Source organism: Malania oleifera, chromosome 3 (genome assembly GCF_029873635.1).
Source record: "Malania oleifera isolate guangnan ecotype guangnan chromosome 3, ASM2987363v1, whole genome shotgun sequence".
Taxonomy (NCBI): domain Eukaryota; kingdom Viridiplantae; phylum Streptophyta; class Magnoliopsida; order Santalales; family Ximeniaceae; genus Malania; species Malania oleifera.
Genome location: NC_080419.1, coordinates 33,085,765 through 33,157,853, shown reverse-complemented (window position 1 = coordinate 33,157,853; position 72,089 = coordinate 33,085,765). Strand labels below are relative to the sequence as shown.

General features: G+C 35.4%; 1 protein-coding gene across 4 annotated transcripts; it reads right to left on the bottom strand.

Moving 5' to 3' along the window:
• Positions 1-33,314: 33,314 nt before the first annotated feature.
• Positions 33,315-64,151, bottom strand: LOC131150701 (putative E3 ubiquitin-protein ligase XBAT35). Of its 4 annotated transcripts, none has more exons than XM_058101582.1 (11): positions 63,754-64,151; positions 63,205-63,319; positions 62,408-62,488; positions 62,182-62,270; positions 61,978-62,069; positions 61,700-61,781; positions 41,883-41,985; positions 41,683-41,757; positions 40,683-40,768; positions 34,158-34,872; positions 33,315-33,733 (listed from the first exon to the last, which is right to left on the bottom strand). In XM_058101582.1, the coding sequence occupies exons 1-10, from the start codon at positions 63,853-63,855 to the stop codon at positions 34,195-34,197; spliced, it is 1,503 nt and encodes a 500-aa protein (XP_057957565.1). In that variant the 5' UTR covers positions 63,856-64,151; the 3' UTR covers positions 33,315-33,733; positions 34,158-34,194. The 4 variants fall into 4 exon arrangements, with proteins under 4 accessions (XP_057957565.1, XP_057957564.1, XP_057957567.1 ...); XM_058101581.1 differs by having other exon boundaries at positions 34,170-34,872; XM_058101584.1 differs by lacking the exon at positions 41,683-41,757 and having other exon boundaries at positions 34,170-34,872.
• Positions 64,152-72,089: the final 7,938 nt, after the last annotated feature.

Below are 72,089 nucleotides of genomic sequence, written 5' to 3'. Positions count from 1 at the left end.
TCAGACAATAAAATGCTTCTTAATAAGCTGAGTTGTACAATGTAAAAACCTTAATGGACTCTCAAATGATTTATAAAATTTGAAGCTTAGTTGAGTAAGGATATTCCTCTCAAAAATATTTTACAAGTAAAATTAAGAGAGTGGAATGATTTGTTCAAAGCTACCTTGTAAAACTCAAAATATTTTCTGAAGAATTTTTCAAAATGAAGAGTAGGAGAAGAATATTTCTTCAAGATTTGCCTTTAAAAACAAACAGCAAGAAGGCTCTCAAGTAAAATATATGGAAGAGAATATATGCTAAAGCCTTGCTTTATAACCCAAAAGAATTTCCCGAAAAAGATTTTCAAAAAGAAAGAGTAGGAGAAAATAGATTTTGATCTTCAAAGAGAGTATAAAGATGAATAAGAATGAAAGAATTTTAAACAAGGCTTTCCAAGTGTCTCTCTTGTCTTCTTAAAGCGTATAGACTTGGCATTTATAGGCAAATTGGAGATATAGCCGTTTTATGGCCGTTGGGGTATTAAAATATGAACAAATTTGAAAACTAGCCGCTTTTCGGCTGTTGGGGCGCTTTCTACGCGAATACCCTTCAATTTTTCAGGCATAACTTTTTCTGTACAAATCCAAATTAACTTTTTTTGGTATCAACAGAAATCTAAGATAAAATTCCACAACTTTTATGTTGAGTACTTTTTAAGATAAATAATTTTCGATTGATAAAATTGCTCATCAATGAGATGGAAGAAACATTAAGGGAATTTTTTTGTTACGGACACCCTTCAGTTTTTTGCACATAAATTTTACTATATAACTCTAAATTAAACATATGTGGTATCAACAGAAAGCTACGAGATAATTACACAAGTTTTATGTTGGACACTATTTAGGATAATTAGTTATTGATAGAGCAATGTGCTCATCAATGCGATGGAAAAAACATGAAGGGGTTTTTTGAAAGAAAGAAAAAAAAAAAAAAAAAACTTGTTTTGGAAAAAATGTTTTCATGAAAAGTTTATGCCCCTAAGGTCGATCTAAGGTCTTGGTAATTTTTGTGAGAGCTTCAATTCTAACCATATCATTATGCATGCACAAATTGAAACCTAATTACTATTACAACTTAAAGAATAAAATAAATTTGCATGCTTCTGCTCGTTAATACTTCATGGAATACGCCATAATGTGTGCTTGATTAGGTACTCCTTGGCTTCCATTTTGCATCCCTCATTTGTGCCTTCTGCATCATAAATATGTTCAAGGACTAAACGCACAAATGAGATGTTGTGGTTTGTCATAATCAAAATAGGGATCGGACTCAAAAAGCCAACAACCCCTTCATTTGCCAAAATTAGCAACTTTGATTAGTCAAATATTTCTCTCTAATCTTTTGGGCTAATTTTTATCAAAGTTCCCCCAAACCTATTTTCATTGCAAAATTCTTTCTTTGGGGCAAATTTTTTATACTCTCTCAAAATCTCTTTCACTCATTCATTCACTTGAAAAATCATTTATGAAAGAGAGTTTCTATTTATGGCATTTATTTTTCATCATCCATATGCATTTACTCTCACTTGTTCTTCATTTTGAAAATCATCTTTGAGAGTATGTCTTGAGTCTTTCCAATGTTATTTCTTTGATAAATATTTTGTGGGAAAACTCTTCATAACTTTCTGAATCTTTGCACATCCATTGCAAGATTCAAAAACTCATATTGTGTTTCTTGCAAAAACACTTTTGAGCATAAATCTTAACCTCTCCAAAAAATATTATTGCAAATCTTTATTGGAGAAAATATTTGTTTTATATTTGATCTTTGATGCCTTCAGTTTCATATAACATCAAAGATCTTATATATTAGTTTTTGCAAAAATATTTTTAAAGCAAAAAACCCTAGGTTCTCTTGTTATTCTTTGAAAAATAATTTTTTGGAGAAAATTTTATTAGGTTCATATCTTTGAGTATTTTATCATACATATCATTTCTCAAAGATTGAAAACAATGTTTTGAGAAAACACCCTTTCTCTATTGATCATAACTCATATCATTAGAGAGTGCATTTTGAGCTTAAACTTGTACATCTTTGCTTGTATTTAGAAATATTTTTATATGTACGAAAAATGTTTTTATGTACCAGTTGGGTTCAACCCAAAATTGAATTGGGAAGTCTCAGTCTCACAAGTGAGACCAATTGGGTTCAACCCGTAAATTGAACTAGGGAGTCTCCGCCCCATAAGGGAGACAAGTTGGGCTCAGGCTTGTATTTAAGTTTGGGTTTACCTTACCCCGTTAGAAAAGGTTGTAACGGGTTATCCTCCGCCCGTTTAAGTGAGCAAGGATAGTGTAATCTTTGGGGAGTATACCCAAGGTGGGAACGTAGGCTGGTTTAGCGGAACCTAGATAACAAATCTTGTGTCGCTCTTTCAATATCTTATTTACTTTCTGCACTTTAATTTCCATATGTGTATGCTTATTTACTTACTGTTATAATTATTTCCATGCACTCATTTGAGTTAAATGAGATATGCCACACGTGTATGTTTAAACGTATAGTTTCATCATTTTTCATACACTATATTGAATAGGATATGAACTATGGTGAATCAATATAAATGTTTAAATTAACCAAAATATTTTTAAAACCCAATTCACCCTCCCTCTTGGAATTCCAACAGTATGATCATTCAAAAGCTGACTTTGGACGATTATGATTTCAGGCCAATGTACATATTCCGACTGGATGACACTCGGGTTCATGAAAGAAAGAAATGCTGCTTTCGTATCCTCAAAATTAGGAAATTTGACCACTACTTGACCCTGCCAACTGCTTTCTACCATCCCGAGCTGATTCAGAACTTTTACAAGAATATGCAACATGGCCCATAGAGAGGAATTTGGACTACTAAGGTTCAGGGAATGGTATTTCAGCTCTCTTTCGCCTTGATTGATAGGGCATGGTCCCATCCTGAGGCCGATACTATACCATGGGTGGACCTGGATTCGTCCGATGTCTACCATATTATCCACCATATGTTTCATGGTCATTATTAATTTGGGTAACCCGAAGGCACATATTCCCATTGGTGAAGTCACTATTGAGAGGATGTGGCACCAGAGCTTGCAGTTGGTAACCATAGCTCGATTGAAAGTTTATCGGTGGGCACCTTTTGAGGGCGCATCGGGGTCCAAAATCATCGTGCCAAATTTTTGGTATGATCCCTAGGATGAGCATGCACGACTACCCATACCCTATCCTCACCAAGCTCCAAAGAAGAAGAGGAGTGACAGACGCAACCTCTGAGGTTACTTCTCCCATCGCAGCACCATCTCCACTGGCACCCCCCTTTATTCCTCAGGCAGGGTATGACCTGGGCCATCTACACCATGATGTTAAGCTCCTCTGTTTTGAGATGGAGGCAATGCAAGGAGAAATGCACCACGGTTTTAAGCTATCTTTGAGATTCTTCACATCAACTTCCTGCAAGCCATCAAGTAGATTATCTTTCTAGGATTCACTGCTACATCATAACCAAATACATCCCTTGTTCCCTCTCCTATACCCTCTATCTCTCCGCTACGTCCCCCACCTCCTACCGCTTCACCAATGGGCGCTCGGCAACCCATCTATCTCCTATTTCTCAGGCCACTTCACTGGCCAGCCCGGTGATTATGATCGAGGTTAACTCTTCTGGAGTAAGAGAGGGAGAGGCCTTTCATGCTGAGACCTTACCATCAGCCACCACTATGGGCGAGGCTCAATCCCTTATACCTTTTACTAAGGCGACCAATATTACAGAGCCAAGCATTGTGCCTCTACTTCCTCTGGCTCGTGCCCTATCGATTCAAGCTCTGACTATTGATCTAATTCTCTCGGTCAACATACCATGGCTCTTAGGGCCTCTTTAGACCCAATCACCTCCCCTCATTTGGCGGTATGGTAGAACTACCACCATCTCTCCACCATCAACCTTATCTGCCCCTCCAGTGGCACCTATACCAGTCCTACGACCTCCTGTTCATAAGCCATCTCCTGCTCTAGCTTCACCCACTTCATCAGTTTTGTCCAATTATGTTTCAGTTGTGGAGGAGGCCACTACAAGTTCACATTCTGATGAGGCTCAATAGTCTGAGGCAAGGACTTTGTTGGCCTTACAAGGCTTAAAATGTTAATTTTATGATAAAAAATAGGAGAAACTTAACATATTTGGTTTAGTAATGATATTTCAAGATTTAAGAATGAGAATACAAAGTAAAATGATTACAAATATGATTCAAAGCTTATGTTCCAAAGAAAGATGATCAAATGAAGAGTCAAAGCATGGATGCAAAGATGATCAAATAAAGCTTGAAGAACATGAGAGCATAGATGTTACAAAAGGACTTGCTAAAATTTTAAAATATATCAAAGCTTCAAGACAAGCAATGGAGCCAAAGAAAATCAAAGCAAGAGAGCCAAAGAAAAGAAAAGTAGGAGAGCTCAAAGAAAAACAAGCATGAAGACTCAAGCACTTAGAATGTCAAAGTCATAAAAAGTTTTTATGTAAGTACTTCAAGTATACACCAATATGAGATTGTTTGAAGCTCATTAAATATAAGAAACCTAGAGACCTAATTTTTAATCTTGGAGAATATTTTTTAAGTAAACAAAACAAAATTTCAAGATTTAAGAAGCAAAAAGAGTGTTTGCAAAGAAATCTTAAAAACGGTATTTTGAACTAGACAAAAACCTGACTGAATACCCTCAGTAGGCTGCCATATTTAAAGTTTTTAAGATGGATGGATAGAAGGTTGTCAAGCAACTAACTAGACATTGATAGAAGTCTGACAGGTAAAAATGAGAAGCCTGACTGGGTTTTGCCAGGCGACTACCGCCCTTCTGACTTTCAAATTAAACTGGGTTTTTATTGATGATGTATGGTCTATTCAAGGGGCTATAAGGAGCATAAGACGCATTTGGGGCAGGTTTTACTAACACTCAGAGAAAATAAGTTATATGCCAAGTTCAACAAATGTGAATTCTGGCTCGAGAAGGTTGTGTTTTTTGGGCATGTCATTTCAGGGGATGGAATTTATGTGGATCCTAGTAAAATTGATACGGTAGTGAATTAGGATAGACCGAGGAACGACCAGGAAATCAAGAGTTTCTTGGGGCTGGCTGGTTATTGCCGTTGTTTTGTTGAGGGATTCTCAACATTATCAGGGCTTCTAACGTGACTAACTAGGAAGAACGTCAGGTTTGAATAGGATGATAGCTGTGAGCATAGTTTCTAGGAATTGACACAAAGGCTTGTCACGACACTAGTGTTGATCATCCCGTCAGGAGGTGAGGGTTATGTTATCTACAGTGATACGCCCTTAAAGGGACTTGGTTGTGTATTGATGCAACATGGTAGGGTTGTAGCGTATGCTTCCAGGTAGTTAAAGAGTATGAAAATAACTACCCTACCTATGATCCTCAATTGGCTGCAGTAGTACATGCATTAAAGATTTGGAGGCATTACCTGTATGGCGAGCGATATGAAATCTTCTCTGACCATAAGAGTTTAAAGTATTTATTCACTCAGAAGGAACTGAACATGAGGCAAAGAAGGTGGTTGGAGCTTATTAAATATTTTTATTGTACTATCAGTTACCACCCAGGAAAAGAAAATGTGGTAGCTGATGTGTCGAGCGGGAAGTCTGAGGGACCAGCACTAGCAGCTATGGAGATTCAGTATCTGATCATGATGGATCTGGAGAGACTTGGCATAAAGTTGGGTGAGAGTGATCCTCGGGCATGTATTGCCAGTTTATTGGTGCAACCTACTCTACAAAAAAGAATTAAAGATGCTCAGAAGGAGGATCCAGAATTAGCAGAGGTAATGGTCAGAGTACAGGGTGGTCAAGGAGAGGAATTTTGTATTACAAATAATGGAGCTTTATGATTCCATTCTAGATTATGTGTTCCTGCTAATGCTGATATCAGGAAGACCATTCTAGAAGAGGCTCACAGATCTTTATACACAATTCATCCCGGAAGCACAAAAATGTATAGGGATCTGCAAGATTCTTATTGGTGGAGTGGTATAACGAAGGAGATTTTCAAGTATGTAGTACAATGTTTGGCGTGCTAGCAGGTAAAGGCTGAGCACCAGAGGCCGTCAAGCCAGTTACAGCCACTTTTTATCCCATAGTGGAAATGGGATCACATATCTATGGATTTTGTTTCAGGGCTGCCATCGGCATTGCATGGTCGAATGCAATTTGGGTGATTATAGTTCATCTGACCAAGACCACCCATTTCCTTCCCATCAAGATCAGCTACTCCTTTAACCAACTAGCATAGATTTATATTCAGTATATAGTCTGGTCTCACAATGTGCCAATGTCTATAGTGTCAGATTGAGACCCGCATTTTACATCACAATTTTGGAGGAGCTTGCAGTAGGCTCTAGAGTCTCAGTTATCTTTTAGCACGGCATTCCATCCTAAGTCAGACAGGTAGACTAAGAGCATGATTCAAATATTATGAGATATGTTTCGAGCATGCGTGCTGGATTTTGGGGGTTGTTGGACTCAGTTTATGCCGCTAGTAGAATTTGTGTACAATAATAGTTATCAGGTCAGCATTGGCATGACACCGTTCGAGGTGCTCTATGGTAGAAGATGTCATTCTCCTTTATATTGGGACGATATGGGTGAATGGCGAGTTGTGGGGCCAAAGTTAGTACAGCAAGCGTATGATAAGGTTGGACTCATCAGGGATAGAATTAGAGCAGCTCAAAGCCAACAGAAGAGTTACGCCAAAAACAGCAGCAAGGAATTAGAGTTTGATATCGATGATCATGTGTTTTTGAAAATAACTCCGTTTGAAAGGGGTTATGAGATTTGGAAGGAAAGGTAAACTCAGCCCTAGGTTCATTGGCCCGCTTGAGATTCTGAAGAAAGTGGGGTCGGTTGCTTATAGGTTAGCTTTACCACCTATGTTGTCCAAGATACACAATGTGTTCCATGTCTCCATGTTGAGGAAATATGTCCCAGACCCTTCTCACATAATCAATTATAGTGAATTAGAGCTCATTAATTCACTAATTTATGAGGAGGTACCAGTATAGATTCTGGATAGGAAAGAGCAGGAATTACATAATAAGAAGATTCCTCTAGTGAAATTCTTGTGGAGAAATTATGCAATAGAAGAATCTTCTTGGGAGCTCGAGGAACAAATAAGGTAGAAATATTCGCATTTATTCAGTGGAATCCAGTTGTAAGTAGTTATAAAATGTTTCTTTTGCAGGTTAGTTAATATATGTAATAGTTTAGTTAGTAAGTAGTATTTTAGTTTTGAGAGAATTTTTATTTTACATATATGTAATCTCCCAAAACTCTGAATGTAACCACAGTATTCTTCTATCATAAGTGAGGGTAAGTAATAAAATAAGTAGAGTATTTATTTTTAAGGGATGGTGAATCATATGGATAGTAAATTTTGAGGACGAAATTTTTATAAGGAGGGGAGAATGTAGAGACCCGATGAATTATATTAATTAAATAATAAGGGAACGGAGAGTGAAAGGTAAATTGAATTTGGAATTCAACAAGGTCTCGTCGACGAATGTTGCACGTTCGTTAACGAACACGCTTTATGGGATCGTCAACGAGGACACGTGTCTCGTCGACGAGAAGATACCGAGAGACTATTTTCAGTTCTAAATTTCATCGACGAGGAATTAGCATTCGTCGATGAATTCCCTTCGTGGCCTTATCGATGAGGTGACATGTCTCATCGACAAGCGCAAGTGTATAAGTAGCCTAAACTTGATTTTTGCATCAGAAATCACGCGAATAATTCCTCTCTCTCATTTTTCTTCGGTTTTCCTCCCTTCTCTCTAAGATTTTGGGTGCATTCTTTGTCGGATTGACGATCCGAGGCTACCATGACACTCTTGGGAAGTTTCTCTTTAAGTCTGCTGAAGTGGATCATTGGAGGGACTAACTTGGACTCCATCCCAAATTCAGGGTAAGGCTTTTTATTTAATATTTGACTTTTCTACAGTTGTAGAAAATGTAGTACTCGAATAAATACTGAAGTTTTGTTCGGGGTAATGTTGTTTTTAGGGTGATGAATGGGGAACCGTGCGGGTGTAGGACTAGTGGTTTTAGAGGTTTTTAAATAGTCAAGTAAGGTAGTAAACTAAAGCAATCATTTTCCATAAAAATTATTATTATTTAATAGAAGATTAATTTTCAAAAAGCACGTATTATATATATGAGTATATTTGAGAAAAGGTATGTTTGGGAAAATACTACTATTACACAGGAATATATATTTTTAGTATGAAATATCAAGAAATGTGATTTCATAACAGAATTCATGATTTTATTCAGTTTGTGCGGCATGAATATTATTTTACGCATTTTGTATTATGTTAAGTCAATTTTATAGAAAAAACATGTTTTAGTTATTTTCAGGAATAACATGATAAAATAGGAAATTATGGTTTCAAAATATATGATAAGAAGTACTTATGCTCAATTCAGTATTTATGAAATATTCGACGCAAGGCCATGATTGATAGCGGCGCAAGGCCGCAGTTATGCATGTTATTCGGCGCAAGGCCATAGTTATGAATGTATTCAGCGTAAGGCCATAATTATTTATGTTATTACAGAATTCAGAAAATTCTATCAATCTATTTATGTTCAAACAATATATTATCATGTATTATATGTTATCATAACCCAGATGATAGTTCAGATCAATTATCAAGAGCACGGTACCGTAGCTGTACAGTTCAGTTCAGTTCGGACTTGTGTTAACTGTCCTTTCCAGTAGAGGGGGTGGGAGATGGATAGTCGATGTGGCTTTCAGTGTAAAGTTGTAGAAGTCTACCTGTCAGTCCGAACTAGGGTGTGGTGGGCCCATCGTACTTACAGATATTTTTTACTCGGTAGTGGTCAGCTAGCCATTGTCGTGTCCCACCTTTATCACACAGTTGGCTTATACTCAATAAATTGTACTTTAAACCATCTACTAGTAAAACATCATCAATAATAAGTGACAAATCATTACCAACTTTACCTACATTTGTGATCCTTCCCTTAGCATTATCTCCAAAAGTGACAAATCCTTCATCCTTAGGTGTGATGGATGTGAACTTCACTTTATCCCCGGTCATGTGACGTGAGCATCCACTATCCATATACCATATATCTTTTGAGGATGTTGATCTTAAGCATATCTGCAAGACACAATCAAACAACTAGCTTTGGTATCCAGATTTTCTTGGGTCCAAGGGGGGTTAGTGCTAGATTCTCCTTTTACCTTCCATACTTTCTTAATTTTAACATCTTTATTTTTGAAAGTACAGTCAAAATTTATGTGACCCAACCTTTTACATTTAAAACATGTAATGTGTCTATGATAATCCTTAGTTGGAACATATGATTTTGACTCTTTTATAAAATATCCCATATAAAGATGTCTTTGTATTACATTTTCTTTCCCATTAAAACCAACACCTTCCTTTTCTAGGGAATTTCTTTGACTTCCTAGGAGCTTTCAAAATTATTTTGTCCTTCAGTGAATTTGCAAATAATCTCAGATTTATCTTTCAAATTCTTTTCTAACTCCTCAATTTTCAAATCTTTGTCTTTTATGAAAGATGCATGAGATTCATTTTTTCATTCAATTAAGTTTGAAAGTTTTTTGACTTTACTTTTCAATTCAAAAATTTTCTTTATTTTCTTCTCAAGCACTTTAAGAGAGTACAAATATTCTTGTTTCAGTTCATCATATGAAATCATGTCATTTTCATTTTCAGAATCACTAGAATAATAAGACGATGATGAAAATGATGATTGTACCTTAAGGTCATCATGTGTCATTAGACACAGATTGGCAATCTCGTCATCACTGGATTCAGATTCTGAATAGCTAGTGTTGTGTGTATCCCAACCGACTTTCAGCACCTTCTTCTTTTTCTTTAAGGCTTTCACTAGTTTGGGACACTCAGGCTTGATGTGTCCAACCTCTCGGTAGTTGTAGCATGTTGGAGGATCTTCTTTCTTTTTCTTCATGCTTGACTCTACTCTTTCTGATTTTGAGTTCCAGAATTTTCTGTTGAATTTCTTATTCTTTTACAAGAACTTCCCGAACTTCTTTGTTAGATATATGCTCATCCTATGTTTCCAATAGGTGTAGTTTACACCACAAAAAATTGGTGGTCTAGTGGATGAGTGTCCCTCACCAAATGGAGTTACACCGATGTGTTTCAGATGATCTTTTTACACAAAAACTATTAAGTCTATGCAAACCCGCTCTGATACCAATTGTTGATTAAGGTATAATCCCAAGAGAGGGGTGAATTGGGTATTTTAAAAAATTCTTTGAACCTATTTATCACTTAATTCCTATTTGTATTTTTTAATAAATCAATTGCTGGGATTATGACTGAATTAAATTTATTTTATCAATGTGTTCTTTTTACCTAATTAAGTGTGTGTAATGTTATTCAACATACACATGCAATAAGAATAATAAAATGTAGTGCATAAAGTAAAGAGTTAAGAGAAGAGAGAAGACAAACGTAATTTTTACGAGGTTAAGCCAACTTGGCCTACGTCGTCACCTTGAGTAACCCACTCAAGGATTTCACTAAAATTCCTAATCTTTAAATTAGGATGGAGCTTCCCTTACAATCCACGACTTACAAGAGGTATAGCTCCCTCTTATTCCGTTGCTTACAAGATATACAGCTCCCTCTTCAAACCCGATTGACAAACCGAACCGTGAATACAATGAAATCTGTAAAACACTCAAAATTTCTTCCAAAAAAAACTCATGAGTACAATTCAAATTCCTAATACATTAACATATGATGAAACTTGAAGCTTAGAATGTATGAAATGATACTATCGTTTATGTATGATATGATTCAACACACAATTCTCTTTTTGTCAAGCCTCTCAAAATGTTTGTATGAGTAATAAATTTGAAGACGCAATAATCAATTATCAAATATGATCTTATTGAATAATAAATCTTGAATAGTGTAAGATCTAAATCAAAAACTTTCTTTCAAATGTTTAATCGCACCATGATCTTTGTAATATGCAAATATATATACGATATGTTTACCAAAGATCAAAGCCCTAATGTAATATATTTCAGAGAATATCCCTCAATAATATATCATTATGAACACTAAGAATACTCAAATAAGTAGATTTGTAATATTAAAAATATTGAGTTTTTGGATGAAAACTCACTTGAATCAAAGGTATTTAATCAATAACTAAAACTCTTCTCAAGTGGTAATCTTCTCAAAAATGATTTACTATATGCACACTCAAGATCAACTTCTTAACAAATATTCAAACGTAGATTTTGCAATGACAAGCTCTATGAAAAAAATATATATATATATATATATATATATATATATATATATATGTATATATGCTCTTGAATCAAAAAACTATTCAACCAATAGCTAAAAACTTTCTCAAGTAATGATCTTGTCAAAAACAATCTTTATATGAATATGAAAACTCAATATCAATCTTTCTAATGATATTCAATAACAAGTGATGATATGAGAATCTCTTGAAAATATAAATGAATTAATCAAACCTCAAAACCAAGATGACAACAAGATGTGTAACTGAATCCCCTTTGATTTTCGGAGTAGATTTGCCTAAGCTTGATGAATATAAGCTAGAGTGCTAGCAATCGTATAGCTTTATGCTTAGATTTCTCAATTCTCTTTCAAACAAAGTTCTCTTCTCTTCTCTTTGATCTTGGCTCACATACTAGGGTTTAGATATTCAGTATATATAGTGTCTTACCCTTATAATTGATCTCAACCATTGGATCAAAGAAATATCTCGCGAGTCCTTTTAATAAAAATCTGATTTTTAAATTTTCCCACAAGTTCAAGCAACTGAGGTCGAAGCCTAGGTGACCGAAGTTCCTTAATGCTTTGAAAAATTAACTTAGATTACAGGTTCAGGTGACTGAAGTGTGGTTCAATCTCCTGAAGTGGCGAATTCAAGCCCCTGGAGTCCCAAGTTCAGGCGACCAAAGTGCCTCAGCCAGTTTCTGTGTTTCCCATTAATTCTTCAGGCTATCGAACTTAATCTTCAAGCTTCTAAATAAATTCTTCAGACGACTAAGGTTGAGTTCAGGCTACCGAAATGGCGATTTCCTAAATTTTTTTTTTCTAAATTAAAATTCTGCTTTGCTCTCTTTCTTGGTTCTTTTATAAAAATATTTTCTAGGGTTTTAAAAATATTTCTAAGTCCATGAATGTCCCCTAATGATGTTCATGAAATGCATGAGTCTTAAGGTCATTCTACGGTATGATTTGAGCCTAAATTAAATCATATGAAAATGTAAATACATGAGGTCTAAGTACCCATTCCCATGACGCTCTTGATCTTGTGGCTTGCATCTTCATTCTTGTACTCTTTGAGTTCCATGAATTATGCCAAGATATGTAAGCTTTCATCTTCATGGCTTCCCTAACTTGTTATCCTTCCGTGCATGCTATATATATAGTTCGTGTTCACAAACTCAATGCACAGATCAAATACCAAGTGATTTGTCATTATCAAAATAGAATTGGACTCATAAAGTCAACAAGGGTTTCAAAGATTTCCACCAAGAGTAATCAAAATATCTCTAAAAAATGTTTTCTCAATTTTCAAGCACAAGAGATATTCGAAAATAGAGCTTATGAAAAGATTTTTGCACACTCAAAAACACAAGTTAAGGTTTCTTGCAATTCAAATGCCAAGACCCACAAGCTTTAAAGTTTCCCTCACAATGGATTTATTAACTTAAACCGTAGTAAAACTTTAGCTATAACTCTCATTAAAAAAAAACCAAGCAATCACTCAATGAGAGTTTTTAGCAACTAGGAATAATATAGAATCACTCAAAAATACTCTCACGAGGCTTGATTTTCAAAAGAGTAGTAGTATGTAAGGGTATAGGCTTTGTATAGAAGAATGAGCTTTGAAAAAATTCAGAGGATTTCTTTGTTAATCAGAATGCTAATCACCTCTTAATTGAGAAAATGAACATATATTTATAGAAAAGGCAAAAATTATAACCGTTGGGGATACCACGTGGATTATTAAAATTGTTTTAAACGAGTTTAATAAAAATAACCTCGTTTTAACCTCGATAAAAATTGAGCAACCCGAGAGTTTCGGTCGACCATATTTGAGGTTCAGTCGATCAAATCACTAAGTTCGGTCGACCATGGCATTTTTTAACTAAGGTTTTCGTCGACCATATTTAGGCAATTTTGGACCCTCCAAGGTTCGGTCGACCAGGGTAGGTTTGGTTGACCATATTCTGATGTTCGGATGACCAGGTCAAATTTTAACTAAGGGTTCGGTCGACCAGAGCGTTGGGAATCACCCACATGTCAATTCAGTCAACCATATAGTTTAAGTTCATTTAAAATGGTCGTCCGAATAGTCAACAAGTTGACTTTGGGAGGTTCAGTTGACCGAAGCTTCTATGTAGGTTCTGGTTCGGTCGACCCAGCACACTTAGGTTGTGCATTTAAGTCCTAATTTTGAATATTAATTTCCCCTGATAATATAAATGAAAATGGGGACTTACTCTAAGTGTCTGTGCAAGGTTCTAGGGTCTTTCTAAGGTCTTTGAGCTTATAGGATCCTACATGCTTGATGTGCATCAATTATTACAAACCGTTCTTAATTAAATATCACAGACCCAAATATAAATAACAACAAATAAATATGTTGGGTCTTCATTTTCTTCAAGTTACCACATGCCATCATATGATCTCGCCAATATGATCCTGCACATAAACTTGACAAACATTAAATACCAGAGTATTTGTCATAATCAAAACGGTATATAACCCATAAGGTCAACAAAACTCATTGACATCTAGTGCACAGTATAGAAGGTTTATAGAAGTAGCATTTTTATGAACATATTTCCAATCATCATCAGTATACTCATCTTCAGTCTTAAGTACATTTACTTTATCAACTACTTTCATAGGAACATGGCTTCCTTTTGAAACTATTATCCACACTTTCCAAACCACATTTAAAAGATATATACTCATCCTTCTTTTCTAGTAGGTGTAATTTACACAGCAAAAAATTTGTGGTCTTGTGGATGAGTGTCTCTCACCGAATGGGGTTACACCGATGTGTGTCATTGTGATCTTTCACAAAAATAACAGTTAAGTCTATGTAAACTTGCTTTGATACCAAATGTGAATTTCAGTGTTATCCCAAGAGGGGGGTGAATTGGATATTTTAAAAATTAATTCTTTCAAGTTCTAATTTTAAAACAATCAATTACAAACTTACAAGTTACTTACAACTACCTCAATGCTATTCAATTAATCAACCTAATGAGTGATTTGATCAAGCAACCTAATTTACCCAATTACTTTGATGACCCACTATATATATTTAAAATATTCGCAATATTTTGACCTGGCTTTGGACGATTGAACTAGAAGTGAACCTACCATCCACGAGCGACCAAATAAGTGTTAGAGCACTTTTCACCAACCCGGGCGCCCGAACCTTCACGTTCAAAAAGGCCTTGAGCAAACAAACTTGCTAGTTCGGTTAACCGAACTTATATTCGGACATTCAAACCGCGGACATAATTGTTGACCTTATAGATCACACCCAGTTTTGATAATGACAAATACTCTTAGTATTTGATGATTTTTGAGTTTGTGTACAGGTATATAATTAGAAGATCATATTAATGACACAAAGCAACTTGAAGAAAATGAAGACCCGAAATGTTTATTAATTGTTGTAATGTTATTGGGTTTGTAATAGTAATTAGGATATGGTCTGTAATAATCTCTGCATGTCATGCATGTAGGTTTCTGTAAGCTTAAAAATGTCATAGACTAACCATAGAGACCGAATGACCTTAAGGCACCCTTCGTTCGACCGACGCCAGGTTTTTTGGCGTACTTGAAAAGACCCTAGGTCCCTACACAAAATGCACAAAGAAGTCCCCATATCATTTAACATATCAGGGGAATTAATCAAAGTGAAAACCAACTTTATAGGCAAATATGAGAGAGGTCGGGCGACCGAACCTCAGGAGTTCAAAACTCCTCAGGTGCCCGAACTACTGGAAAGTCAGCAGTTTGACCATGCTTTGGGCGACTGAACCCAAAATGACCATATTGCCCTCAAGCGCCCGAACCTTAGAAGGTTACTTTTCACCAACTCGGGCTGCCGAACCTTCACGTTAAAATCAAACCCGAGTGATCGAACACACGAGTTCGGGCTACCAAACCTATGACTGGGCACCCGAAGTTGCGAATAAATGTTTCTGACTTTTGTTCAGGCCACCGAACTGAGACTCGGGCTACCAAATTGATTCAAATGGCTTTTATAATTGTGTATGTTCGGGCGATCGAACCTAGGTTCAGCCACTCGAACCTCGACGGGTTAAAAATAACTTAACTGCGGTAAATTGAGTTAATTTGGGTTAATACTCCCTAAGCATTTTAGAACTTTTCTAAAAATACCCTATAGGTTCTAAACAGTTATATTTTGGTCTTGGCCTATATATATGGTTTCATTTGTGAGGATTAAATAGAGATTAGCCAAAAACAATTAGCAAAAAATCCTCTCTATTTGAAAATCCCACTTTGCTCAAATACCCTCAAATACTCATTCCTTTGATAAATCTTGGTATTGTAAGAGCTTAGTGAGTGTGCTTGTGATTGCTAGTATTGCTAATACTCCCAGTGTGCTTGTGATTGCTAGCATTGCTAATACTCCCAGTGTGCTTGTGTGATTGAGATAATGTTTTTGGGGAGTTTAGCTTAGGTTTATCCCACAGATTTTCATACTATAAATCTTGTGTCTGGATAACCTAGCAAGCTTAGGATATTTGCATTGTTATTGCAAGTGTCCAATAGCTTTGTTTTTGGTTATGCAAAGATATTTTCAAACAAGAAAAATATTTTCAAACTAGTAGTGTGCCTATTTCATTGAAGAAAATCTCCTTGAACTAGTTTGAATATCTAATTGATATCTTTGGAATACTGATGTGCTATTGATTTCTACTTTGCTTAAATTCCAAAGTATTGCTTGTTTAGAACACTCTTGAACATTATTGTGATCATATCTTGTTGAGTATTATTTGCACATATATACACATCACTGAGCTTACATTTACCTACATATGTGTGGTTGATTGATTATACTGCGCGTATTTGGGTACATATTTGCTTTACTTGAGAAGCATAATCACTGTACCGATTACTTTGTGAAAAATACTATTGTATTTCCAGGTGTGGCCTGAGGGGGTTTGATCAAGCCTGGAAGGATCAGGTTGGGGTCAATCCTGTGAATTTGAACTAGGGCCTTCTCTACCCCGTAAAGAGAGTTTGTAAAGGTTGAGGTCAGCCCTGTGCTAATTGACTTAGTTGTATTAGGTGCCGCTCCACCCGTTAAGTGAGATTTAGTGGAATCCTCAAGCTTGCGAGCTAGAGCCAGGGACGTAGGCACAATTGGCCGAACCCCGATAACATATCGTGTGTCTGTTTATATTTCCGCACTTTATATTTACCGCACGTGTATGTTATTGCATGAATGATGCACATGATTTAAATTCTGCATATTATACTTATTTGCGCATTTGGGTAGATAGACCTAGGTTGTGAATGTACTGTTGTTAAACTAGTTTAACCTAAGAGAAAAAGTTTTGAATTCCAATTCACACCCCCCCCCCCCAAAAAATTTTGGGAATACACCAAAGCTAACAATAATGTTTCTTGCTTTTGTTCAGCCAACTGAACCTAGACTCGAGCTACCAAACCTTTTAAAATGCCATTTTGGGCTGAGTCTATTCGGGCAACCGAACTAAAGTTTACCCACCCAAAACTTCGCGGGTTGCAAAATACTTACCAAGGTTTAAATGTTTTAAACAGAGTTAATTTTTCTAATGTGTTTTAAAACAATACTAATAATACCCTACATGTCCTAAACGGTTATATTTAGGCCTTGGTCTATATATATGAGCTCATTTGTGAGGATTAGTAACAGATTAGCAAAAATCCTCTCTATTTTTTGAAATCTTATTTTGCCCAAATACTCTCACTTCTTCATGCCCTTGATACATCTTAGTATTGTGAGAGTGTTATATTGTGTTTTTGATTATTAGAGATTGCTCATACTCCCATTTGCTTGATTGATTATTTAATATAGATTTAGGGGAGTTTAGCAAAGTTTATCCCACATATTTGAATATAATATCTTATGTTGGGATAAACTCAAAAGCTTGAGGATTCTTGCATAGTCATTGCAAGATTTTAATAGCTATATTTTGTTGTGCAAATATTTTTAACAAGCTATTTTTTTTTTTTTTTAAACAACTCTTAAGCCTATTTCCTTGAAGAAATATTTTGAGTTGAATTGAATATTTGCAGCTTCTTTGAAACCCTAATTTATTATTGATATTTGATATATACTGTTTCAAAGAAATAGTTTGAGTAAAACACTCTTAAGCATATTAGTGATAATACCTTATTGAGTGTTGCTTGCACAAAATCACATCACTAAGCTTACAATTTCCTATATTATTGATGTGCATTGACTGATTTGTATTGGTACATATCTTCTTATCGGAGAAGCATTATATTGTACACTAATAGGCTTAGATCCGGTTAGGAAAGTTAGGTACACTATCCTAGTAAGGTGTAGGTTGAGGTCAGCCCTGTCCTAATTGACCTGGTTGTAAATGGTGCCGCTCCACCCATTAAATGAGCATTAGTGAAATTCTCAGGCTTGCAAGCTAAAGGTGGGGACGTAAACAGTATTGGACGAACCCCAATAACATATTGTGCGTGTACTTTATATTTTCGCAATTTATTTTCTGCACGTGTATGTTATATTGTGAATGTTGTGCATGATATATTTTCTATATATTATTTTCATCTGCGCAATTGGTATATGCTAGAAAGATCCTAGGTTGAGATATACTATTGTTGGATTAGTTGAACCTAGGAGTCAAATTTTTAAATACCCAATTCCCCCCCCCCCCTTTTGGGAATACACCAAAGCTAACAATTGGTATCAGAGTCTCGTTGCACTAGACTCAAACATTTTTGCAAAAGATCACAATGGCTCAATTTGGTGTATCCCCATTCGGCGAGGGGCAGTTACCTACTAGCCCTCCATTGTTTTGTGGTGTAAACTACACCCACTAGAAAATTAAAATGAGCGGTTTTTATAAAATCAATGGATTGGAAAGCTTGGTAGGTAATTGTTAAAGGAACTTGTATGCAAACGAATGAAAATGATACTACTTTAGTGCATGTAAATTCATATGCCATGGAGATTTTATATTGTGTTTTAGATTCTCATATTTTTCATGAAATTATGGCATGTAAAAATATGAGGAATATCCGGGAAAAACTTGAAAAGAAATATGGAGAGTCCCAGGAGAAGGAGACCACCACTTTGATAGTGTCAAGCTCAAATGATCTGGAAGTGGTAAACCGCAGGGTTAATGCACTCACAAAACATGAGGTATATGATTCTTACTCTAGCTCAATTGATGACTCATGTGTTGATTGCTATGTTGCTTCATGTGCTGAATCATATATTGAACATTGTGATAATCCTGTTATTGATGGACTTGATGATTCTCATATAGAATATGGGAATAAATTATGCGTTGAATCATCTATTAAAAATTATGATTATACTACGGACGTTGCATGCAATGATTCTGATAACAAATATTGTGACATATCTTGTGATGAATCATTTGATAGCTCATGTGATGTTTTGGCTAACAATTCATGCAGTGATTCATATGATAACTACTGTGTTAAATTCTGTATTGAATCACATAATGCATTTATTAATGGAAGCAAGGTGTTGAATGTAAAACTAGAAAATGCTTTATCGAAAATGCATAAGCTTTTAGTTAGAATGAATAAACAGAAAACACTTTTGAAAAATGTGAATAAGGGGATAGCTAAACAATTAAAAGAATTAAAGGAACATCATGCTATCCTTGAGAAGAAAAAGATTAAGAAGGTCTTGAAAATTATTTGTTTAAAGAGAAAAATTGAAGACTATTTTGAAATGGCTTTCAAACCCACAAATGAAAGAGATAACTGAAATCAACCCTTAGGATTTAAAAGAAGTAAATCATTCAAAAAGGGTTCATCTTATAAATCTCATTGCCATGCGTCATCAAGTAGAAGTAGAGAAAATAAGAGTAATCATTCATGTGCATATAAATCTGGCTTATTCATTGGAAAGAAAGGGTATATTAAAGACACTTATTTAGGTAGAGGTGTCAGAGGCATGGATAAAGAAATGGAGTGGATTGTCATGAAAGCAAATCCATTAGGACCTAAATAAAAATGGTTTTAAATTAATATAACCAAGTTAGTTAATTCTTCCTTAGATCCTAGGTTTAGGTTTAGGGGGTAGTGATGACTAAAAGGTTAGGAAGTGGTCTATGCTCAAAATTCCAAATTGTAATACATGTATTCACTATACACTATTGTCATACTAAGAATCATAAGATTAACAAGCCAATACAAAAATTGAATAAAATCCACTTTCGAAATGGACAACGCATTTTTTCTTGGTAAACAATTCAAAATGCTTAACTCATACTTAAATGTAAACATCTTAAGTTAAGCAACTGTTGTTCATTGCACAAGTTTGAGTCTTAGGAAATGAATCCTTCCAGTTAATCATCTTGTCCTAAACTCATCTTGAAAGCCTAAAATACCTAATAAAATGTTTAGTCATCACTCTAGGTGTAAGCACTAGTTATTATAAATTCCTAATCTGATAAGTGCTTGTTATAAGACATCCTTTCATAATCAAAATTAGAGGCAACCACTAAGGGATTCTAGTTTCATTGATTAACCAAAATATTCCCTTTTGTGCTTAAAATATAAAAATTGTCTAATTTTGGTTCACCGTATCCTCCACAGGAAATCTTTACCGAACCACGATCATATTCGGTAAGGTTTTACCCATTCCTTGGTTCGTATCCTTGCTCCTCTATATGATCATATCCTAAGGATACTTTCCATCCTCCAAAGAGCATTGGTCAATATATTCACATACTCCTTATTGCTCTTTGCCCATTTTGTTTGGACCTATCCACTTCCATGAAAATATTTTGAATCATGTCCACTTATTCTAAATACTCTTCTGGACTTAATGATTTTAATTGTTAAGAGTATTTATGTAAACTCCCATTCACAAGCTTTCAAACCTTAAAGTCAAATCCTTTAGAGCTTCATATCTTAAATGAAGTTGAATGGCTAAACTAATTGCATTAGGTTTCAAATCTAGATGATGAAATGAAATTTGAAAGAAACCTATGAATGATTAGTTAATTAAAAAGTCACTCTAACTTGTACCTCTCACATTTTGAAGATCATAAGAGATGAGGCAGTTATAGGCATTATTCATTGAAGGAATATTGATTGTGACTTTTTAGTCTTTTAAAGCATGTGCATCTAGAGCCAAGTTTTAATCATTGAGAATCTTAAATCACTTGGCTAAGAAGATGAAAGAAAATTAAAAGCATAAGATTATAGTAGTGCATAACGCAGGGGGAGCTTTTATCTCTCATATCTATATATATTAAAATGCTCTCAATTTTTATTTATGCTTTTATGTCAATATGCCCTTGTGAGAACAACTCTGCACTAATATCATAACTATCCATTGTTAGTTATTGTTCATATCTCCTATTGGATAGTTCATTTCTTTTATGAATTGCTGATTGACCTACTGGAAAGCATGCTTGTGTTGAAAGCCTCCTGCATGGCGGATGCAGTGATATAATTTGCATGCTATTTGTTGATATCAGGTTATTGCTTGCTTTATATGATTTATCTGTTGAAAACAACTCATTATCAAGTAAAAGTTTTATGGAAAAACGTCCAATTTACAGACAACATGCTGCCAAAATTTTGGTGAAATTTATCAAAACAAATCCACGTACAAAGATAATTATGATAATAAAAATGTTAAAATATTTTTGAAAGGATGAGTGAAAACTTAGATGGAAATATCAAACTTTCATCCTTACATAATCATCACATATTTAGAGGAGCTCAGCTCCATCCCTAAGGAAGGAGCATAAAGGACCCATATGCATTAGCTTCATTTCTTTTGAAATATTGAGGCTCTTTAGAGAACCTTGAACATCATTTCCAGTTCTTAAAGATCTATAAACAAATGTGGATTGTTCTCCTTTATGAACATTATAGCTATGCCTTAATATATATTCTGATGCATTTGTGTCCTATAGGGACGACTATACTAATAAAGGATAAATATAGTTAATAAATATTCAGTATAGTTGACTTAAAAGATTTAGATTGACTGCTTATACTACTTGGCCTGTTAAATGAAAGTAATTCTTGTTGAATATAAGTAGTTTATTTCATATAAGCATGTACTCAAATTCACAGGGGGGACCTTAGGCTAAAATCACAATATCGTTGTGCTCGCCCTTTTTTTTTTAAAGCTTAGATGTGCTCTAAGTTGTATTATGGCATGTGCTCAAATGTATTAATCTCATTGAAAATCTTAAAGCTGAAATATATTGTTTTGCCACAAACTATTTCAAAGTTTGTCATATGATCTTGCACTTAAAATTGTCTATCTTTAAGTTACATATGGTTGTAATTTTTCTAATCATAAAGTTGTTTTGTGTTTAAATGATTACTAGAAAAATTTGCTTGCTTGATCTTCGAAGTAAAGTTTCTTTTTCAACAAGCACTACTCCTATGCATATGCTTAAAATCATAAGGGAGATATATATTTATCTATTTATATTACATATTTTTGTTTTTGGCAGGAAATTGATTTTACATGCGACATATATTGTTTTCTTGCTTGTGTGCTAAAATGACATATTCGTTGGTTATAAAATTGTTCATACCCAAATGCTATATTAAAAAGGGGGAGAATTTTTTTAAATAAAATGAAAATCATTTTAGAAAGGGGGAGTGCTATTTTAAGTTAAGACTTCTTTTATAATAAATCAAATCTTTTTTAACTTAACCCTTTGCTGATGTCAAAAGGGGAAAAATTTTGTTGAGCAAAATGCATGAGTTTCTGTGCTTTAATACTGAAACTAAATGAATAATTTATTTGAAATCTCTTCTGTCTTGGATATGCTTGAGCTTTACTGCTTATTTGTATTTTATGCATATTCTTAGGGGGTGCCTTTTTAGGTTAAACCCCATTTTGCTCTAATGTGTTTGTCATCATCAAAAAGGGGGAGATTGTTGACTTTTTGAGTCTGATCCCTGGTTTTGATTATGACAAACTACATATTACTAATGTGTGTGCCTAGTACTTGAACATGTCATTAATTCAGTACACACACATGAGAAATGATTGTTGGAAACCTAAAAGACTTAAAGATGGAGAATCCAAAGAGCAGAAGAAAGAAGAAGAAAATTCTTATTCTAAATGCATTTATGTTTTAAATTTGGTCTGTAATAATCTATATCGGTCTGTAATAATATCTGCATGTCATGCATATAGGTAATTGTAAGCACAACAAGACCGTAGTTTGACCATAGGGGGCCAAAGGACCTTAGGGCACCCTTCGGTCGATCGACACCATATTTTTGGGACTATCTCAAAACGGCTTTAGAAAAGACCTTAGGTCCCTACACATATGCACAACACAGTCCCCATTCACATTCACAATCAAGGTATCAACTTGAAATGAAATTGAACATAATTGGCATAATTGTGAGAGGTCGAGCGACCAAACCCCAAGTGTTCAAAACACCTCGAGCACCCAAAATGTTGGGAATTCAACGGTTTGACCTGGCTTCGGGCGACCAAACAAGTGTTAGAGCACTTTTCACCAACCGGGGCGCCTGAACCTTCGCGTTCAAAAAGGCCTCGGGCATCCGAACTTGCTAGTTCGGTTAACAGAACTTATATTCGAACACCCGAATTGCGGACATAATGTTTCTAACTTTTGTTTAGTCAACCGAACCTAGACTCAGGCTACCAAACCTTTTAAAATGCCTTTTTGAGCTCAGTCTATTCGGGCAATCGAACTAAAGTTCAACCACCCGAAACTTCTCAGGTTGCAAAATAATTACCAAGGTTAAAATGTTTTAAACAAGGTTAATTTTTCTAATGTGTTTTAAAACAATACTAATAATACCCTACATGTCCTAAACTATTATATTTAGGCCTTGGTCTATATATATGAGCTCATTTGTGAGGATTAGTAATAGATTAGCAAAAATCATTTCTATTTTTTGAAATCCTATTTTGCCAAAATACTCTCACTTCTTCATTCCCTTGATACATCTTAGTATTATGAGAGTGTTATATTGTGTTATTGATTATTAAAGATTGCTCATACTCCCATTTGCTTGATTAATTATTTGATATTGATTTAGGGGAGTTTAGCAAAGTTTATCCCATAGATTTGAATATAATAAATCTTGTGTTGGGATAAACTCATAAGCTTCAAGATTCTTGTATAGTCATTGCAAGATTTCAATAGTTATATTTTGTTGTGCAAATATTTTTAACAAGCTATTATTTTTTATTTAAACAACTCTTGAGCCTATTTCCTTGAAGAAAATATTTTGAGTTGATTTGAATATTTGTAGCTTCTTTCAAACCCTAATTTATTATTGAGATTTGATATATATTATTTCAAAGAAATAGCTTGATTAGAACACTCTTGAGCATATTAGTGATAATACATTGTTGCGTGTTGCTTGCACAAAATCACATCACTAAACTTACAATTTCCTATATTATTAATGTGCATTGACTGATTTGTATTGGTACATATCTGCTTATTGGAGAAGCATTATATTGTACACTGTTTGTATTGTAATTTGATTGTTGTATTCCAGGTGTGGGCCTGAAGAAGGAGACTAACCCTATGGAATAGTCCTGGATTGGCCTAGACCCGGTTAGGAAAACTAGGTGCACCATCCTGGTAAGGTGTAGGTTAAGGTCAGTCTCGCTAATTGACTTAATTGTAAAGATTGAGGCCAACTCTGTGCTAATTGACCTGGTTGAAAACGGTGTCGTTCCACCCGTTAAGTGAGCATTAGTGGAATCCTCGAGCTTACGAGCTAGAGGCGGGGATGTAGGCAATATTGGCCAAACCCCAATAACATGTCATGCGTGTACTTTATATTTTCACACTTTATTTTCTGCACATGTATGTTATATTGTGAATGTTGTTATTTTCTATATGTTTTTTTCATCTGCGCAATTGGTATATGTTAGAAAGACCCTAGGTTGAGATATATTGTTGTTGGATTAGTTGAACGTAGGAGTTAAATTTTTAAATACCCAATTCACCCCCCCCCCCCCCTTCTTGGGAATACACCAAAGCTAACATTGTGTATCAACAAATATATGATCTTTGTATATAGATATAAATATGATAAAATATCTTCAAAGATTTGAACACAAGTCGATATTTTTCAACAAGATTTCTCAAGGTTATGTATTTTAAAATCTTTAGGATTTGCTTATCAAAAGTTTTTGCAATAATATCATAAGATGAAATCTTTGGGTAAAATATAAACTTGAATATCTGCAAAGATTCAGACTTTAGAATAAACCTTTCTCAAATAAACTTTTCAAGTACTAAAACAAGGATTTTTCTTCTCAATAAAAATATTAGATATAAGAGTTTGAGAGATGAAAAACCTTTGAAGTATATATTGAATCCACAAATAAATCACTTATTTATCAAACCTCAATCACCAAGGATTGCTTACAAGATGTGTAGATGAAATCCCTTTGAAAAGCTGAGATGATCTGCCCAAAGAATATGAATGCAGTAGAGTGTTGGCAAAATCTTTGGAATGGAGGCATACTTAGCACAAGATAACGAGATTAGTCTCTCTAAATTGTTTCTTCTTGTGTCTCTAGGGTTTAGGGTATATTTAAATAGTGTTCTCACTATCAGATAAAATCCTAATCGTTGGATCATTTAAAAATAAAGGTTTTCGTTCGTATTTGCGCTAAGAGCATCGTTCTGCACCGCGACCTTCATCGACGAATGGGTACACATTCGTCGACGAGTGTACAACACTCGTTTGTTGACAAGGTCATAAGTTCGTTGATGAGAGCACTATCTGAACTTTTCTAGCTCTCAGTATTTTTCATCGATGAGACAACATTGTTCATCGCCAAGTGGCTTTCATGCGTTCGTCGACGAGGACATGGGGTTTGTCAACGAGGTCTCTAAAATTTTGCCTCTAAAAATTTATTCAACCTAAAAGTAATGTAAATGAATCTTTCATGAAATGCACGAGTCCTAAGGTCAGTCTAGGGAATATTTAAGCTTCAAATTATATCATATGAAGTAGTTCTCGTACTTGAATTTGAATTTGAAGATCTTGAATTTGACTTTGAAGATCTTGAATTTGAATCTTACTTCTTCATCCTTTTATTCCTCTAGTTCCATGGATTGAGCCAAGTGATATGTACTTTAGGTTCCTCGTGGGTTCCATATTAAGTTTACCATTCTTACATTCTAAATCATGATCACGTTCACAAACTCAATTGCACAAGTCAAATACCAAGTAATTTGTCATTATCAAAATAGGATTGGACTCATAGAGTCAACACACCCGATTGGTCCCTCCCTTTTGAAATCATGTGCAATGCATCGGATTACGTCGTAAGGGCTATTTTGGGGCAATAAGTTGATAAATTGCCTCATGTGATTTACTACGCTACTAAGACTCTTCAAGGAGCTCAATTGAATTATACTACCACCTAGAATGAGCTTCTAGCAGTAGTTCTCGTACTTGAAAAGTTCCGCTCTTATCTCCTAGGGTCAAAGGTCATTGTGTACTCTGATCACATCGCTTTGCGGTACCTTCTTATAAAGAAAGAGACCAAACCTAGGCTGATTAGGTGGATTTTTCTTTTATATGAGTTTGATTATGAGATCCGGGATAGGAAAGGGACGGGATATCACATAGCTTATCATTTGTACCGCATTCTAGTTGAGGGATCTACCGACCCCTATCCAGTTCATGATTCCTTTCTTGATGAACAACTTTTTGCCATGTCTTCTCGACTTACATGGTTTGATATGATTGCTAATTACTTAGCCATGGGAGTCATCCCTCATGATTGAACACGGAAGGAGAAAGACAAGTTCTTCTCCCAAGTACACCATTGCATATGGGAAGACCCGAACCTTTTCAAAATCGACCCAAATTCGATCATCCGGTGATATGTTCCTGAGAGTGAGTACCACCGCATACTTGAATTTGGTTACAAATTAGAGTGTGGTGGTCATTTTAGTGGGAAGAAATTAGCAGCCAAAGTGCTTCAAAGCGAATTTTTTTGGCCCACACTTTTTCAGGATGCTCAAGAATTTTGCAGAGCATGCTTACGGTGTCAGTAGACCGGGAACATCTCCTGGCATGACATGATGCCTTTGAACCCCATTCTAGTGGTTGAGCTATTTGATGTGTGGGGAATTGACTTTATGGGTCCATTCCCTCCTTCCCATGGACATGTACATACTTGTGGCGGTGGATTATGTTTCAAAGTGGGTAGAGGCGGCCGTGACTAGGACCAATGACCATCAAATGGTCACTAGATTTCTTAAGGGTCTTTTTAGTCGTTTTAGTTGCCCTCAAGCTATCATTACTGATGAGGGAACTCATTTACTCAATCATTTTTTTACAAAACTCCTTGAAAAATACTCCATCACTCACAAAGTCGCCACACCGTACCATCCACAGACTAGCGGGTAGCTTGAGGTTTCAAACCATGAAATCAAAAACATCCTTCCGAAAACTGTGAGGCGAGATAGAAATATTTGTCATCCCAGCTAGAATATGCTCAGTGGGCGTATAGAACGGCCTATAAGACCCCTATTGGTATGTCCCCATATCATTTGGTCTATAGTAAGGCCTGTCACCTCCCGGTCGAGTTGGAACATTGAGCCTATTGGGCGATTAAGAAGTTCAATTTTGACATGGTTGCTACCAGTTCCCATCGCCGCCTCCAACTCAATGAGTTGGAGGAGATCCAAAATAACTCGTATGAGAATGTTAAGATCTATAAAGATAGGACGAAATCCTTTCGTGACAAGCACATTGTTGTGAAATCTTTCGAGTCTCACCAAAAAGTAAGGCCTTTTAATTCGAGGTTGAAATTTGTTGACTTTTTGAATCTGATCCCTGTTTTGATATTGACAAAGTGCAAGTATCTTATGTGTATATTTAGTGCTTGAATAGGTTTATAAATTCAGCGCACATAAGGTAAAGGAGAAATGGAAGCCAAGAAGGAACTTAAAGCACATACAACTTGGCGTATTCCGTGGAGATTTGAAGAGCAAAGAAGAAGATATGTTTTATTTTAATTGTAAATGAATTTAGATTTGTTTGTAATAATGCATGTCTTGCATGATATGACGCTAAGCTCAAACAAGGACCATAGACTGACCATAAGGAACCAAAAACTTTTCTAGAAAAACCATTCATAAAAAGTCATACTCATACACAACAGGTCTGAAAAGTTTTAAGTCAAAAACAGGGCTAAAATTAGGTTTTATATTGACCCCAGTTGACCGGCCCTTATACGTTCAAACAAGCCTAGTCGACTGACTTAGGCCAAAAAATTTTTTAACTAAATCTTAGTCGACCGGAACACCAAATTTACTATAACTTGGGAGAAAAACAAGAGGAGACACCACTCAACTCACACTCTTTTCACACTTTTCTCTCTCTTACCTTTAGCACAATACTCTCATACTCCTTGCTCACACTCACTTTTTAAATTCACACACAAATGCTCTCATTATATAGTTACACAGAATAGATAATAAAGGAAGGGAGTTATTGTGATTTAATGGGATGAATTAGCACATGGTATTATCATTCCAGTGCAAGAAAACTGGCTCCTCTACTGCTCATTCTCATCTTCGGTTCATCCTCATCAAGACTCATTTTAATTTTCAACATTTAATTCTCCGTTTCCATATTTTCTTAACAGGAATCTTTACAACTCTAACGGGATACTCAACGGTTGTAAAGTGGAATGATATTTAAAGGAAAGGTAATCTGAAATCAAATGAAGAATCAAAATCTTGGTTTGATTAATATGTGAACATTCCAAAAATATCATGGTATCATTCAAAAGAACATGTGTGTAAGGGTACTAGTACTTTTCCCTCGCACAACCATACTCCCAAACTTGATTTTGGTATCACAGACTGTGACTATAGATTCTTTAGACCTAGGTCAGCTTAGAGACCAATCAATCGGTGGTAATTTGGAAAACTTAACCACACCTAAACCAAAAAAAAAAAAATAGCGGTGACTCTATAGAACCCTTAATACGATTAACCCCCACATATAATTACTTTTAAGGTCACCATCCTATTCAAGGCGTTAGATCTCGGTCCCCATATGTTGGCAAACGTAAACAAAAGTCATGCATTAAACCGCAAAATAACGCAATTCATTTATCACATTTCTATAGGCAATGCATATCTAATGAGAGAAGCAAGTAAGCAAGTAGCTTTATGATATTTACAGTCCCCTAAAAAGCTGTTTATATTACATTTACTCTATCACTAAAAAACATCAATATTGTCAATGAGTCATTTTCGCTATTTTTACTAAGGTATTATCCTACTAAATAACTAAAACATGCCCTAATATTTTACAAAGTGTTACCCGTCTTATGTGCACTAGGAGTGTGCAAACGGTCAATTCGGCCAAATTTGGTTAATTAACCGAAATTTTCAATTAACAAAAATCTGTAACCGAAACCGAACGAATTAGGTATTGTAACCGAACCGCACCCAACCGAACCAACTTTTCGGGTAATTCAGTTAATCGAATTTGATAGAAATAATTTAAAATTAATTATAAAAACAAAATATGATTGCAAAATTTAAAATTAATTATGAAATTAATGTTGACCCTTTATTTTAATTGTAAGAGCTGAACTAGGAGAAATGAAATTGATTTAATAAATAAATTAAGAAAATCGGACAATTATATAATATATAATATATCAGCTATATTTAATATTACTAATTTATATTTAATTTTTAATTAATTAGTAATTTGGGTAATTCGGTTAACCAAATTAAAATTCCCCACACCTGAATCAAAAACCGAATACCCGAAATTATCTAAATCGGTAAGCGAACCAAATCGAACCTCTACATTGACCGAACCGAACCGACCGAACTCGATCGGTTAATTCGATTAAAATAGATATTGGGTGCTAGCTTGCAAAACAAGGATTAAGGGACCAAGATTATAGAATCAGGTACGACAGCTTGCAGGTACGATCATTTCTCTCCCCCTACCCACTTTGAAGAAAACCAAAAATGCATATTGCTTGCTAGCTTGCAAAAAACCAAAACACAGATGGTAGAATCAGGTACGACAGCTGATTTTGCTTTCATAAGCTTTGGACGCACGCTAATGTGTACGTTTTAACAAGGTACTAATTATATATGAATGGCTTTCAATTTTACATCAGAAGATTAGAGTCAAGATCCCGGGTAGTGGGCAGAGGAGGCAAAGCCTGCCCGCATTTGTTTTAAAGTTTCTTGTGTTTTTCTTTTGCCTAAGCCAGTTTCTTTTCTCTCTGGTTATGAAAAGCAAAGCTGATAATACAGATGGTGTCTTCAACTTTTCAAACAGGAGATATTGTGTGCATAAAATCCTTGCTTTAGATTGAATTAATCATGGTTTCAGTGGAATCTTTGCCTCAGTTTAGCCTTTAATGTACTACCCTGACTTAAGTTTTAGGGCAGCTTACCATTGACTAGACTATTTAAATTCCATAGTCCGGGAGCTCCATTGTGCTTTTTTTTTTTTTTTTTCCCGAGGGAGTTGCCAATTGTACAAGAAGGGTATTTTGAGTATTGGGGGTTCAATTCCAGGTAAATACACTCACGGAGTCAACGGTACCTGTGGATTGTGAGAATTTACTCTATGAGCCAGCGGGAACCGTGAATGGTGAGAGTTCGCTCTATGAGTCAGCGGGGACCGTGAATGATGAGAGTTTTCTGTAAGCCAGTGAGGACCGAGGATGGTAATGGAGATGTGTCCCAGGAATCGGGTTAGCCGAACGTCCAACTGATGCACGGAAGTCGTGTCCGCATTCCGGACTTTGCCTGATTAGCGAGATCTAAGGGAAAGACGCTGGTCCGTAGGTTTGGTGTCACACCAGGGGGTCCGAAAGGCTTGTTGGTGATTAGAGTTTCTATGTAATCAAAAAAAAAAAAATGTCAAGATTTAAATTTTAAGAAGGAAAATATAATTCAGTAAAATTGTAAGAACTTATGTAGTTATCCCTTTTTTATTTCAATTGACCACATCCATGAAATTTCTAGAGCTCAATTGATCTTGATCTTGATCTTGTTCTAAGGTCAAAAATTTCATTGACCTTCCCTAAGGTTTCAAAAATGTCATAAACCTCTCGTGAGATTTGTCAAAAAGATACGAATTTTTCCTCAAAAGACTTATCTTTTTGTAAAATATAAAAGAGAAATTTGTGTGAGTAAAATTTACTAGATTGTAATTAATTTCTGAAAGTTTAAATTGTAACAGTTTGATTTTATATTTCATATTCAAGTCAGTTTAAATTTCTTTGAGTGATCTCATTAAAGTTAAAATTGAAACTTTAAAGATTAAAATGACATGCATGATTTAAACTTTAAGCAGCGAAATAAAATTTAATGAAATGGCTAGAACTTGTGATATAAATAATTCATTTTTTTAATTAAAATGTCAAATTATAATATGCCCGCTTATAGTAACATATTGGACTCCAATTAAGGTTGAACCATGAAATAAAAAGTCCCAACTAGAGATCAATTTAATAAGCTTAGTTGAACAAGTCAAATAAATGAGGACTAATAGTCAAATATGCAAAGTCAAAATAACATATAACATAACTATTATGGCATATGTAGATTATGTGTGTATATGTATATATCCAAAGTTCATATTAATTTCTGCTTTGTAGACAGTATGGAAAATAGCATTCAATATAATTTGTTCACTCATATATTTAAACATAGGGTTAAATTTTTTGCTAACTACAAAATTAAGCCTAAGACTAGTAAAACAAGATTGGCATAAGAAGTGTCAATCAAATATTTATGCCTCGTGCAATGTTGAACTTCATTTGCTCCATTTGCTTTGAGTTGAGGCTACACGTAACGGTCAGTGCTATTTCAGTAAATTATTGTACCTTACCAAAGGCAACTCAAAGTTGAACCCACGGTTTAAAAACCCGTACCGGTCGGCCGGTTTAACCCAATTCAATCAGAACCCAAACATGTCAAATTCATGAACAAAAGTTTGATTTTACACATCTTTAATATTTAACTTTTCTTAATTTTTAATCACATAAAAATAAAATTTTATTTTTAATAGAATTTAATATAGAAAGAAAATGCAAGAGAAAATAAGTTTCCTTCTTATTTTCCTTTTCTTTTTCCAAGTAAAATCCTTGATACAAATTGACCACTAAAAAAAATAAAAAATAATTTAATTAATAAAATAATAAAATAGCTACACACTAGGACAAAAAACACCAACTTCAGCTAATATTTTTTATTAAAAATAAATAATAAATTATAAAAAATATTTTATGAGATTAAGAAAAGTAATTCAAATTTTTAATTAAGGTAACCGTTAGTCATTGACTTTCAATAAACTAATATGTGTGATTCCAATTAACATCTTCATAATGTTTATATATGTAAATGGTGTAATTTTACTTTTGCAAGAAAATATTATTACATATTATATTTGGCATGTATGTATATATACATATATTATATTATACTATACTGACTCCACCAATTCAACTATCAGTCGAATTAATGTGGTGGCTTCACCAAGTCAATAACAAGTCCAAGTTCTAAAAACATTTTTGAAACATGAATCATTTATATAATTAAGATGTTGCTAGTATACACATCTAATGTGGATCGTGGCTACCTCCTCCGATATTTTCTAATGCCCTCGTCACAATTTTACCCATACAAGGCACCTAAGTTGAAGCCCAAGGGAAAGATCCCTGTAATACCAATGTGCAATCGTGACACCAGGCTTTGGGAAGCTCATTTTAATTCCTACTTGGCGAAACCCAAATATAAATTGAGCAAGCTAAAGGATAACTAACCAAGCCCAACAGCTCAAGTAATACAACTTGTAAATATGGAAACTAAAAAGAACAACAAAAATATTTTCACCCATATCCTTGTGCCACATTTAGGAGCATGAATTTCACATCTCAGATTTAGATTTAGGTGGATTTGGATAAATTTCAATACAATTTTATATTATATTTAATCCAAATCTAATGCAAATCTAAATCCAAAACCTCTCCAAACATAGAATTAGTATATCTATTATAGATGATAGGTCAAACACAAAAAAAGCTTTATCAGTCCAATCCAATACCAATCAATCGAGTCCAATCTTCAAAAATCTTATCTTGCAAAACAAAAACCCCAAATACCTACTCTGAACCCAAAAAAATTAAATAAAATATAACATTGTAGGGATCAAGCACAAAAATCAAAAGCCTGAGTAGAGCTTAGCCCAATAAGGCTCATGCAGAGATAACAAATTGTAACCTGATGAATGCATCTCATTCTCAACTGAGTCGTGATGAATGCATAAAATGACGGGAAAAATTGATCCAGTGAGTAATAAAACCTCTAGTTAGGAATTGAATTACTGCCTAACAGTATGACAATAGGAATTGTTTCCCAAAAAGTTTAATCCTAGCTCAGCACAGCCCGGTTAGGAATTAGACTATGGACAATGGCAGTAACTATTTTTGCTGCATTATCCTGCAAGTAGAAACTTGCGCAAAATACAAATATGAGGTAGCACATTCTGGCCCCAAAATGCTGCTGATGCTCGGTGTCAGCTTCTGCGCATAAATCAACTCTACTACTTCCTGGATCCAAATCATACCACAGGCAAGAAAACCATATCCAACTCTCCTTCCTGCAACTCTGCTATGGCTGCACTTGAGAAGCAGAGACAGTAATGGCAATTGTGGATCTCCAGCTCAAAGGCATTCCTGTGTTTTGAAGCTTGGAGATCAGAACTTTGATTTAGATTTGTGTGCATTTGACTGGACTAAGTTTCATTCAGATTCCCACAAAACCAATTCAAGGCCCAAAGTCCAAACAACGCCTTCGCTGCAATGTAACTCAGCTCGCAGGCAGTGCACAGATTGAGGGGTGGATCAAAGAGGGTTGTGAGCAAAAACATGGATATCTATTGTAACAGAATATATGGATATCATATACGCAATAAATAGTATTTGTTTGTTGTCACACAACAGAAAATTGAAAATATGACAGAAATAAGCAATATACATGTCAGCTGTACATATAAGTTTCAATCTTAAAAGCCTTTTAAGTCCGAGGAAGAAGATTTTACAATTTTACTCAACATGTCACTTGAAAGAAAGAAGATCCCAATTCCCAATCATGGTGAACCCCGCTTCAGTTCCAGCTATAAATAAGGTATCCACACTTGAATGTTCCAGAAATTGAGGTATTACCACTAACATTCTTTTGTTGTATTTCCTGCTCCATGCTTCTTCATCAGTTCACAAGAATAGAGAGAGAGCAGCCCCCTAGTAAACGATGTTGCGGCAGTTGAGGGCTCTTTTTTGCAAAATAATGTATTTCCATCTGCAAATTACAGAAATAATTACTGAGATTTTTCCCATTTTTTAAACAGGGAAAGGGGAATGGGGGGAGGGTGTTTGCTCTTAAAATATTTCTTCATATATATGGTAAGCTCCCTTTGATTGTTGGAGTATCATTGACTTGTCCTGAAGGTCTGGGATTGCATCATCTACATTCCCACATCATCCATCCACATTCCCTCAGTACAAGTATGATTTCATATGTAGATGAGTAAAGAGTATTTTTTGAAAAAGCTAAATATTAAATCAATCCAGGAGGCATAAGTATATGACCTCAAACCCACAAGGCATTTCAGTTATGTATGAAAAATCACAGGAATTACCCGATTAATTCAGAAAACTCAACCTAGTTTTCTTTAGCATCATAAAGAAATTATTGACAAATTTGTTGGGAGGACCAAACTTACAAAAGCACTTACAGCTTCACCTATTATGCGGCAGTAGTCAAACAGCATACAGCCTTATGATCTGGTCAATCTTGGCACGACAAACAGGACAACCCCAATTCTTGGTTTTTATCTCATTTAAACAAGACATGCATCCAGCCATATGGCCACACGGGATGCAAGCCCCCTCAACTGGAGCATCCAAACATATTACGCAAGATGAAGCACCACCTCCATTTTCTTTCTTCTCTACCGCTTCAGCAGGTAAGTTTTCAATGGCTGGAGCAGAAAATTCAACAGGGCTATCATCAATTGATGGATAGTGAATTGGGCCATCACTTATAACCTCATTACCAATTGGTGGAGCTGACGGGCTTGTAGAAGTGGAGATTTCATGGGCTTGGAAAACGGCAGAGGTACTATTTTGAATCTGGATGGGCTGAGTAGGATTGTGGCTTGGACCAGCCTTGTGGGCTGCCCATTCACTGCCTGGAGGGGCAGAAGCAGCTGTTGCCCCCCAACCATTATGACTTGTGATATCCACATGATCATTACTCCAACCGGTGGATGTATTTGCTTCAGAGCTTGGGTGGATGTTACAGAAAGGTGGCGCATCCTCTATGGCAGATTGAATTGAAGCATTGATTGCCATTGCTAATTCTAAATCTTCAGCAGTTGGTGGTGCAGTTGGTGGAACAACTGGAGTCGGTGTATGATGTAAAAATGCAGGTGTTCCCTGAAATTTAGAACAAGCCAAAGTCATCATCAGCATCATCATATATATGTCATTAATAATGAGCTATGCAAAAAATTGCTTGCATGTCTAAGAAAAGTTAAGCTGAGCATAACAGCAATAATGCAAGTTCTTCTTTGTTTTCCAACGTAAAAATTACTAAAAGCATCAGTAATTCAAAGCTCCCATGCAACACTCTTCAAGGGATCCATCTTATACACTTACATTAATCCTCATATAGATTCAAACTCCCTATTTTTTTAGTTTAAACAGCTAACTGCAGTTTCTTTACTATTGTAGTTCTTTAAAAAATAAATAAATAAATAAAAATAAAAGAAAAAAGCAGTTAAAGGGTATTTAGAGAATTTTAAAACCATGCTGAAAATAACTATACTATATGGAATCCCATTTCTAATAATAATAGATAATTTATTCTTATCTTGTTAAGAGTATAGAAAAATTAATAAGGCCCTCATTTGAGGTTTGAAAATATTAGTCATAAGTCTTTTCGGTCTTTTGTTAGGACTACTGGAGTGAGGATGTTGAGAAAAGTTAGGTAGATTTTAAGTTATGTAAAAGCTCAGGCATCGTAAGAAGCATTAAAAAAGTGGAATATTGAAGCTTCTGGGGATATTAGGGCTTTTAAGTTATGTATAAGCTCAAGCGTCTTAAAGAAGCATTAAAAAAGTGGAATATTGAAACTTCTGGGAATATTAGGGCCAAGAAGAATGGCATTAATCATAAGCTTGGTGATGTAGGCCAAGAAGCAAGACTTTGGGAAGATCCATGTTGGAGACTACTTAAGAAGAACTGTATTGAGAATTGTTGGGTTTAATTAATAGTTTAATTAGTATAGCATTATGTGTATTTTGGGGACTTGTTTGTAATATTTGTGTAATGTTAGGGCATGTTTGTAATGTAATTTAGTTTTATGGGTTTATGTGTAATTTTATGTGTTTAGAGGCTTTATAAATAGTTTGTGAAAGCCATAATGTAGTTGCTGATGAATTTGAATTGTCAAATTGAACGTGAGTTCCCCCTTGGTATCTCCTCTCTCCTCCCTTCCCTTTCCTTCCCCTCTTCTATATTTTCTAAATTCTCCCATGGCTGCAGAACCTTGATATTGGCCCTGCATCTAGGCTGGAAATCAGGGTTTCAAAAAATGAGACACGACTGGAATTTCTGAAAAAGTTCAGAAACTGCAAAACTGCTTTTCGGTTTTCCTTTTTTTTTTTTTTTTGACTGAAATTTCAGAATAGAGAAGAATCAGAGAGAGAATGATGGAAGGGAAATAGAGAGAGGAAAATACAAGAAGGAAAAATGTAGAAGAAGAGTAAGAGAAGGAGAAGGGAATTAGACAAGAAGAAGAGTCTGCTGGGCAGCAGGCGATTATCGACAGAAAAGGAGATCAGAAACAGAGTGAGGGAATGGTAGATAGAAGGAGAAGGAGAAGAAGCAGCAGCAGAGGGAGATAAAAGTTTCAGAATAGTGACTGGAGAAAGAAGAGAAGAAGAGGGGGAAGAAGAAGATTGAAAAAAAAATATAGAGAACTGAAATGGAAGAAAGAGATTGTGGTTGGGCTCTGATACCAAATGATGCAGGGGCAGCATCAAGGTTCTGCAGCCATGGGAGAACTTAGAAAAAACAGAAGACAAGAAGGAAAGTGAAGGGAAGAGAGAGGAGATACCAAGGGGGGACTCACATTCAATTCAACAATTCAAATTCATCAACAACTCCTACATCATGGTTTTCTCACACTATTTATAAGAAAGCCTCTAAACACATGAAATTACACATAAACCCCTAAAATTAAATTACATTACAAGCATGCCCCAACATTGCACAAATATTAAAAAGTCCCAAAAATACACATAATGCTACAAATTAAACTAAACACATAATGAACTATTAATTAAACCCAACAATTCTCAAAACAGTTCTTCCTAAGAGGTCTCCAACATGGATCTTCCCAAAATCTTGTCCTACATCACTTGATCTGTTGGATGGGAAAGAAGGGGAGCTTGTGGAGTGCAATAATCACAAGACTGTCCAATTGAAAAACAAGCTTCAGGAGGTGATTTTATGGAAATGAAGAGTTGGAAACCAAAAAATAAAAAATAGATAAATTAAATGGGGTAAGGGAGGGTGATTGTAATTCAAAATTCTTCCATAGGTTGCTTAATGGCAAGAGGATAAAGAACATGATTAAGGAGTTGGGTTAAGGGTGGTTGATGTTACTACTAATTCTTGCTTGGTAACTAATGAGATTAAAGATTTTTTTATGCTAATTTGTTTGTGATGGAAGATGCGTACAATCTTATGTTTGAAGAATTAGAGTGGAGTAAAAACTCTCGAGATCAGGTCATTTGGATGGAGTGGCTTTTTGAGGAGAGCAAGGTGAAGGCAATTGGTTTTGGATGGGTCAGGATAAGGCACCGGGTCTCTGGATAGGTTTACTATGGGATTTTTTCAGGGTTGTTGGGAAGATAGGTCTAGCAAAATTGCAGATGATCCTATTAATCTAGTTACTGATATGAATAAGATTATTCCTAAGGTTTTGGCAGATAGGTTGAGCGTTGTGGGGGGCGACACTTGCTTTGAGACTCGAAGTTCTTCTTTGAGATGTAGACAGATCATGGATGCTTATTTTAGAAGCTAATAAGGCAGTTAAGGATGTTCGGAGGAGGAAAGAGAAGGGATTTGTGTTTAAAGTGGATTTGAGGAGGAAGGGGTTCAATGAGATATGGCAGGGTTGTGAGGAGGTGTTTGTCCACTGCTTTTTTTTTTTATGTCATTATAAATTGAGAACCTAAGTTATGGTTCAAGGCTTCAAGAAGGATTAGGCAAGTGAATTCACTTCCTCCTTTTTTGCTTGTTCTTGTCGTGAATATCTTTAGTGGATTGGTTCATAGGGCTATAGATAAAGGATTAGTGAGAGGGATTGGGGAAGGAAGTGAGCGGGTCATGGCATCTCATCTTCAGTTTACAGATAACACTACTTTTCTCCTAGAAGATCATACAAATCTTTTTAAAATGTGTTTATTATTTCACAACTGTTTCAAAGGGTTTGTGGCTTAAAAACAAATTGGGTAAGAGTGAACTAAGATTATGCAACTAAAGTGAATCTAGATCTTCTGAGTCTTCTTTTGTTGGGTGTGGCATTCTAGATTGGCCTTTACTTATCTAGGAGTGCCTTTTGGGTGTTAAGTGTTGACCGTCAGTAGGTTGGATTTTGAGATTTTGTCATGGAGAAAGTGTGAAAGAGGTTAGATGGTTGGAAGGGCACTTTATCTCTCTATGTGGGAGGATTAAACTCATTCAAGCTTGTCTTTCTAGTATTCCCCTTTATTTCTTATTTATTTTTAAATTCCCATGGGGATAGCTAGACATATTGAGAATCATGAGATACTTTCTTTGGTCCATGTAGGGGAGAAGAGGGATCATGTAGTTAGTTCGGACTTGGGAGATTGTTTGTAAGTTCCACCAACCCCCCATCCCCTCCACCCCGAGGAGGTCTTGGAAACTAGCGTCTAAAAAACAACATTGGTTTAATAGGTAAATACCTTTGATTTCCCTCAAAGGAAAATTCTCCTTGACACAAAACTATTAAAATAAATTTGGCACGCAGGATAATGGGCGGGATGCTAATATAGGGTAAGGTTTTTTTTTTTGACAGCCCTCAGAAGTGTATTTTCCAGATTTAAATCTCTTTCTTCCATACACCAAATTTATTGTATGTAATGGGAATCATAATCAGTTTAAGGAAGACACTAGGGTGAGTGATTCCATGTTTTGTACTTCCGTTCCTCATTTGTATAGGTTCCTCATTGCATAATGGAAACATCTCTTCCTTTCTTATTTTAGATTGGAGTAAGATCTCTTGGGATATTCATTTTTGGAAGTCCTTAATTGGTAGAAAGGTGTCGAGGACTCAGGGCTCACTTTTTTGTTATGCTTGTTGGAAGTTGTCCTTCGTCTGGAGGAACTATCTGTTGCGGGGTTCTTGACACTTCAAGGGAGTTCTCTTGCAGGTTATTTTTGAAGAAGAAGAAGAAGCTTTATTTGGAGATAGTTGAGTCTGCGCAGAGTTGGCAAAGGATTTGGCGAAGATGAAGAAGAAGAAGAAGAAAGCCCCAAGGGCGCGGCATCATATCCATAGTTAGCGCATTCATCATAGTTAGCAGCTCCAGTTATCAAGGTCACTATCATCAATATCGATATCATCAATAAGATAACCTTTAGACTTGTTATCCAAGAACTTGTTCAAAAATATACAATCAAATAGAAAGCCCCAAGGGCGCCATATTCTAGGAGCCCAAACTATGTGATTGAATAAATCCTCCTCTATCTGTTGTGGCTCGAGGGCTCCTTCTTCAAACTCCGATTCATATTTTTCATAGTAAAATCTCTGATCAACAATAGAACAAGATCCATTTTGCATCATATCTAAGGGATTCCTCGGTTCGGGCCGAAGAAACAATGTCACTCGATCATTATCAAACTGACTGCGGCAACAGCAGTAGGGGAACAGAACAGAAAGACAAGAACAGAAAAGGGGAAGAATAGAACAGAGGTGAGAGACAGAATTAGAAGAGAGGTGAGAGAAGGAAGAAAAAGAAGAAGAAGAAAGGAGGAGGAAGAAGAAGAGAAGAAGAACAGCAGGAACCTGCCAAGGGAGGGGGGAGAGAGAGAGAGAGAGAGAGAGAGAGAGAGAGAGGCAGAGAGACAAAGAGGGCAACTGCAATTGATTCAAACAATAACTGTACATCCACTAGCATTGCCAGCACTTAAACCACTAATACAACTAACACATATTTACAAATAGGACCCAACTAAACACATAATTACAAATACTAAAATAAGTCTCTAAAAAACACAATGAGGTCCTCCATACACATCTTTCCTGAATCTTCTTAAACCTATGCCTAAAATACGTGTGCCGAATGAGCAGCCTAGGAGGTATAGGAGGTCCACCAATTTCTTACCTATCTCTAAAAAATTTGGAATAAGTAGAGATGGCTCTGCTTTTCGGAGCTGTGGGCTTTTTTGCTGTCTTGTGGGGCATTTGGATGGAAAGGAATGCTTGTATTTTCACAAGGAAGAAGCTGTCTTTCTCTTTGCTCTGGGATAGGATTCAGTATTTGGTATCATTGTGGGCTTTCACAGCTGGTTGTTTTAAGGGACTGTCTTTCTTGATCTTCGGTGTGATTGTATGGTACCACTGTTTTGATGTTTTCTCTTTTTTTTCCTTTTAGCTTTCATCTCTTTTCAAGGAGGATTTCTCAAGCTCCTTTTCTTGTTCTCTCTCTGCTAATAAAATATCTTCTTTTTTATAAAAATAAAAATAAAAAATAAAGGTTGCAAATATCTAAACTTTTTTATCAGCTTTGTAAGCCAAAATGGACGAGTGAATAAAGCAAAAATTTCGACTACAGTTTTTTCTTTTTAAAAAAAAATGGAAATAGAAACTTTCCAATACCATTATCTTAGCATTCCTCAGCCCAAGCAAAGTAGATCTCATAAGTGTTACAGTTCAGCAAGCCCTCAGGACTGTTTTCACACAAAATTTCCCTCTATTTGGTATGCACCCTTCTGTTCCTAAATATTGTAAAATTAGAAATGCTTTTTAATTATTGTATAATCGTCTTTTATAGTACAAGTGTACAGATAAATGAACTTTATATGTCGAAGAACATAAACTGTCCCATGTCATTATCAAACATGATTGCAAGAATTCTCTTTTCTGTTGATTTCCAAGCACCGAAGTTGGGAAAAGGAACAGCATCTGCTCAGAATATGTGAGATACTCATACCTGCGGAATTCCTTTGCATGCATTGCAAAACCATTGAAGTTGTTGCTTGTCACTTGCATTTGAAGGAGCAAGTTTGATGCGCATTTCTTCAAAAAAGAAACAACAGAAAAATTGAGTTATAGGTATCCAACAGAGAAAGTAAAATATATGAAAATTAAAATTAAAATAGAGTTCTTGATAATCCCCAACAGCCAACAGGAAAAATTAAACAAAATTATGGTTTGCCTATCATAAAATGGCGCGGCAATATGGATAGAATAAAACGTCCAATATCTCTGGATGAATGTACTATTCATAGAGAACAGGAAAACTTCATGCAAGCTCATCATGAGCCAGGGATTGAGGATATACTTCAAAATGCATCAATAGAGGCTCAAATTCATAAAATATTGTCATAATCATGAGGCACACGCTTATGCCTTCAGGTTCACCATGCCTTCAGGTTCACCATCCATGTCAGTTCAAATAAAATAGGTGGTCCTTCTGATGCAAACTGGAACTCAAACTCCTCATCGAAGGTACATTTTTATTTCTTTAAAACTTTAAACAAATGAGATCCTTTCCACGTCCAAATTTTTTAAAGAATTGTGAGTCAGTGGCTTAAAATTCAGTCTCACTGGAATCCATGACATCCACATACATCAATTGATGAGGGTGCACAACTCCCCCACCTCCCAAAAACCACCCCAGAGATAACAGCACATGAGAGACCATTTAAAATTTCTAACCAAATTGTAGCAAGAGTATTATTTGAGGAAGCTACTTTTTTATAAAACGAACAAATAATTTTGATTAAAAGGGAATTTAAAAACTCTCCCTTCTAATTAAACTTCATTACAATGGATGTTTAGCAATGGATAATACCTTTATTCTAAATAATTTTTAAATTCATCATGCTTTTGTGCTTCTTTCTAATTTTCTCCATTTTAAACATTATTCTTACTTTTCTTTTGGTAACTATTCTTACTTTTGAATAATTCAAAAAATCATTAATACTTACGTCTAAGTCCTCGAGGCTTACACCTTGCCTCACGGCAGGTGTTAATGCTTCGCTTGTGCCTCCTGCCTCTTGGGACTATGAATGAATGTTAAAAATAAAATAAAATAAAATAAAGAGTAAAATAAAATCAACAAATGTAGCTAAGAGAGGACTTTGATGTTCAACTCCCAAAGTATGGCAAAAAGGCATTAAGAAATTACTGGTGGAGTTATCAAGAATTGTCACGGCAGGATCAGGCTGGTCAAATTTTGGCTCCTCCATATTGGCTCTCCCCAATGCAATAACTGTTCGGGGTTGGGCAACCTGCTCGCATGTACATAATATTGTAGAAGATAAGCATTAAAAAATTCATCAAATTTGACAAAAGGAAGAAGAAACAAGTATTATAATTATATTGCTTAAATGGGCAAACAGGCACTAAATATGTTGATGCTGGGAAGGACAGGAAGAAGATAATGAATCCTTTAAACCACGAATACTAATTGCCAAGGAAACATGTACACACATACATGCAGAAAAGAATGTTTCCTACTTAGTGTTTCAAATCTGGTTTAATTTCATAAACCAATTAAACTGGCTTCATTAACCCCAAATAGTAAATACAGAATGAATACTACAGAAGTAGAACAATATTTGGCAAAACATTTTTGCGACAATATTCCAAGAGGAAATCTAAATGACAGGGAAAAAAAAAAAAAACCTAACCAGAGAAAGGTTCAATCTTAAAGAAGCCCCATCGCAGTTGCTGAACTACAAATGAACTTCATTATCCATTATAGCAATTTATGTCTATAGAGAAAAATTTTGGAACTGGCACACAAATCCACAAGGGAGTTGCAGCGAGCACGTGCGCAGTAGTCAGTCAATGATGAATTGACAAACCAATGCATAACTTCTCATGTAAATACAGCAACAAGAAACAAACCTATCAAAGTGTAAACCACACTGTCCAATACGTAAATATTATGATAAGCTGATCCGAAATAGAACAATTCTGCTCCTTTATACACAAAAAGAGAGATGTTTGAACACATACACTAGGCAAGGAGACATTATTTTCAATTGCACAAGAAGAAAATAAAAAGTCATGGTAACAATCAGACAAGCAATTAAATACATGTAGGCACAATAAAGATAGAGTGTTGACTTTTTGGTCAGCTCCCTGTTTTGATTATAACAAATCACAGTATCTCATCTGTGTGCTTTGAGTGTATGAACAGGATTACTTGTCTAAGCACAGATGACAAATGAGAGATGGAAGCTAAGACGCACTTAAACGCGCACATCTTTCGGCATATTCTATGGATTTGCAAAGGAGCAGTGCATGAAGACCGATGTCTATTTCTAGTTGTATCTTTATATTTTATTTTATATTTGGATCTGTAATAATTTATATCGGTCTGTAATAATCTCTGCATGTCATGCATGTAGGTAATTGTAAGCTCAACAAAATCGTAGATTGACCATAGGGACCGAATGACCTTAGGGCACCCTTCGGTCAACCGACGCCAGGTTTTTTTGCATACTTAAAAAGGCCTTAAAAAAACCCTAGGTCCCAACACTTAGTGCACAAAGTCCCCAATATCACTTATAATATCAGGGAAATTAACTGAGGCAAAATTGGGCTTAATTACAGAAATTGAGAGAGCTCGGGCGACCGAACCCCAAGAGTTCAAAACTCCTCGGGCGCCTGAACTGTTGAGAAGTCAACAGCTGACTTAGGCTCTCGGGCGACCGACCAAATTTATGCACACCTTCCACGGGCGCCCGAACCGCCTGAAAAGGACATTCCACCAACTCGGGCTACCGAACTATTTAATTCAAACTGAGCCCCAGGCGACCGAATACACGAGTTCGAGCTACCGAACCTATGACCGGGCACCCGAATTTACGAGGAAGTGTTTCTGACTTTGTTTCAGGCCATCGAACTGAAACTCGGGCTGTTGAACCTATTTAAAGGACATTTATAACTGCATTTGTTCGGGCGAACAAATCACTGTTCAGCCACCCAAACCTCACCGGGTTAAAAAATTTTTAACTGAGGTAAATACGGGTTAAGTTAGGTTAATTGTGTTTAAACAATTTAAAACTTTTCTAAGAATTCCCAACAAGTCCCAAACGGTTATAATTTTACCCTAGCCTATAAATATAGGTTCATTTGTGTGGATTAAGGAGAGATTAAGAAAAATCATTAACCAAAATTCTCTCAAAGCCAAAATCCCATTTTGCCTATAATACTTCCAAACACACTCACTCTCATACCTTCATTCCATTGATTAATCTTAGCTTTGTGGTTTTTACTTAGGTTATTGCTTAGTATTATTGCTCATACTCTCATTACTTTACTAAGTTGATTGGTATTGATTTTGGGGAGTTAAGTAAGGTTTTCCCACAGATTTTATTTAATAAATCTTGTGTTAGAAAAAACCTAGTAGCTAAAGGATATTTGCATTGTCATTGCAAAGATTTCTATAGCTTGATTTTGTTGTGCAAAATATTTTTAACAATCTATGTTATTCTTTCAAACAACTCTTGAGCATATTTCATTGACAAAAATATTTTTGAGTTGATTTAAAGATTGTTGCAGCATCTTTGAAACTCTGATTCATTATTGAGATTTGAGAAAACTTGTTTCAAAGAAATAGCTTGATTAGAACACTCCTGAGCATTCTTGCGATCATATCTTGTTGAGTGTAGTTTGCACAAAAATACACATCACTGAGCTTACATTTACCTATATTATTGATGTGTGGTTGATTGATTATACTATGCGTATTGGGTACATATCTGCTTTACTTAAGAAGCATAATAGTTGTACCGATTATTTTTGTGAAGAATACTGTTGTATTTCAAGGCGTGGCCTAAGGGGGCTTGATTTAGCCCGGAAGAATCAGGTTGGGGTCAGCCCTACAAATTTGACCTAAGATCTTCTCCGCCCCGCAAAGACAATTTGTAAAGGTTGAGATCAATCCTGTGCTAATTGATCTAATTGTAATTGGTGCCGCTCCACCCGTTAAGTGAGCATTAGTGGAATCATCGGGCTTGCAAGCTAGAGGCGGAGACATAGGCACAGTTGGCCGAACCCCAATAACATATCTGGTGTTGATTTTATTTTCGGCAATTTACTTTCTACACCTGTATATTTATGTTTATCGTTTAAATATTTAATTGGGTTTGTGAATGTATAGAAAGACCTTAGGTTTGTGAAATACTGCTTGCTAGATTAGTTGAACCTAGGGGATTAATTTTTAAATACCCAATTCACCCCCCTCTTGGGAATACACCAAAGCTAACACAGAGTTACTGTAACTTGAAGATGATAAATAATTTGAATAAAAAAACTTCCATAAGGCTGATCATTGTAATAAATCCTAATCCAACAGTAATCATTGATTACAGTAAATAAGCAGAAGAGAGTTCATATAAGGCAAAATACATTGAACTCCCATGAGGTTTTCCAAAAAGATACAAACCTGATCTCTCCTGACATCTAAATATAATGACAATTATACCCACTTCATTAGTTAACCCCCAAAGACAACTACATTTGTCAACAAACTTGACCCCCAAAATGATAAGTGCAAGAAACTCTAATGTTGAAATAATAAAATAAAAAATAAAAGCCCGCTATTGGCCTAACAAGGCTTACAATTCTTATTTTGATGATACCAAATCACGATAAGTTAGATATGGTTTGTTTCAAGTGAAATTCTTTCAGGAAGAAGGCAAAACTTAAGAAACTCCAAGCTCAAATGGATGATAAAGCTCATGATGAATGTCCTATACAAAAGGTTCCAGAAAGAAAGATGATCAAAAGCTCAAAGATGATATATGATCATAAAACAACAAGGACTTACTTGAAGATCAAAAGAATAGAGTTTTAAGGGTGTCTGTATGTAAGTACTTCATGTAAACTTCAATATAAACTGAATTGAAGCTCTTATAAATCAAAAAAAAAACTAAACAATATATTTTTAAAAATACCCTAAAATATGTTTTAAAATCAAAGTAAATAAGGTCTTAAAAGAAGAAAGGTTTTTCAAAAGAATATAAAGTGAAGACTGAGAGCCAGGCGACTGCCTACATATGGCAGGCGACTACCCAATTTTTTAAAAGGAATATCTTAGGAGGCAGTAGGGTGCCAGGTGACTGCCTAAGCACAGCCAGGCGCTTGGGTGGTCAAGCCAAGCGACTGCCTGGGTTATGGCAAGCGACTGCCAACCTTCTGGGTTGTTCAGTTTCCTCTATGGCAGGCGACTGCCAGGTCGTGGTAGGCGACTGTCAGGTCATGGCAAGCGACGGCCACTCGACAAAGGTTTTAAAATTCTCAACGGGAAGATTTTTTAAATGGATTTCTTGGACATTACTCTTTTGAAAAACTTGAGGATTACTCCAAGTAAACTTGGGGGGCAAGGAATTACTTTTTAAACATCTATAAATAGCCCCAAACTTCAAAGATTTCTACACCAAGAAATTTTCCAGCATTCAAAGTTCTCTAAAAGCTCTCAATCTCTTTGTGTTCATCCTACTTCCACTACTGAGTTGGTGCTGATACGAATTCCGAAGTAGAGCCTTCAAAGTCTGAATCTTTCAAATACTTGGAAGATATATTTGGTGATCTAAATTCAATTTGAGCTTCAATCTTTTTATATTGATTTACTTTGAAGTATATTTGTGCTGAAAATTGTTGTACTAATCAGCTCTTTGTGTGAGCAAATTCTTTGTACACAAATATTTGATTTGTATCTTGTAGATTGATGAATCCAAGGATTGTTTGGATCATTGGCTAAGCAAGAGGATACTGCTTAGAGAGGCAGGCTCTAACCTATGTAAAGAGTGACCGAACGAGGGGATATCGTTTGGAGAAGGCGGGCTCTAGCCTTAACCAAGGATTGTTGTAAAGGTATTGTTCCGCCCATTAAAGGAACAGGTTTAGTGAATCTTTTGGTGGTTTGTCAAAGGTGAGGACGTAGGCTGAGTATAAGCCGAACCTCGTAAAAATCTCCGTCCCACTCTTTCTTTCCCTTACTCTTTATTTTCAGCATATTTAAATTGCGTGGATGGTTTAATTGATAATCATATATACTACGTAATATAGAAATCAAGTAAACTTGAAGTCTAATTTTGATTTGGGTTGCGGAAACCGAAAGGGAGTACGTTGGTTATACCATATCTTACGGAAATCATATGGGAGTACGTTACTTGGTTAACAGCCCAAGGATAAATTAACTGAGAGTTTAGTTGAGTTATGAATATTGAGAAGAGTGTAGATATTATGTTGATTGGATGTTGTATTGCGCATCATATTGAAGAAGCAAAACAATCAATACAGGGCTTTATATCAGTAAGTACAAATTTTATATATACAGGGCTTATATAAACAAACAAACTATTTTAAGTGCTGCAGGTAAATTGTGCTTGGCAAATCGTTTGGTTGATTGTTTTCAAATTATGGATGATTGGCTTAATTACTTGAATAATTGGTTTGGTTGCTTGGTTGTTTACATAGTTGTGTTGATTAATTGAATTAAAAGTACTAAGTTCTTGAGTGATTAAAGAATTAAACAAACAAGTCAAGAATTAGCTCAAAGAAATAAAAGAAGGTTAAGGATTCTTAAAAGGAATTAAAAGAAATTTTTATAATCCAATTCACCCCCCCCCCCCTCTTGGGACTACACCTTACTTTTCAATTGGTATCAAAGCGGGATTATAGCAAATATTAATTAGTAACTATAAAAATATCTAAATGGCTTAATTAGGCGTAGCTCCCTTTGGAAAGGGACAATCTTCAACTAGGCCACCAATCTTCTGTGGACACAACTATACATTTTGGAAAAAGAGAATGCAAATATACCTTCAAACCATGAATTGGAAAACTTGAGAGGTTGTCACGGATGGTGATCTAATTCCTACCACATTAGTAGATGGAAAACAAATACCTAAGGAAAAGAAAGACGTAACTGAAAGAGATTATAAAATGTTGCAAATAAACTCTAGTGCTATGAATGCTCTATATTGTGCTTTAAATGCCAATGAATTTAATAGAGTAATGGCTTGCAAATCAACTAAGAAAATATGGGACAAGCTTGAAGTCACTTACGAAGGCACTATAGATGTTAGGGATAATAGGATCGATATGCTCACAAGTGAATATGAAACTTTTAGGATGAACCCCGATGAATCCATAACTAATATGTTTACTAGGTTCACTCACATAATAAATTCCCTAAATGCACTAGGAAAAACCTATACTACTTATGAAATGATAAGGAAAATTCTTAGAGGGCTACCAACCGTATGGGAACCAAAAGTCACTGCCATAACCGAAGGAAGAAATTTGAAAAACACTTCCTTAGATGAACTTATAGGTTCTCTCCTTACATATGAAATCGCAATAAATGAAAAGAATGGAAAAGCCAAAACCCAAGAATCAATAGCCTTCAAAGCCTTAAAAGACAACTCAAGTAGTGAAATGAATGAAGATATAGAAGCCTTCATATCTAAAAAGCTAGCAAGGATACTAAGAAGGAGAAACAAATTTAAAAGAAGAAACCAAGATACCAAATCAGAAGAAACAGATATTAGCAAGAAATCAAAGGATAAAACTCCTACATGCTATAATTGCAATAAAGTTGGACATATAAAACCAGAATGTCCCCTACTACTTAAGAAAGAGTCTAAGAAGAAAAAGAAAAAGGTCATCAAAGCCACTACTTGAGACATGATGAGTACACGTAGTTCAGAAAATAAATCAAGTGACCAAGAGGTTGGTTATACGTGCTTTATGGCTTGGGATGATGAGGAAAGCTCCTCATCTAAATCTTCAAATAATTCTTGTAGTGATGAATCCAATGATGAATATGTCATCTTATGAAGAACTTCAAAATGACTTATTCAAAGTGCATAAGATGTTAATTAAGGTAACTAAACAAAATACTTCATTGAAAAATAATAATGAAGGTATAATGAAAGAATTAGAATCCCTTAAAACTGCTGAAAGAGAAAAGGATTCAAGAATCAAGAAAATAGAAAGTAAGAATGAAGCTATAACAAAGGAGTTAGAATGTAAAAATCTTGCTGAAAAAGAAAAAGACTTGAAAATCAAAGAATTAAAAAGCAAGAATGAAAAGATGATAGAAGACCTTGGATCCTTATCCTCTATAGTGTATGAGAAAGATATATATATTTCTAAATTAGAGGATAAAATAAGAAAATTATCTTTAGAGTTAGAGAAATCACAAAAGAAGGATGATAACAAGAAAGACATTGAAATAAATTATCTCAAAAATCAAATTAAAGATAAAGAAAAGGTCATTTATAACTTTACAAAAGGAAAAACAAACTTTGGCAAAAAAGAAGGTATTGGTTTTAATGGAATTGAAAATATGAGGAAAATGAATCTTTATATGGGTTATTTTTCAAAAGAATCCAAAAATTATGCTAGCACAGCCTCTAATGCCTACACCAACACTATATGCTATCAATGTAAGAAAAGGGGGCATATAAAGTTTTAATGTTCATTTAAGAGAAAGGGTGTGAAAACTAAACAAGTATGGAGAGTTAAAGAAACATCCTTTATAAAACCAACCGGACCCAAGAAAGTATGGGTACCGAGATGATAAACTAGTTGAAATAGAAAAACTTAAAGATGAATTCAAGAGCTTATTATAACAAATTCAAAATGGCATTGATGGCCAAAATCATAGGATGTTTTTTTTACAAGGCTTAACTTAAGAAAATCTAAAGAAATATCAATACAAGGAGGATCAATTTATATTCATTAGACGAGAATTAGGAATGATGCATGTTCGAGAAGTTATTTGAAAGGAAATCTGCTTGGCAGGCGACTGTCATGCTAATGACTTGGCATTTTTCTTGGTTGACAGGCGCCTGCTTCCTCGTAGTAGGCGACTACCTCGCTACGGTAAGGGTTTAAAACCTTGTTATGTGTCCTTTTAACGACTCTCAGGCACCTACCCCTTCTCCTCTCACCCCACAATCTCTCGTTCTTACTCTTCTTCAAACCGATTTTTCTTCCAAATACATCTGAAATCCTAATTAAAACCCAACCTCTACATCATCTCGCATAATTTCTAGGGTTTACCAGTTTCAACTTTCAAAACAAACATGCCTCGAATCAAATCGATTGCTAACAAGGGTGCCTCTTCCTCCACACGAATCAACAACGATGAAGTAGAGAAGTGGTTAGTAACTCCTCACGCCAAAACTCTCTAAAGAAATCAAATTGCTTCAGCAGAACCGATTCTAGGTAATGTACTTGATGTTACATTCTTCCATTCTGATTTTTGTGAAATCATAGACCTTTTTAAGGAAATTGGATGGGAACAATTTATCACATATCAAGCAAAAGGGTACTATCCAAACGTGGTACAGATTTTCTATGCTAACATGGAGAAACTTCACAATGGGATAAAAACAAATCTCCTAGGGCAGAGTATTCATCTTACTCCCATATCTTTGGGAAAAATTCTTCGAGTTAAACCGGGAGATTTCGAAGTACAAATTGTTGAAAAACAATGGATAATGGCCCAAGGATTCACTCCATAGGAATTTTTACCTCTTGTCATAACTGATACACCCATCTCCTTTGGGCATCCACCCATTTACAAACAGCTCAATCTCCAAACTATAATCCAGCATAAACTTATTACGTATAATATCCTACCTCGATCCGGTTCCCATGACCATGTTTCTTTCTTAGATTGTTTTATTATGTGGTGTATTCTCAAAGGGAAAAAGCTAGATCTTCCTAGTTTACTTATCAAATGGATAAATATGAAAGTTGATGCCCCTCATATCATTCTACCATATGCTGGGATATTAAACATGGTATTTGCAAATTTTAACGTCCTCACACCATCGTTCAACTTCATTAGCAAAACCCATTACGATATCTTTTCTGACACAATTCTTAAGCGTATGGGATATAAGAAAACTACTCAAGGATGATTTCACAAGGGATATCGTCACACCACATCTGAACCACCTTCTCAGCCTTCCATACCAGCCACATCAGTACAGCTAGATCCAGAAACTCCCTCTTGGTTCCTTCCATTTTACAATCACTATATGAACTTTAGCGATGGGATGCAAACTGGTCTTGGTACTCTTCGGGAGAAGGTTTCCACTGTAGAAACTCATTGTTCAAACCTTGTTCAGCGTGTTGATAAGATTGAGAAACACTTGGCTAGTTCTTCCAAAGGCACAACTCCGATGGATACTAACTCTGTTCCATCTAGTGACGGTGAATCTGCTGAAAATTCTGATGAACAAGAAGACGAAGGAGATGAAAGTGGATCTAAGGAAGCCTCAGATTGATATGCTTACTCCTTGTGATGTTTTAATATCTATGCTTATGTATTCATATTTCTATGTATTTCACTGGACAGCATTTCTTTTGTGTTTGTAAGAATTTAAAATACTTTGTATTTCAGCTCTTCACTATGCTTTTTGTTGTATCACCCTCTTTTCCTTTTTGATTGATGTCCAAAGGGGGAGAGTGCTTGAGAGAGAGGAGCAAAAGGAAATATGAATGTGTTTGATATGCTTGTATGAATGGATTTGATATGCTTGTATGAATGTATTTGATATGCTTGTATGAGTGCATTTGGTATGCTTGATTATTAATGATATTTATAACCTGATCATATGATACTTGTATGAAAACCCTATGCTTATTGAAAGGGGGAGCCATGAGCCGTAATTTATTATTAAAAGGGGAGTACGTTAAGAAGTATTTTCCTACTTTTTGCTCTAGATTTGTCATCAACAAAAAGGGGGAGATTATTGGCCTAACAAGGCTTACAATTCTTATTTTGATGATAACAAATCACGATAAGTTTGATATGGTTTGTTTCAAGTGAAATTCTTTCAAGAAGAAGGCAAAGCTTAAAGAAACTCCAAGCTCAAATGGATGATAAAGCTCATGATGAATGTCCTATACAAAAGGTTCCAGAAAGAAAGATGATTAAAAGCTCAAAGATGATATATGATCATGAAACAACAAGGACTTACTTGAAGATCAAAAGAATAGAGTTTTAAGGATGTCTGTATGTAAGTACTTCATGTAAACTTCAATATAAACTGAATTGAAGCTCTTATAAATCAAAAGAAACTAAGAAATATATTTTTAGAAACACCCTAAAATATGTTTTAAAATCAAAGCAAATAAGATCTTAAAAGAAGAAAGGTTTTTCAAACGAATATAAAGTGAAGACTGAGAGCTAGGCAACTGAACATATGGCAGGTGACTGGCCAATTTTTTAAAAGGATATCTTAGGAGGCAGTAGGGTGTCAGGCGACTGCCTAAGCCAAGGTTTTAAATAACGGCCGTTACATAGTGTAACGGCCGATACGTAACGTAAATCATGGGCTCTGAAACCGATACGGGTCGATAATGCAGTTTGGAAAAAATTCGTAGTCGTAACGGCCGTTACGTCTCCGTAACAGCCGTTACCCCAATGTTACACTCCGTAACGGTCCGTTACGGACCGTTACATGCCGACAACTTGCAAAATCTCTTCTGTTGCACAACGCTCCTTTCCCCCTCTCCCGAGTCCCAACCACCCATCTGCCATTCAATCTAACTAAATCTAACATTCAAAGAGCAAAAAAACTTACCTTGAAATTTTGTTGGCCGAGCCGCCAAAGCAATAAGAAGGCTTCACGCCTTCACTTCTTCGAAGCCTGAGCAGATCTACTCATCTTCGCAGCCTTCGTCTAGCCTTCCAGAATCCTAATCCTAACTAAGTTCTTCGAAGCTTGAGAGTGGCCAAAGGCAGCTTCATCTGCCAGTCGTCGCACTCACTGCCACCAGCCAGCCCTCTGCCAGTAGTCACACAGAGCTTCAAGTCATCGATAGCCCTTCGGCAGCCTCCGCCAGTCGTCGCACTTGCCGCCACCAGCCAGCCCTCCGCCAATCGTCGCACGAAGCTTCGAGGCTTCGAGGCTCCGCCGAGTCCCCTCCCCTCTCTCGGTCTCACTCAGACTCTCTGGCCTCTGCTCATCTCGGCGTATGAGATAAGCTTTAAAATTTCAGTCAACACTCAACACCCACATCTTAAACTTTTTAGTATTTTTTTTTTTTTTAATTATAATTTGTTGTAAATTATGTTTGTTAAATTGAATTAAAAAAAAAAAAAGAGTAATATAATAGAGTAAAAAATTAGAAAACAATAATAATTATATAAAATAAAATTTTCTTAATTTATAAATATTTTAATTGTCTTATATTTTTGAAAGGTAATTAGGAAAATCTAATTCCATCACATATTTCCTGTTTATAAATATTTTTTAAGTTTTAAAACATCATTTTGACCTTAAATTTAAAATTAGGTAAAATAAATCGTGACATGATCTATTTTTTGTTTTTAGTTATCAAATAAAGTAAAAATTGATAACTTAATAAAAAAAAATTTTAAGCTAATAGTTAATATATTAATAATTCAGATTTTTACTAATTACTAGTTTACTATTGGAATTTGTAGAAAAATTTTATTTTAATCCATATACTGAGAAAATGCTTAAAAAGTTAAATAGTCAATTTATACTGTATGGATCTCTATTAGTGATGCTGTGATGTATATGAAAGTAGAGCAAAAGTCTTTTCCACCTTTAAAATTACAATGTTAATTTCTTATAGTTATAAATGAAAATAAAATCAAGTTATAAAAAATAATGAAAATATTTTTTAAAGATAAAGGAATATATTTTTTTGTAATAAAATATCTAATATTTTATAATTTTGTTTATTTAAATATAAAAATAAATTAAACATTACTTATTATTTTTAATCAAATATTATGTTTTATTTTTACGTAATAAGTATTTAAAATTAGAAGGACTATTTAGTACTTATTATTTAATATTTACTAAATTACTAATTATAATATTATTCCTGCCATTTTTTTAGAAAGGTTGTAAATTTGTATTTTCTCTATGTTTTATGTAGAGATCATCAAATTAAGTCTATCAATATGTCACGTGATAGAGGAAATGAGAACTTAACTAGTGAGGATATTGGATGGCATTTTGGTACTGCGGTGGACGGTAATAGACATGTTATTATGTGTAAGTTATGTGGGAAGATAATTAAAGGGGGCTTTACACGCTTGAAACAACACTTGGCACATAAAAAAGGTCAAGTAGCTGGATGCTCAAATGTGACCACACAAGTCAGAGAACAAATGATGAAACATCTACAACAGTATGCTGAGAAGAAAAGAGATAAACAAAAAAGGCAAGAAGAAGCAGAAGCCCAAATTAGAGGAGATTTTGAGAATTTGAGTGATGAAGAAGACTTGGAAGAAGAAAGTATGAGATTTTCTCGACAAGAAAGCATACAATCACAGCAACAATGGGAAGAGAGACAAAGATTTCGAGCAAGAACATCTAGAGAGGGTAATATTTATGAAGAGGGAGGTGGCTCTGGCAGTGGTGCTACCAGTGGTTTCAATAGAGCAGAAGCTCAATCTTATAGTGGTCTAGAAGCTGGAGGTAGTGGACGACAATGGATCAATCCTGATGCCCCTGAAGCTAGACTAAAGGCAATGGATCCTATTTTAGAAAGAAGCAAGAGTGCGAAACAACCAAAAATCAACACTAAGTTACTGAAAGGTTTAAGAAGTAAATTAGGAAAAGCAGTTGGAAAATTCCTAATTTATAATCGGATTCCAGCGAATGTAGCTGACTCTCCATTTATGCAGCCTATGCTTGATATTGCTGCAGAGGTTGGAAAGGGGGTGAAGGGTCCATCACCCTATGAGATATCTGAAATTTATTTGGAGCAAGAGTATCAAGAAATGAAAAATTATATAGCTTCTTTTGCTGGAATTTGGAAATAGAGAGGTGTAGCCCTTATGTGTGATGGTTGGTCAGGACCAACTAGAAAACACATTATAAACTTTTTAGTTTATTGCGATAGAGGCACCGTGTTTCATAAATCAGTTGATGCCTCTGATGTGCCAAACAGAACAGTTGAATATTATTTCAGGTAATTTTCTAATTTTAATTGTATATACAAATAGTATTATGAACTTACATGTTTTTAACTAAATAGTAGTAATTATTGAATATATAATTTCATTTTAGATTAATGGACGAGGTGGTTGAAGAAATTGAAGTGGAGAATGTTGTCCAAGTAGTGACTGATAATGAAGCTGCAATGAAGGCAGGAGGAAAATTATTAATGCAGAAGAGGCCCAACCTCTATTGGACAGCATTGCATAGACCTTATTCTTGAAGATATTGGTAAGAAAAGTAACGTGAAGAAGGTCTTAGAAGATGCAAGAACAATAACCTCATTATTTACAACCACACATGGACAGTGAACTTCATGAAGAAATTCAAAAATAATAGAGAGTTACTTCGCCCCGCTATCACTCGATTTGCCATAAATTTCATTGCTTTGGAGACTATTGTCAGGCATAAATAAGCATTAAGGGAAATGTTTACATCTGATGCTTGGAAAAACTCAAGGTTTGGGATGGTAAAATCAGGCCCAGCATATGATTCAAAGAAAATTATCTTAGGCAAAGAGTTTTGACAAAAGGTCTCTGATATAATTAAAGTGGAAAAACCCTTAGTGAAAGTTCTTAAATTGGTTGATGGTGATGAAAAACCAACCATGGGCTTCATATATGAGGCAATTAATAGGGCGACGTTGGCCATTCAAAAAGATTGCCGATTTTACAAAGACTATTGGAAAATTATTGACAACCAGTGGAGTTTTCAGTTGCACCAAGATTTGCACACTGCTAGTAAGTGTAAATCAAATACAATTTCTTATTATTTTAACTTTTAAATTATGAATAGTTGCATTACAAAACTATTGATTAATATGTTTCTAAATTTAATTGTAGGTACATTTTGAACCCACAATTTCTTTATGCTGCCCCATCCTCTCCTGAAGTTGCTAGAGAAGTCATGGATGGGGTTAAAAAAGTGATAACCAAGTTGGTACCCGATATAGATACTCAAATTCGGGCTATTAATCAAGTAAGTATTGGTTCCATTAAATTGAATAATGAATTGCTCTAGTATTTTGTAATACTTTCAAAAATAATTATTAATACATCTAATTAATTAATTAAATTTCACAATCATCCTTTTTTAGTTGTTGCTATATCGAGATAGGCAGGAGACTTTTGGAACCCCATTGGCTCAAAGGGCAGTGAAACAAACAAATCCTGGTAAATATGGCTATAGAGCTAAATAATGGATGAATGACTCTATTTTCTCTCTTTATGTTCAAATTTGACTTTTGAAATATACACTATACTAACATAAAACTCTTTTTAATTATTCATGCAGCTGAATGGTGGATTCATTATGGCTTGTGTGCTCCTGAGCTCCAAAGAATAGCAATCAGAGTTCTTACCCAGACCACATCAGCTTCGAACTGTGAGCGTAATTGGAGCACCTTTAGCCTCATCCAGACGAAAACAAGAAATAGATTAAAGTACATGAGACTACAAAAACTTGTTTTCGTACATTACAACATGAGGTTAAAGTTAAGACGTATAATGAGAAGAACCCAACGAGAAATTGAAGAGGGTTTCAATCCTATCAATTTGGACTACATTTTCGAAAAAGATGATCCTTTAAGTCAATAGTTCGAGGAGAGAGAGACACCACTACTCGACGGTCAAGACAATTCAAATTGGTTAAATGAAGAAGTTGGTGATACTACAGAAGGAGGTGATCAACCACCAATAAACGCGCATGATGATTCAAGTTCAAGCCCTAAACGTACACAAAGTGATGACAATCTTGGTTTGAGCCCACCAAGTGATGATGATGATAATAGTGGTGCTGGAGCTGGGGTTGGGGGGGCGGCAGTGGTGGTGGTGGAGGTGGCGGTGTAGAATATAATTATGGATATGACACAGGGACATCATTTGCAAGGGATATACATCCTTCTGATCCTTGTGGACTACATGACATACCTGATAAATTATGACTTGGGTATTCCTCCAGGGAACCAATCTTCACAACCCAGGAAAAGGAGTGCTCGTGGTGACCCTAGTGATTCTACTGAAGATTCATATGGTGTGGTTCATAGTTTTGGCGAATTTGGTTTAGATGGTTCATCATCACAATCATATGGATCTCATCCAGCATATCCACATTATGCATCTCGTGACTCACATTTTTATCCTAGTGGATCAGGAATCTCAGGATCTAGTGAGTCTTCTTCTACACACTACCCAAAGCCAACCCCTGCCCCAACTTATGGACATTATTCAGGAGGATTTTCACCACCAGTACATTTTCAAGAGCAACAACGAAATACGCAAACTTGGGTTTATTCAACTATGCACTTCCACAAGGATGGGGAGATAATTTATCATCCCAATCTCAAGATACAGATGCAAATTATGAAGACCCTCCACGTCATTCTTTTTGGTGGTGACATGTGTTATGTTATAAATTTGTAATATTGTATTCATGTATTTTCAACTATTTATTGATATTTGATATTAATCACTTTTTAAATTCATGTATGTGTAATGTGTATATTGAGTATTGAGTTTATTGATCATGGTTCGAAATCGCGGTAGCGGGTAACGTCGCGTAACAGTCGCAGGTGTCACGGGACGCGGGAGACGTGGGTGTTACGTAACGGGAAGTGGGCGTAACGGCTGTGAATTTTTTTCACGCATGCACAACCATGCCAAAATCGAAAAATAAGCATGAAATCCATTAATGCATGATTTTTAATGAATTTTGGCAACCTTCATTCAACCTACAAATGCTTTTTAATAGGCATTATGATTTTTATATTAATTTTAGTGCGCTGCTTACAAAAAAGGCATATTTTTTTAAAGTTTGCATTAGTTTAATGGGTAAAAAAGATGTAGAAATGTAATTAAAATGAAGAATCAATTGATTAAAGACATAAAGTTACTTAAAATGAGTCAATAGACCCAATAATTTATATTACAATACAAAATTTTATATTACAATTTACAATTTAAAAAAATAAATATGGAATTGTAAATCTTACAATTTAATTATTTAAATGGTAGTGTGGTTGAGTCACTTGAGACTTGACTAATTGTGTAGAAATTAGGATTTATTATAAATTTTAGATCTAATATTAAATTATTAATAGTCAAGGTATTTAAAAAAATAATTATGTAGAATATTAATTAATAATTTTTTACTAAATCTGTACTCTAACTCTCTAAGTAACTTTATAAATTTTATGTTCTAATAATTTTATACTAATGTTTTTATTTTAATTAATAAATTCTACTTATATAATCATTTATAAATTTGCATACTAATTAAATAATAAATATAAACTGAAATTATAAAATAAACTAAATTATTTATTTAGAATAAATTGTTAATTTACAATTACATTAACCAATGAAGTAGAAGAACTGAAGAAACATACCCACTCCCGAGTCCCGAGTCCCCACCGAAGCTGCGAGAGAGCTGCAACCTGCAAGCCCCCAAAATTTGGAGGAATCGAAGGCTTCAAAACTTATTTTTGGAGCTACAACTGCGAGCCTGCGAATGGAGGCGACCTGCAGAGCACAGCTCCTTCAAGCCACAAATCGAAGATTGGAAGCTGATTTTTAGGTTCTTACACTGGACAAAGGAGACGAACTGACGAAGAGGGAAAAATCGAAACACCTTCAAGGGAAAAATCAAACACCTTCAAGACAAACTGCCAGTCAGCTGACCTGCGATGGCTGCAAACTGCGAAGAACATCTTCAAGGCAAAAATCGAAGCTGATTTTGGGGATTTTGAAGCTTCAGATCAGTAGATTGAAGCTGTATGAAAGAGACGAAGAGTGAAAGAGGGAATAGCACAACAAATCGAAACTTTGAAGCTGCTTTCGTTTCTTTGGAGGCTTCAAATGAGGAGATCTAAGCTAGATGATGGAGAGAAACACAAAAAATGGAGCAGATTTGAGGAGGTAAGGAAGGTACGCAGTAGTGTAAGGGGCTGTCGACTGTCATGTGTCGTAACGGACGTTACGGGTCGTAACGTTAGTGTAACGGCCATTATGGGCTGTTACGGTTTTGTAACGGGCGTTATGCACGTGAATTTTCTGCTCACCGCTAATGCGGGCTATAACGGTATCGGAGAGATGATTCTCCGTTACATAACGGCCATTACGCTACGTAACGGCCGTTATTTAATACCATGCTATTGATTCATTTTTAGTAACTTTATGACTTTAATTAATTGATTCTTACATTTCTACATCTTTTTACTCATTAAAGTAATGTAAACTATAAAAAAATATGCTTTTTTTTGTAAACAGCGCACTAAAATTAATATAAAAATCATAATGCCTATTAAAAAGCATTTGTAGGTTGAATGAAAGCCTTCAAAATTCATTAAAAATCATGTATTAATGGATTTCATGCTTATTTTTCGATTTTGGCATGGTTGTGCATGCGTGAAAAAAATTCACGACCGTTAAGCCCGCTTCCCGTTACGTAACACCTGCGTCTCCCGCAACCCGTGACACCCGCGACCGTTACGTGACGTTACCCACGACCGCGATTTCGAACCATGGCCTGAGCATAGCCAGGCACCTAGGTGGTCAAGCCAGGCGACCGCCTGGGTTATGGCAAGCGACTACCAGCCTTCTGAGTTGTTCAGTTTCCTCTATGACAGGCGACTGCCAAGTCGTGGTAGGCGACTGTCACTCGATAAAGGTTTTAAAATTCTCAACGGGAAGATTTTTTAAATGGATTTCTTGGGCATTACTCTTTTGAAAAACTTGAGAATTACTCCAAGTAAACTTGAGGGGCAAGGAATTACTTTTTAAACATCTATAAATTGCCCCAAACTTCAAAAAATTTTACACCAAGAAATTTTCCAGCATTCAAAGTTCTCTAAAAGCTCTCAATCTCTCTTGTGTTCATCCTACTTCCACTACTAAGTTGGTGCTGATACGAATTCCAAAGTAGAGCCTTCAAAGTCTGAATCTTTCAAATACTTGGAAGATATATTTGGTGATCTAAATTCAATTTGAGCTTCAATCTTTTTATATTGATTTACTTTGAAGTATATTTGTGCTGAAAATTGTTATACTAATCAGCTCTTTGTGTGAGCAAATTCTTTGTACACAAATATTTGATTTGTATCTTGTAGATTGATGAATCCAAGGATTGTTTGGATCATTGGCTAAGCAAGGGGATACTGCTTAGAGAGGCGGGCTCTAGCCTATGTAAGGAGTGACCGAACGAGGGGATATCGTTTGGAGAAGGCGGGCTCTAGCCTTAACCAAAGATTATTGTAAAGGTATTATTCCGCCCGTTAAAGGAACAGGTTTAGTGAATCTTTTGGTGGTTTGTCAAAGGTGAGAACGTAGGCTGAGTATAAGCCGAACCTCGTAAAAATCTCCGTCTCACTCTTTCTTTCCCTTACTCTTTATTTTCAGCATATTTAAATTGCGTGGATGGTTTAATTGATAATCATATATACTACGTAATATAGAAATCAAGTAAACTTGAAGTCTAATTTTGATTTGGGTTGCGGAAACCGAAAGGGAGTACGTTGGTTATACCATACCTTACGGAAACCATATGGGAGTACGTTACTTGGTTAACAGCCCAAGGATAAATTAACTGAGAGTTTAGTTGAGTTATGAATATTGAGAAGAGTGTAGATATTATGTTGATTGGATGTTGTATTGCGCATCATATTGAAGAAGCAAAACAATCAATACGGGGCTTTATATCAGCAAGTACATATTTTATATATACAGGGCTTATATAAACAAACAAACTATTTTAAGTGCTGCAGGTAACTTGTGCTTGGCAAATCATTTGGTTGATTGTTTTCAAATTGTGGATGATTGACTTGATTACTTGAATGATTGGTTTGGTTGCTTGGTTGTTTACATAGTTGTGTTGATTGATTGAATTAAAAGAATTAAGTTCTTGAGTGATTAAAGAATTAAACAAACAAGTCAAGAATTAGCTCAAAGAAATAAAAGAAGGTTAAGGATTCTTAAAAGGAATTAAAAGAAATTTTTATAATCCAATTCACCCCCCCTCTTGAGACTACACCTTACTTTTCACCCGCATTCCACTCTTGGATGAATTTCAATGAAAATGTAGTGCAGGCTAGTGTAAAGTGAGCCCTATTGGAAGATGCACTTGTGGAGAAGAAGATGCATACCTATGGAAAGATGTACCAACAATTTCCTACCACATATGACGACTATATGACTTGTCATGCTATATGGATTAGAATGTTAGGCAACTAAGAAATAGCACATCCAAAAAGTAAAAGTTGTTGAAATGTGAATGCTAAGGTGAATAAATGGTATAACTTTAAAGGATAAATTAAGGAACGAACATATTCACAATAAGTTAGGCATAGGCCGCATAGCACCAGCAGAAGATAAGATAAGAGAGGGATGACTTAGATGGTTTGGGCATTTGAAACATACGCCAAGTAGTGCTCTAGTGAGGAGGAGTGAGTTAGTTATTGTTACTAGTAAATAGTAATAGAATGGGTAGAGGTAGACCTAAAATAAGAAAAGACTTGATAGCTCTTAAGTGAGCCAAGGAAAATACCTCGATCATGTGAATTAGAAGAAAAGGATTCATATAGTTGTCCCACTTAAAAAGACTTAAGGCTTGTTGTTGTTGTTGTTGTTATTTTACAGGATTTATGGCAATTCTAAAGGGGCAGAACATCAACTTCTTTTTTTATAGAAGACGGTAAATTAACAAATGGGATATAAGTGTAATTATATTTATATGTTAAGGAAGGTCTGTATCAATTTTTTAAATGTCAAATGAAGGCCATGTTATTTTTGCAAATCTCAAGCGAGGTTACTATATCTTGCCTTAAATTATAAAGAGTTTGTGAAGTAACTACCACATTTAAAAACCAAAGACATTAAAATGACAACCATAATTCCATCAATGATTCTTAATTGCTCAGTATAGAAATGAGACAAAAATGTTTATAGTATTTATTATTCTAGTGAAAGTATATTACACCCAAGAGTACCTGCATACTAGGATATATAGCAAGCTCCAGTTTGAAAGGCTTTGTCGGATTACGGGCACCAGATGGCAAAACAACGACCCAACTGTAAACAGGGCAATGTTAATCAATTTAGTGGAATTATATAATACATGAAAGAATAGTTTTTTTTTTTTTTAATGATAGATTTACACTTGAAAATATATGAGAGCATTGTATGAATTGCATAGGCAATATATTGCATAAAACAAACAAAGAAACAAAAAATAAAGTAAAAAATAAGTAAACAAGAAGACACCCACACTTTTCTCGTGACCAGTTGAGGGGCAAGTGCTTCCAGAAAGCCTGGCCCATGAAACTCCCGCAGCCAACCAGAGAACAAGCAGATATGATTCTAAAGGCACAAGAAGGAAATGTAGCTTCAAATATTATTCTCAATTAAACAGGGATTAAAAGGTAAAAAACAAAATTACGAGAATACATTGCATTACAAACTTTGGGAATACCTCAATTGCACGAACAACATTGGTGAACCCTTTTGCTCTAGCAACATCAAGAGGAGTTTGGCAATCATCATTCATCACTAATGTATTTGCTGAAATTTGGAAAATAAAACATGCATTAAACTATAACAGACAGTGAAAAAGAAATCATTTCTAATTTTCTATAATAGATCTTTTCAAACTCCACCACTGGTGCATATTATGTTGATATAGTTACAGTTTAACACACCTCCATGTGCAAGAAGCAGCTTAACAGTATGTTCAAGGCCTCTTTTTGCTGCATGATGTAAAGGAGTCCCTGCATGACGACCTAGTGAAGAGAAATTATTGAAGTTAGAGGAGACCAAACAAAAAAAGGAAGCATGAGAAAATAATGACTCAATAAAAGTGCATCAGGGTATCTTGTTAAAACTGGATGGCCCCATCATATCTTACAAATATTTCAAAATTCAAAGTCTGCAATGTCAAAAGGGGTCATTACATCTGATCTCTAAGCAACATTGACACATTTGAGAAAGAATGAAACTCAGAAATGACACAGCCGATGAACCATGAAAAGTGCACTGAGATTAGTACATCAGCATTACACCAAAAGAGGATTCAGTAACTATGTGTTTGGGGGAAGTCTTGGACTTGGTTTTGTATAGATTTAGATAAAATGTAATACAAAATCATATTGAGTTTTCTCCAAACCACACAAATGCAAATCCAAGGACAAAATCCATTCTCCCAAACACAGTAAAAGTGTACTTCAGGTATGCATGCACAACATCAGAACACTCATTTTGCCAAAAAAAGATGGAGCTTTAAAATAGAAAAATGAACGGCCAGAATGGAAGTAGAGATCCTAACATGTTTTATTTTGTTATTAATAGTTGAGGTCTTAGCAACCTTGCGATTTAGAAAAATTCTGGTTCTATTCTCTTCCTACCCCACAGTTCAATTTTTTTCAATCGGAAAGTGTTTGTAGATTTATGGAAGAAATCAGTAATGAGAGTATTGCAGAGGCAGACACAAGACATATACCAGGACGATAAGCATTGACATTAGCGCCAATTTCTATCAATGTTTTTGCAACATTGAGAAGTTCAGGATTCATGCAGGCTAAGATTAGGGGCGTTTTCCCTTCCCTGTCAATCCACTGCACCAAAATCATCCAAGAAGTGAGACACAAAACTTCCTTACTCAAAAATGAAGCAGCACAAGCTCAATTACCTTCTGTTTGTTGATAAGAACGCTAATTTGAGAAAAATGAAATAAAACAAAATTGAATCATATTTCTTAACTTGCTCCAACTTGCAGAACAAAAGTCTCAATTCACCACAACTTAGCGATTTAGTTCTATTAGGGTTATTTAAGCAAGGGGATTTGTTTAATTAGGTCCCAGATTATGACACATCAAACTTAAAAACTTTTTTTTCGTTTGCCACACTTTCCCGGCAACCAATCATAAAAAACTCTTTGAAAATATACAGATAGTTTCTATATAACAGCGTGAATGATGCAATCTGCAATACATAAGACACATTTGGGACGATCCCTTCTTATAAACAAGAAGACACATTTCGATAATACCTCAAGGCCGGCACCCTGTCTGCGAAGTTCTTTGATCCCTTCTGAGTTTCCATAATTCACCTGCTGGTACAACAACTCGTCCTTGGATTGTTGCTGCCCCATCGAATTCAAGCACACCCAACTCGAAAATCTATCAGAATTTTGGGCCAAGCAAAAAAAGGAAAACCGGGGTTTAAAATTTTCTCGGAAAACTCACTCCGGCAAAAAGATTGCCAATTTTGAATTTTCCAGGAAAATTCTAGGATTGGAAACGGAGCTGAACAGGAAGCCTAGATTACAACCACCTCCATCAGTCGCACATTGGAATCAGAATAAAAGATTTTACTTTTGGAGTTTCTTCTGAAAGTATTATTATATGGTAGGGTGTAAGAAATAAACAAAGTTTTCTATTATTTATTATTTAAGTTGCCATATTTAGTTTTTTATATAGGAAATCTTAGGTATTTAGTTTAATATGCGGAGAAAATTTATATTTAAAAAGGCTTATATAAGTACCTCTATATTATTTAATAGCTATTGTGAAAAAATTGTCCTTAATTATTCTAATAAATTATTTATTTTCATGAATAAATTTTGTAAATCTCAAATTCTTAAAGATTTTACATGAACTTAATATATATGGGTGAGCACTAATTTAACTCAAAGTTTATGTTATCATGTCTTGAGTCAATTTATGTATATAAGTTATTCATCCTCCACTTAATATTTCCATGTGAAACAACTCTTATAAGCACATTCAGGATTAACTGAATTAACTGACCATAATAGATCAATTTGATTAATTTGGTTTTGATACACCCAAAATATATTAGCCATTAAAAGGGGGTTAACGCCCGACCCTCACCCCTTAAGTCAAACCTTCTAGCGAGAGTAATCAATTCCGAACTAATAAAGAGGAGAAAAGATTCACGTCGGCGACTTAAAACAGTCGGAGTGATGCATGCAAACACTTTATGACCCAAGAGCGATTCACACCCTCGCGCCATAAAGACGAATAAACCCAAGGGTCAACTCCAACCCCTATAAGAAGGGACACAGGGAAAAGACTAAGGTAAGTCATTTGACACACATTCTTACTGTTACATTTAGTCTCTCTCGAGCATTTTCCTTACTTAGGCATCGAAGTAATCTCCCGGAATACACCCCAGGTCCTCCAAGCCTTTTTGCTTTCATCATTTTCAAGTCATCGAAGATTTGGGAGTAGTCTCATTGGTCATCACCGACTTTATCCCGCAACAGGTTTGGTTAATTCAATACAAAAACTATGAAATTTCAATAATTCAAGTTTAGTTTAGTTGAGGATTTGGTAATTTTGGTTACCAAATTAATTGATTTATGATGTGAAATATGAATAATATAAAATTTTAAAAATATAGTATATGGTATATACTATAATAATTATATCATCCACAGCCTTCACTTGTTATAGAATTGAAAAGCGTAAAGCGAACCCTAAGTAAAATCTCTTCCTAAGTACAAAATTTTGAAAACTAAGGGTCTATTTTGATATTAATAATTATTTTCTATTTCTAGTTATGTACAATGAAAAAATATATTATAAAAATGCATTTTTTTATATTTTTTATTTTTTATTTTTGTTACAAGTTTTTCAATTTTTTGTCAATAAAATTAAAAATTGGATTTTATGATTTTCAACTATTTTGGAAACCTATTGTCAAATATTTTAATATCCAAAAAATATTTTTTAAAAATTAAACTATTCATTTTATATAATTTTAAATTAAAATCAAAATTAAATGATCATATGAATTTAAATATAATTAAAATAAAAATATACATAAAATTCAAAAAATAATAAAAAATAACTACAAAATATTTTTTGCTATTTTCAATTGTCTTGTCCAATAAATTTTTGATTATAAGTAAAATTTAAAAGTAAAACAAATAAGTAAAAGAATTATAATAAATTTTATTTTTATTATAATAATTTTTAATATGTATTATTTGTAATTTTATTATTTAATGATATATTTATTATATTATTTTATTTAAATATAAAAATGAGTATTTTTTTAATTAAATTTTTAATTTGTATTAGTTTTATAAATATTAAACAAAACAAGTTGCTGATTTTTATTTCCAATTTTTTATTTTTATTTTTCTAATTTTTGACCGTAATAACAAATAATCCTTATATGGAATAATGTGACCATTGTGGGACCATAAAATGGCTAAAGTGAAATTAAATAATGAAAACTTCATTTGACTTTTAGCAAATATTAAATCACATGTCATATATTTGTATTTTTTTTTAATAAAAAGTAATAATTTTATAAAATTAAAAATAAAAAAGTTTTGTGCAAAAAGTATATAAAATATTGGGCCAGGCTATTTAATATTAGATGATAAGAGTCAGCGACTTCGTTGGAACAGTATAAATGCTTAACAAAGAAGTAATGGAAAAGATCGAACGAGGAAGATTCAAAACAAACCTTTCTTCGTGCAATTATGGGACAACGCCCACCCGACTGAGTGACCACGGGCTCGCAATCAGATGTAACCGAGAGCACTGAAGCTTGGACTGGTCCAGCACCTGGCAGCCACAATCTGAATCGTGTGGAGGAGATCAGATCACGTTGATCTTTAGCGTGATTAAGACGACCGTGATGTTGACTTCGTTCGTTTGGTGGTGCTCACGCGGTCTGGTGGGGGAAGCAAGTGGGGCCCACTCCGCCCAACTCCGGCTGATACGTTTCCAAGAGCATCTGTCCGTAGGCTAGTAATCATTTTTAGAGTGTTTTTGGGTTTATCTTTCTTTAAAAAAAATATTAAATAATATCATATTTGGAAAAATAATTTCTAAAATGACTCTGACGTAATCTCACTGTTTGATCCAAAGAGATTTAAAGGGGTCAGACACTTGGGTGTTGACGCGTGTTAAGGTAAATCTCGTTAGACCAAACAGCAAAACTTGCCTGAGAAATGGAACGATCGATTGTTGTGTGATGTGTAGCAAATGTCGCTACTTGGTCCAGTAAGATTTGTCTTGACTGTCTTTAACTCCTCCTTTCTCCTTCACTTCACTTGCAAACGCACAGTGCAGAGAGAGCAGAGCTTCTGACAAGGAGGAGGACGGCAGCTGCAGATGGTCGTTGATCGTAGCAGGTGACCGTTCAAGCTCAAGTAAGCTATAAAACTCGGAGAAATGAGGTATGTTTTTCTTACCCAAAATCTTTTTTATTTTCATTAATTCTTAATATTAATTTGTCATTTGTATTGAAGATTTGTTATACTAGATTCACAATATAACATTTTGCATTTGGATTTGTTGTTTGGAAGGTGCATCCGAAACCACCATATGAGGTAAGGATTTTATTTCATTATTTGTATTTTAATCAAGTTTTTTTTAATCGATCATATTTCTAGTTTTTAATCTTTAGTTTCCACTTTTAATTTTTATTTTTTGTTTTCTTAAGTTGTTGCTTAATTTCTTTGCAATTTATCAACACAATAAAAATAGTGTCTGCCAATCCTAAATTTTAGCCATTAGATCTTCTTTGATTAATATTTTTTATTAATCAAATTGAAACTTCGGTCACTAGAAAATGAAAAATTGTCAAATTGTCGGATCTAATTTAAAATTTTAAAATACTACAAATTAATATTTTTTTTAATAATCAACATATAAATTTTAATATATTCATTATTATAACTTCAGCGTCAACGTAGAGTAATACAATTATTTTGTAAATTTAAATTATTAAAATTAAATATAATGTTATATATGATATATGTTTTTTATATATTTATAGTATATCGAATCAATTTCGTTAACTGTGGTTATTGAATTGATTGAATAGAAACCAAACTGATAACGGAAAATCTAAAACTTCTACATAAAAAAAAAAATGTTTAATTAGGTTTTCAATTTGCTTTATTCTATTTTTCAAATTTGTTCCGCCCCTAGTAAAAAATGATACATACAAAATGTAAACTAAGACGAGATAAGTTTTTACTTCAGACTTTGAAGTAGTTAAAATTTTAAAAATTTATTATTTTTATTGTGATTTAATGGAGTCATAAAATTTAACACAAACATATATATATATATTGCTGTTAATTAGAAATTAATAACAAATATACTGTGTGGGCATGATTAATCTAGAACGTCAACTTCATGATTGATGCAATATTGTGAAATACATGCTAGTAGGGGATTAGGAGTGCATGCCGATTGAATTGAATGCCACCTACATGGCAGTTTAAGTGACTTGTGAATTGCAAGCAATAGAAACTCATCAGTAATCTGGTGCATGGTTTGATTTTTTATTAAGTTTTTCCCATCCAAAATATTGAAAGTGTATAAACCATGTACCGAATGATTAACAAATGTTGCATGCTAAACTTTATTTTAAAGGATTAGTACATAATTAATGCAATCATGATTATAGTTGATTAGTTTACCATGAATGAAAAGAGTAGTTATGTCATGCGCTTACATATACAATTTTGTTTTTCGTAGGTCTTTACTATATCATGAGGGTTGATCTAAATGGCAGGAAGCTCAAGCAATATTCTGGTGACAATGTTGTTATATATGGGGGGGGGGGGGGAAATTATCACCGGAGTAGAAGGTGTTAGTTATAGTCCTCAGCCGATTCGACTAATTCGAATTGGGCAAAACAGAAGGTCATTGCCCAAGTATTCGTTGATTGGGAGACGTCCTATCAAACGTTGCCAAAGTGGATGGAAGCGATGTGCACGTACAATCCTGGGACTATAGTCAAGTGGAGGTGGACTCCTGTTCAGGGTTGCGAGAACACCGCAACATTTGTATTCATATTTTGGTCGTTTGCAGCATCTATTCAGGGTTTTCATCACTGCCCTCTCGTTATATGTGTGGACGAGACACACTTGTACTGTACGTACAAGGGCAAACTCCTAATTATGACGTGCCCATATGCAAATAGGCAAATATTTCTCCTTGCATTTGCAATTGTCCAAGAGGAAAGCCTGAACACATGGAATTGGTTTCTATGTTGTATTCGTTCCATTACTGATAGGGACGAAATTTGCCTTATATCAAATAGGCATCCAAGAATTCTCGATGCAATGCGGCGTAATCCTGATTGGCAACCACCACGTGCCCACCACCGATTCTGCCTTCGACACATGGTAAGCAACTTTAATACGAAAGTACGGAGTGTCAATCTTAAGCATATGGTTGAGCAATCGGGAAGAGAGCATCATGTAAGAAAATTTTACATGTGGGTGGAGGGATATTCAATAACGGTGGGGAACCAGTGAAGTCGTTTTTCGATCAGATCCATCCTCATATATGGACTCAGTGCCACGACGGTAGAAGAAGGTATAGGAACATGACCACTAACCTTGTGGAATGTTTTAACGTCGTCCTGAAAGGCACTCATAGCCTTCCAATAACGACCCTTATGCAACTAACATTTTATTGCATTGCACATTATTTCAATAACCAACGGGAGGCTGCTCATAACGCAATATCTAGAGGAAATGCATTCACTCCGCATATATTGCTAGCGATGAAAAGAAAGAAGTTGAAGGCGACCGAACATCGAGTCACGACGTTCAACCGCTCTAGGGGTAGTTTTAGCAACACAACCACGTAGTTGGGGCCACATAAAGGGAATAACATCCATACTTTGAGCATCTCGAGATGCGAATGCTCATGTGGGAAGTGGCAAGCATTACACTTTTCCTGCTCCCACCTTCTCGCTGCATGTGCAGAGACATGACTCGACATAAAGGTTGGCCAAGAAACTCATGTATACATAATGAGATGGATGCACGGGAAGGTAGGAAGAATATCACGTGCAGCATATGTCATCAAGAAGGACATAACCGCACAAGGTGTTTAAGAAGGACACAACCTAGGAATGCAGCTGGGCCGTCGCACTAGTTGTTATCATGCATAGGAGTTCGTCTAGATGTCATAGTATTATTATATTGACTATATTTCATCGTTACCTTTTGCAGGATCGATCCAGGGCCATCTGATGCCAGTGTCCTGACGATGGGGGATCAACACCGGTCCAGGTGAGTGTGGGCCGATTCGCACGCCGCGCCTTTATACTATCGATGGGGGCACGCAGTTAGTCCACGATCGAATAGATGTAGACGCCCACATCATTCGATGGATACGAGTTGCGGGCTTCTACGGGATTTATTAGATTGGCCATATTCAGCTAGACTGGCATCTAGTGACTGCCTTTGTGGAGCGATGGAGACCCGAGATGCACACGTTTCACCTACCGCACGAGGAGGCTACTATCACCCTCCAGGAAGTTACGATTTTGTTCAAGCTACCAATTGATGGGAGGCCCATCACTGGTCGTACTATTGGACCAGTAGAATAGGGGGTAGACAGTCAGGGAGGAGCACTACGCCGTATGTGCTAGCGATTGTTAGGGGTGGTGCCACCTAATAGCGAGATGGTTGATGCCTGCATCCGCATGCGATTTCTAGAGGGGAGATGTTTCACCATCTTCCGGCAGATGCAGATGCGCATACTGTAGCATGCCACGCACGAGCCCACTTGTTGCGTTTGATATATGGGATGCTTTTTTGCGACCTCTCAAGGAGTTATGCGCATATGATGTTCCTCCCACTCATTGTGGAGCTGACAGAGATATGTTCGCATAGTTGGGGTTTGGTGACATAGCATGGCTTTATAGGGAGATGTGTCGTGCAGCTGACCAGTCACTGTGGGAGATCTTTGGCCCACTCCGCTTACTACAGGTTTGGGCATGGGAGAAATTGACCCAATCCCACTCACATTCCGATTAGTAACTTCATTCACAATGTACGTACTAGTCATTATACCTATTAACTTACGTATTATTTTGTACAGATGGAGGGATGAGTTAAGGGCATCATCGATTGCGCAGCATACGTTGCCTTGGTACAGGTTCTTATTGGACATGCACCGAGAGCACGAGATATAGTCTGATTCAAGTGTAGCACATCGTATTCGTTTTCGATCAGACACATGATCCACCTCTTACATTTTTCTTTTATGATCGGTAAAAGTAAATATATATTGATCAAAATATTATATACAGAGTTCACTGGGCATACCCAGAAAAAAGGGAAAGATGCAAGTCCCTATCCAAGTAACTGTAGTTACTTCAAGTTACACAGTCTTCCTTGCAAGCAACAAAGGTTCTGAAACAAGCAGCATAAAACTGAAAGCAATTTAAACATTATACATATTAAATTTGTCATAAACTACTCTAAATGTGTACCTTTGAATCATTTCAAGTAGTTCTGAGCGAGAAATCCTTTTCCCTTTAAACTTGCATCTATTACAGGTGTGTCATATGAAGTAAACCGTGGCAGCCAAGCAAACCTTCTTCCCAACTGCCTGTATCCCAGTACCTTTGGTGTAAGAACCCGAACCGTGAGATGTGAGTTTATTATGTAAAAGAGGGGTAAAAATGGAATTCTGCAGAATTTGTCGTTGAGGCCATAATTCGTTGGCGAAGGTAGAAGGCTTCTCATTGATGAAATTTAGAGGTTCATCAACAAGGAGAAGCTGAGAGGTGGAATTTGGAAATATCAGGATTCGTCGACGAAATCTCTTTCTCATCGACGAAATCCCTGAAGACTTCATCGACGAGGAACACCAATTCGTGGACGAAATTCCCCGGGTCAAAGTTCTTTAAAAGGATATTTTTAGTTGCTTTGGGCCTAAGTTTCCCTAAATACTCTCTCTCTCTCTCTAAGATTCAAAGCTCTCTCTCTCTCTCCTCGATTGCCTCATCGTTTGTCGCCAAAATCGTAAATCCAAAGTTACTACGAGGATCAGTGAAGGATTCTCTACGTTTCTAGCGGATCGGAATTGAGTTTTGGAGGATTTCGAGTTTCAAGCTAAAATCAAGGTAAGGCTTGGTTTTCATTTCTAATTTGGTATATGTGTAGTGGTACGGATTGTAAGCATGTACTTTACTATGGTTTGTAGGTTTTGGAGTCTCTGTTCGTAGTTTTGGGGAGCGTAGAGTTTGTAGTTAGATTTTGGGTTAAGGTAAAGGGATTCTATTTATATCAGTCCATTTTCGAAATCAGGATCGGTAAGCCTGTAGGCTACGATTGTATGTATATTTTGGTTACTTATTTGGGGAAATCTATCGGGGTAAAAATGCGGGATTTTCGAGTTACAATTTTCGGGAAAATTGGGGATTTCGGGTATCATCTCTACTTTGTCTGGAAAATTGTTGTTCTTATTGAAACTGTATTATTGGGGTGACCGTAATTCATATTTGCATAAACTGTATACTTGAAATTGTAAACGATATGATTTGCCGTAAACCAAATAAGTGTGGTATGTATGGTTGTATGTA

What these genes read in the sequence shown, in the direction of transcription:
- LOC131150701 (XM_058101582.1), bottom strand. Translation starts at nt 63,855, where the DNA reads ATGGGGCAGCAACAATCCAAGGACGAGTTGTTGTACCAGCAGGTGAAT. An exon ending in GCTGCTTCTTGCACATGGAG is followed by an intron (nt 62,271 to 62,407) that starts GTGTGTTAAACT and finishes TCCAAATTTCAG; the next exon opens with CAAATACATTAGTGATGAAT. An exon ending in AATTCTTGATAACTCCACCA is followed by an intron (nt 41,758 to 41,882) that starts GTAATTTCTTAA and finishes ATTCATTCATAG; the next exon opens with TCCCAAGAGGCAGGAGGCAC.